The following is a 72,089-nucleotide window of genomic DNA, read 5'->3' on the forward strand; positions in this document are numbered from 1 at the left end:
CATCCCCTACTAAAAGGGCTCGCCCCCTCCTTCCTAGGGATGTGGGAAGACTTTTTAGTCTTCCCATGACCATTCAATTTTCAGGCTTGTCTTGGCCACTAGATAAATGAGTTAATTTTTGGAACCTTAGCCTATGGAAGTCTTAATGGAGCTGAACCTTAGGTATTTTAAGACCCATTGAAGCACATTGCTCTTTTGCAGACTGTCCCCCTTTGGATCCCTATTTTCCCTCCTTTGGATCCCTGACAAACACCGATCTGGCAGCCTTACCAATATTCTAGCTTTTACTCCCCTGGTACTTCCCCATATTAAATGATCAGTTTTAACATGAGAAAATCATTTGGGAGTATTAGATATTAGTTTGTATGACATCTACCAATTCTTGTACTTGCCTCACGATCTCCTCTTGTTGAGCTTGGGAAACTCGATAAGGAGGCTTGTTAGGCCACCGGTGAGCTTCCTGGTAGGAGCTCAATTCGATGGTCATCATTCCCTCGTTTTGGGGGTAAGTCCATAGGGATATCATCGATAAAAAAATCTTGGAATCCATTTAGAAAAGTAGACAAGTCTAACTCTTCTTGATTCCTACCATTTTCATTTGATAAATCATTAGCATCATTAGTGGATTCTTTGACAAAAATCATGTACGTAAAAACCGAGCTTTTCAGTGACTTATCAAAAGCCGATGAATTTACAAGTGATATAGTACAACCTGACTCATTAGTATCTATATACATGCTCTTTCCCTTGTAGGTGAAGTAGATACCCCTTTCAAGGAACTTCATTGTTAGGACAAGGGTCCTACGGGGCAAGGCCCAACCTAGGGGGTCAGGGACCTAGGCCAAGGGCTGGCTGGACCAGTGCGGACTGGGGATCCGCTTAGGGCAAGTGCTAGGAGCTAGCCTATATAAGGGGCGATAGGGAGGAGGATCCTATGTCCATTTACCCTAGGTCTTATATTGGTATCAGAGCTCAAGGCAGAGCGAGCTATGGAGGGGACGTGGTTGCATGGCCTTGCATGGCAAGGTAGGGTCGTGGTTGCAAGGTCTCTTCCTCTCTCTGTCTCTTTGTCTCTCCCGGCCGTAGGAAACGGCCCCTGCAGAGCCGAGCAAGGTCGACATGGAAGCTCGCGGGAAGGGGGGCTTAGTCGAGGAAGGGGTGGCTGCGACCATTACCAAATTAGGAGTTCTCTCCCTCGTTCTGTTCTCCATATGCCATGGAGTCTTTTTTGACACAGTGGCTCTCCCTGGATGGGTCTGTAGCGACGGGCCCCTCCCCTTCTTCATCGACGCATGCAGGCGGCCGCCATGGCAGCATAGGGTTTACGTTTTTTTTTCTTTTTTCTTTCACATGCGGCCACCCAAGGGGGGGGCATTTGAAAATTAACACAGTGAAGGGGCCATGCCCACCCCGGGCACACACCCCTCCAGCGTTTGACCTTTTAGCTTCGCCCAACTCGGAGAACCGAGTTCGATGGCCTCCTGAGTTTCCTAAAGACGCCCTAGTAGCAGAACCTGCATGCTAGAATTCACGGATGAAGTAGAAGGTGGCACCATTGTGTCAACCGGATTTTGAACTTGGGTACTCTTGAGCATGGATAGGAGGTCGACATGCGCCTTCGAACTGGATTTGGCGTACCGGTGGAACAAGAGATCGAAAGAGGCAAGATGACTTTCATGCAAGCAAGCCTGCATACCATGCAAAACTATGGTGATTCAATCTCAATGATCACGAGCATCATTGAGGGCAAATTGAAGCCACTTAGCATGCGATGAGAAGTTAAGGAAATGGGCCAACACGGCAAGTTCATTCAAGGGTGAGGTATGTATTAGTTTTTGTTTGAGTTTGATCAAGTTTTCAAACATGCCATATAGCTCTTGCATGCGGCAAATGTGTGAGTGCTTTCGGCACTCCAGGCACAAGCATGTCTTTGACAGTTTCATACGCATTCAATTTTTTTTCCATCCATCGTTGGCAAGGGCCCAATGATTAGTTGTACACCCAAATCAAGCATGGCTTGCGTACAGATCATGTCGGTTACAAGCAGGGCTTCTCTAAAGTACCTGGATAGCACACGCTTATTTGCGGTTATTTTGATGCCACAATTGATGCAAAGGCATGGCAGATTTCATGGAAATAAGCATGGCCTATTGCTAAATTTGATGACGGGTGCAAAACTGATCGACACGGCTAACTGTTTATTACATTTCAGGAAGACTAACAGGTGTCCTTCTTTTTCTACCTATGAATTTGGCGTTGCAAATTGGGCAAGGCCCTTTGCACCAGGAAGTAGAGAATCCATTGAGTAGGATCTGGAAAATAATTTCTCGATTTTCTTCTTGCTCGCAACTAATTCGATCCTTCTGACGGTAAGCTTCGTCGACAGGTGAACTCAATAAGGTACGCAGTTGCTATTTCTTTATTGAGCATGTGCTTCATAACTATGACATGCAAAGTGCGTCTACAATTGATCGTCGATATCATTCATACACTCAAGCACATACAAGATGAACATATGTCGCAGATATCATTCTGTTTTTCCAGCAGATCTACACGTAGGCAAGGTCGATTTTTTGTGCATGATCAACAAGGTCGAGTCTCTTTGCTATGATATCTGTCGTGAATAGAATTTGTTGGCAATGAGGCCGGCCATACTTCTACGCAGCAAGGCTTCAATTTATACCTCGTGTATCGAAGTTGGCCATGTCTGGCATATGCTATGAGCATACAAAATTGGGAAGAAATAGGCCATGTGTTTGCAGGATGTTTCATATTGCAGGTTCTTTCGTTATGTACTAGAAAGGTGGATAGGATATACGAGGGCATCTGTGCAGATATGGCTAGGGGCCGATGTCAAAAATGAGTTTTTTTCTTCCAAATTTCATGACAATTGGTTGCAGCAACAACGACCAGGTTAGCCAAGGTTAAGTTTTTCTTGTTTTTCCCTCTTTACACCTTACTTGGCAATTACTGTCATTGTGCAAAGCAAAGTGCTTTGGCAATTTTATATGAAGCACGGCTTCAGGGAACGGGCAAAATAGGGGATATCAGCTCACAAAATCCCTACCAGTTCAAATTCTACAAGATACTTACAATTTTGGTTCTCACGGTTGAGGCCATCACTCTGCGCAAGGGCTTACCACTCTTTCTGCCATGCATGCTAGTGACGTGAATTCAATTCTGCCGCAATGATCTTCTAAGAGCATACATTAGCACAATGCATTTCTGAATAGATGATTTTCTCCCTATTCTGGAATTTGCTTAAGTACGATTTTTGACTTTGAACACCTCTTGTGGTGGGGTTGGAGATTGTGTCAATACTTTTATACGTCAAGGACTTACCAGGTGTGCTTACAAAGTATGTTGGCAAGTAACCTTCATGAGGGATGAACATGTAGTTCTTTGTGTTCCAAACTATTCAGAATTCTAACACAAGGACATTCCCTATCTACGGATTTTTCAAGATACTCAGACAAGTAGGAAATCTTGCTCACAACTGCATGGAAAGTTACGCCAAGGTTTCCTTGCATTATTCCAGTACCTTCAGAAGATCTGAAAACTGGTTATGCCTTTGAACAATTCTTAGTTGCGGTTACTCCTTTACAGTACTCAAGTGAGTTATAAATGGAGCTACCATTTAGACCCAAGTGGTTACAAACGGACAACCATGTTGAAAATCAAGATGTTGCTCTTGGTTTCATTGAACCTCCTCACTGCACCAATTATCAGTCATACAGACAATAGGATCACTTATGGGACGTCAATAAAGAGAACATAAGTATTCTTAAGAAGATATTACTACTTGTGTTTTTGAGGACGAAAACTCTTCCTTAAGGGGGGAGTAATGTCAGGACAAGGGTCCTACGGGGCAAGGCCCAACCTAGGGGGTCAGGGACCTAGGCCAAGGTCCGGTTGGACCAGTGCGGACTGGGGATCCGCTTAGGGCAAATGCTAGGAGCTAGCCTATATAAGGGTGGTAGGGAGGAGGATCCTATGTCCAGTTACCCTAGGTCTTATATTCATGTTGGCAGCCATGTGGTTGAATGATGGTGCCCCTAGGATAGCATCCTCATGTTGGAGAGGAGAGATGAAAAAGTCTTCTTTGTCGACATAGCTTTGGACATGAAGCCTCAACTTCCCAATCAAGGGAGTAACGGAGGCTTGATGTCCCTTGAAAGCTGTGTTAGCATTTACAGTATCTCCCATCTCAAAAGCTTGAATGCCTAACTTGGTGGCCAACTCCATTGATATGAAGTTGTGAGTAGAGCCAGGGTCAAACAAGATGAAGGCATCATGTTCCCTTACCTTTTCTCAAGCATAGGAGAGAGGCGATCCTTTGCAATGAGCATCCTCTTTTGGAGCTTCGATGGTGGAAGCTCTAGGAGTCTCACTGCGAGCATTTCTCTTGAGGCAAGAACGATAACCATGTCCTTGCTCCCCACACTTAGAACACTTATGGTCCTTGCGAAAAGCTTCAAGCTCTTCAGGAGAGAGTTTGTTTTTACCTTTGTAAACTCCCTTCTCCTTGGACCGATTATTGTTGTTGTTGTTATTGGAATTGCCTTGGGAAGAATTTTGGGCATTGGTTTTCTCCTTTGCATCACTTTTGTCTTTGTTTTAAATGGGCTTGACATTCCGTCTAGCCCCTTGTTGGAAATTGATGCGGGAAGAAACCATGGTATGGTAAATTACTTCGGTGGTAGAACCAAGCTGTTGGGAGTTGACATACTCGGCCATTTCTTCAAGTAATCCTGCACAAAATTGTTGCTTTTGCTCGGTGAAGTCCATCTTCTGAAAGACACTAGTCTTGAGATGTAAATCCCAAAACTTTTCCACATATTTGTGAATAGAATCATGGTAGAGAAGTTTCAAATTGCGCCATTCGATAAGTACTTTGTCCTTTGTATCGCTTGCAAGGAATTGCTTCATGATGGAAACTCGTAGAGTTTTTCATGTCTTTGGGGCTTCACCGTTGCCTCGAAGGCTAGCCCACCATTGACGAGCCGATTTTTGGAAGTGCATAGCTACATGGCGTGCCTTGGAGGAATCCATGAAGCCCTCGTCTCCAAAGGCCGCATCAAATTGTTGGATGAAGGCAAATACTTTTTCGTTGGCACCAAAGGTGCCATCATAGGTGAGAAAAGAGATACTCTTTCCTCCCTCTTTAAACTTCTTGAGCTTTTGTTACCTTTGCCATGCAGGGTATTATTTTCGATTTCCTCCCCTCTTGTATTCTCTAGGAGAATAGCCATAGCTTTCGTCGGAAGAGGAGGAAGGTGAGAAGAAGGAGAAGAGTGTGACCTCTTTCTTGACCTTTTCTTCCTTTGTTTCCTCTCTTCTCTTTCGGAGTGATGAGGAGAAGGACTGTGTGTTGACTGTTGACCGTTTCCTCTTGGGAGGAGTAGGCGATCGTCTAGACCACCGTCTTCATGGAGCCACATCTTCAGAGGAACTTAGGGATTCATTACTTTCTTGTTCTTTAGATTCCTCCTCTCGTATGGGAGAGAGTCTTCTTTTGGGGGTCTCATCAAGAGGCCACCTAAGCTCTCTCTCCTCTTGGAGAGGAAGGAAAATCCCATAAGCACAAAGTTTTTTAGTAACTTCGGCTTGCAAAGCAGGGTTGCCCATAGCTTGCTGCAGCGTAGTAACAAGATAATTGACAAAAATGGGGGCATCATCATTATCACCTTCATGTGCAAAATCAAAGTTATCAATGTTCATTCTACTCTCTTGGCTATTGTCAGCCATGCTAATTATACTTATGTGTTTACTTAGTGTATTCTTTGGCAATTCAAAACCTTAGTTGCTACTCCTCTTAGCCTTTGAAAATCAGCACTTAAGTATTTACACCCACGGTTCGAATTGGTTAATTATAGAGAGTAGTGGAGTGGGTCTAATATTGCAGAATTTCTAAGGGATAGCTCCTTTCGGACTTCTTATGGCTCAATAATGGTAAAGCCGTCGGCAAGTCTAAAAAGACCCCATTATTAAGACCAAAGCTCCTGAGGTGTGCACCATATCTCACATAGTGGGCTCAACAAAATCGATAATAGATCCCAGTCCCACTTACCTTAATATAATTAACAAATTCTACCATTAATAAGCTACTTAAGGACCTCTCTTCTTAAGCAAGAACAGAGAAACCAAATGCTCTGATACCAATGTAATGGAAATGGCCTATGAACTTTGAGGATAGCGGAATTAAGAGAATTAGAGGAATTAGAGTGAGCATTTTTATAACATTACTTTGAGAACATAGAGAGTGAACTTAATTGATGGTAGCAACATAAACATAGTACTTAGTTAACTTGGCATGAACAATACTTTTACAAGAGAGAGTATTAGAGAACATGACAATAGTTGAGGACCGGCTTTAGTTGGAGTCGGTCCCCCCTCCAAAAGGCGTTTGTATTATAGATTCTCCCATCTAGATAGACTTGGTACAATAATTTTTGTGTTCCTTGTGACCTAGGTGATGCAATGAAGATGGAAAGCTTCATGCATCAGGAGCATAACATAAACTTTGCAAAAAGCATTAACTATCCCAAGCCTCAGTCCCAAGGCCTCAAACACCTTCAAAGGTGGAGAAAGCTAACGAGGAATGAGGGTAGGGAAGAGGAAGAAGAATCATTCATAGAAGAAAGAAATAGTTCCTCACTTATGATCACACTTCTTACTTAACACTAGAATGGTAACCTAACAGGACATAAAAGTGTCCTTTCAGGGTTTTGGGAAAAATTTCCAAAACCATAGTAGATCCACTCATTTTGAAACATCCTTTCATGAGCTTATAGTTCAATAACTACTACCTATGGAAAAAATGAGAAACTTGTAATTTTTCTCATCCCTTGGTCACTACAAGCCTCCAAAGTTGATGGACCAGTGCATTTTGCCCAAAACAGCAATTTCTTACAGTTGATTGCATATAAATAAGAGTGGAGATTTTTATAGGACATGAGATAAAATGCCCCGTTAACTTCAATGGGTTGGTGACCAAAACATATGGTTGCTTTTACCTCACTAAAAAATTTTTGGGCAAAAAAAAATAGGTACAAAAAAGTTGCATTTTTGCCATTCTGCGGACCTATCATCAAAGTTTCTATAGTCACGCTCAATACAGATACTATATACATGTTTTCTTAGTTCCCTTTGGTCCTCTGGATTCAAAAGGAGCCATGGAGCATGTCAAAAGGATAATGGATCTCTTACAATTGGAACCTTGGGGGCAATGATAAAGTGCTAAATACAGCAAACATAAAAAAACTGGGTTTAGCATTATGACCTCTAGAAACCCATAGAAACTACTCAATATCTAGCCAAGTTTGTAGTCTATGATTAGATATGGTCACTACCTACAAAATACACACAATTGGCCTAAGAAACTAGCAATATTGAGATAGTTATACTTGCTACTCTAAAATGTATTGTATTCTTCATCATCATATACTATGCTACTCTAAAAACTCAACCATCATCATACACTATGCTATATAGCATATTAGGTCCCACAAAACTCAAAGAAGATTAGCTTTATGTTATACATTACATTTACACAATCAAAATTGAATTTGGATATCAAGACAGCCACCAAAAAAATAATAAAAGTGCTAATTTTGGCCAAAAAACAGGATTATGTAATTCTTGTAAATTGGTCATAACTTTCAATTTTAACACTTACCTCTCCCTACAAGCATCAAAACATGTTGAGAACTATAAAGGCCTAACCTCTAGCCATCTAAACCTCACCAACATGAAGTTTAGAGTGGTATAGTTGCCAAAATTTGAAAAAAAACCAAAAACAGGATCCGTTTTTTCACACAGTTTAGGTTCAAAAATGTTGTGCAAAAGTAAGGTTAATGGTGAGATCGATACTAAAAAAAAAAAAGCTAAGTTTTTTTCAACTCATAAGTCAACTTTGTGGATATATAGCACCTAAAAATTTATTTTCATACTCTTCAAATAATTCAAGCTCATAAGTCAACTTTGTGGATATATAGCACCTAGAAATTTATTTTCATACTCTTCAAATAATTCAAGCAATATGGTTACTTAACAGTACACAAAAGTGTCCAAGGACATGAAAGTGTCATGTTACCATTCTAGTGTTAACATAGCATAATAGCATCTTATATCTACATTAAAAAGACAAGTCTTAGATCCCAAGTGACCGGATCTAAGACTATTCACCTTCTTAAGACTTTGTTTCACCTTCTGGTGGCAAAGCCACGTCCTGCACCAAGTCGACCTTCTCCTTGAGTTGAGGGCAAGATGCACCACGTTGCCCTTCTCCTTGAGCTGCGGAAAATCAAGAGGCTCTCGAGTCTCCATCAACAAGATTCAAAATTCCCGAGCTGCGGGCAACCTCTCTCAATCGAAGTGCGGGCTCTCTCTCTCTCTCTCGTCGTCGCTCTCTCTCTCTCTCTCTCTCTCCCCCCCCCTATATATATATATAAGGTGTTGTGCAGCAGCTGAAAGCGCTCTCTCTCTCTCTCTCTCTCTCTCTCTCTCTCTCAAAGCTTGCTAGCAGATGAAAGCACTGTGTGTGTGCGTGTGTGTTTGTTTTTACGATTGAAGTACCGTCGTCTGTCGAGTGGGAGAAGGGCGTGCTATCGTAGGGGCTGCTGCAAGCTGGACTGTCAGTCAATTTGGGTGATGGATCGATGTATTGCATGCCGCAAAGCTCAGCACGCCTCTTCTTCAGCTAGAAGACGTGTCTCTCTGTCTCTCTCTCTCTCTCTCTCTCTCTCTCTCACACACAGAGCGTCTACACAGATTGAACAATTGTGGGCATTGAGTAAAAGCCCATGTGAACGTTGCAAAGGGGAGTGCGTAAACGGAACAAAAGAGGCACCTGGAAGAGGGCCCGACCAGCACAGCGTTGTTTTGGAGATGTGGATGTAGCTTCTGGGTAAGGTGGAGTTGGTGAGTGCACCACTGCAGTGAATCTAGCAACTGCTGTTTCTTTCATCAGGTGATGTCTCTCTCTCTCCCTCTCTCTCTCTCTCTCTCTCTCACACACACACACACACACACACACCGGCGCCACGCACGCATGCACACAATATTTGTGTTTTTTGGTGAAACCCAACTCAAGCACACATACACAAAACACATATTTTCTTTCTCTGGCGGCAAGGCTTCCCAAGCACCATATCTGGAGCTGCAACAAAGCTGCAACAAGCCCTCGAAGACTCTCTCCTCGCAGTCCATCACCACAGGGCAGACGCGCCTCCTCTTGCTCAAAAAAGTTCTGTAGTAAGGTGCAGAAACCTTTTGTAGTAGCTCTTTTTTAACATCATTGTAACACACACAATACTCTTCATGTATGTTTTGGAAGCTTAATCTCCCTCTCTCTCTCTCTCTCTCTCTCTCTCTCTCTCTCTCACACCCACACACACACACACACACAGGCACACATACAGACACACACGTGACTAGATGGCCAAATATAACTTCATTAAGAATATACTTAAGAGCCACAATGGTGCGGGAGATGCTTTCAAGCGCAAGGAAAGGTAGCACATGCATTTGTGATGTTGAGATGATGAGTCCATGATTGGCTTTCCAAGGTAAAGCTTAGATGTTATGTGTTCCCCTAATTATTGGGTGAAAGGGGAAAATTGGAATCTAATTGAACTTTTGAATATGGATCTCAAGGGTTTTTTCAATAGAAACGACACTGTTGATGAATCATTGATTTAATACATGTCCAAGAATTCCAAGGTAGTGTGATGTGGAAATTGCTCTTTTTGTAAGCATCAAACCCCACTTCCTATCAAAACTTATATCAAAATTCATGTAAGATATGAATGCATCGGTCAGACCAATGATTCATATTATCATTTTGATCCTTTTTGTACTGTTGAAGGTATGTGTAGGGAGGGAACTTGAGGAGTTGCTTACCCAACTTGGAGAGCGCTAGACTATCCACTCTGATTGGGTGCGTAGTTTCTTGGCTGCATGTACATTATATTTTAATATGTAAAAAACACAAATCAACCTTGCCTCTATTCTATTGCCACTACAATTGCAAATGCATATCATGTGGATCGATTACAAGTTCGCAAGTGCCATTGTCACATGAGTCTTACCACACACCGAGCGACTTTTTTCGAGCAAAGACAAACCCGAGCAACTGTTTGTACACAATATAGTAAATTTTATCATCAAGTGCTCTCTGGACAATGTGACACATGGTAAACGTTCAAAGACAAATTTTACCATACAATGTGACAACTTCAAAGCTTCAATTGAAAAAATTATTTCACAAAGATTGAAGATGCTACTCCTTTCCATTTTGAATCATTGTTTGAAAAAATATGGCAGATGTCAGGAAGGCCATAACATCCATCACACAATGGGCACATCACCGGAATATGCTTTACATCTTTGGTAATGTGGAATATTCATGCTGCCACCAATTATAAGAGGCGAATTCGGCTCCAATCTATGAAGATCAAAGGCATGCCATACCCTAAAAGGTGGTCCTAGAGCCTTCTTCAATTATGATATGATAGTTTCAACAAGAGGGAAGGTCACTGCAGTGACTTTGCATACTAATTTGTTTGCAACAAATTAGTTTATTTTGAGCTTGTGTCTGCTCAAGATAAGGTTGTATCCATCAGAAAGAACAATGCTAAGTGAGAGAAGATACTTAAATCTCTCTCTCTCTCTCTCTCTCTCTCTCTCTCTCTCTCTCTCTCTCTCGCTAATGAGAAACAATATCACTATCATTGGCAAAAACTTTACTAAAAACCATGCCTTAAGTGTTATTTGAAGGGCCAAAAGAAAAAATTCCAGGCCAGTTTTGAGGGTGGCATTGAAGGAAACTGGCTAAATTTGGAGGATTTTAGTGTAAAACTCGGTATTAAAACAAAAAGTTAAGATATTCAATGATCTTTTTTTTGTTGGTTCCTACAAAAGGTTTTGATCTTCCTCGCAAGATCCTCTCACTCTCTCTCTCTTTTATAGTCAAGAGGATAGAGGATCCTTGGAGCACCATTACTTTTCAAGCCATATCCAAAACTCCTATTAACTATTTTAGTATTCAGACCTCTACTCACAATTTTAATTGGTATGGATCTTACAATCATTCAAATTGTCTTGCTAGAAAGTGGATGTTTACAGCATGACTCCATCAATGCTGATGACTAGCCTGTCATAAAGATATGACACATCAACAGGATAGAGGATCCTTGGAACACCAGTACTTTTCAAGTCATAACCAAAACTCCTATTAACTATTTTAGTATTCAGACCTCCACTCAAAATTTTAATTGGTCTGGATCTTCCAATCATTCAAATTGTCTTGCTAGAAACTCAATATTTACAGCATGACTCCATCAATGCTGATGACTAGCTTGTCGTACGGATATGACATATCAAGAAGAAGCTAAACTATAAACTATCAGATAATGGCTCGACCTAAAACCCCAGTCAACAGGTAGCATGGGCATGTTTTCCCCCCAATGCAGCAGTTTAAGTCTTCTGGTGCAAACTGGCTTAGACAAAGCAGAAATCCCCATCAAACCAGACTTTTATGGTTAATAATTGAGCCACTTGCAAGACATTGAGACAAGCCCTATAATTCTCCATTGCATGTACATCATTCCTCACAATTGAATTGGTATGATCAACAAACTTTTGGAGGCACATTTGCTTCATAGAGCCTATGGCTATGGCAGTGAGTTTGCCCTATTGCATAAAATCTTTAACAAGACAATCCAAGGCATCGGATGCGATAGCATATAGCAAAGGAGAAAGTGGGCACCCTTGTCTTATGGATTTATGCAATGGAATAACATTTGTTAGAGTACCATTAATTGAAATTCTAGCTGATGCATTCCAAAAAGAATGTGAAAAAAAATCTATCCAAACCCATATCATATAGACTTTGAAGTATGAACTCCCATTCAATTCTATCATAGGCCTTATCATACGCTTTGTGGCCGATTGTTTGCGAGAAGACCTTTTAGAAGAGAGGTTTTTGCAATTTTGCAGTGCACTCATCAACATCATATCTAATAAGCAATAAATTATTATGCTCTTTGAATGTTGTACGCTAGTGCTAGTACTACTACTTGTACTCAACTGAAATATTGGTGTATGCAGGAATCATATCATAGTAGTGCAAGCTGTTGCTCATGCCTCCTGCTTCTTCCCAATATCGGATGGTCAATTAGCTCTCGCTTCCTAATTGCACGTGCATGATTTATTACTTCACTTCTGCTGCAATGCTACTACATCTCTTTGGAGCTACGTCACATTAACTTGCGGACACCATATTTTGCGATGAATCGATCATGAGAGATGTTTCTGTTTGTATGCAGATCGTTCCGAAATGCTTGCCTCATAAATTTTCAAATAGGTTATCAACAGAGCTTGATGAGGAGTGTGACTGAAGCCAAAGGCTCATCAGACCATGACTTGCACTAGTGTCACACACTCTGCTAAAAGTGCAACCAGCTAGTTGCACTGAAGCCGCTGGCTTAATTACTTGAGAATTATAGTCATCATAAACTTTTCTACTCCACTTTGACGTTAACTCGTCCTGCCCCTTGTCGTCTCCATCGCCAACAGCTTGATTGCATCAATAGAAAACCCTCACTTCTCCTTTCTAGTGTTCGGGAAAAATGTGTCTCAGCTTAATATCGTGTAGTTTTCAATTTCCAAAATGTCGGTTGAGTACAAGGGGAAAGTGAGAAATTCCACCCCAAAATAGAGAAAAATAGTGTAAAAACCTAAGAAAGTAACCTAATTGTCTAAATTCTCCTCTTGGCAAATTCAAAGGAAAGGCATTTTCTATGACTAGGAAAATGATTTTTCTCGCACTGCTCCTCTCTCTCTCTCTCTCTCTCTCTCTCTCTCAGTCAAAAAGAGAATCTCTGAAAGAGGCGCGCGCTCTTGCAAAGAGTCTCTTTTTGACTGTGAGTGTGTGTGTGTGTGTGTGTGTGTGTGTGAGAGAGCGTGAGAGAGAGAGAGAGAGAGAGAGAGTCTCACTGTAAGCGTTCACCATGGCCCTGAAGATGGGGGTACATGCAGCAGCGGAAAAGAAAAAGACCCCAGAGAAGGTGCATAATCCTTTGTTTGAGAAGAGGCCAGAACAGTTTGCCATAGGAGGAGCATTGTCTCCAAAGAAGGACCTGCACAGATTTGTCAAGTTGCCTAAGTATGTTCGCCTTCAAAGGCAAAGGAGGATCTTGAATCAGCGGCTTAAAGCTCCGCCTGCTTTGAACCAGTTTACCAAGACTCTGGATAACAACTTGGCATCTAGCCTCTTCAAGATGCTTGCTGCCAAGAAAGAGCGCCTTTTGAAGAAGGCTCAAGCAGAAGCCGAGGGGAAGACAATTGAAATCAAGAAGCCTATTGTTGTGAAGTATGGAATTAACCATGTCACGTACTTGATCGAGCAAGGGAAAGCGCAACTCGCGGTTATGCACATGATATGAATCCCATTGAGCTGGTTATTTGGCTTCGAGCTCTATGCAGGAAGATGGGTTTTCCTTATGCAATTGTGAAAGGCAAAGCCCGCCTTGGTCAAATTTTCCACTCAAAAACACTATGTCTCACATCAGTTAAAAACAAGGACAAATTGGAGTTCGGCAAAATTGTAGAAGCTATTAAGCCGAACTTCAATGACAGGTTTGATGACCTTCGAAGGCAATGGGGCGGTGGCATTATGGGGTGAAGTCATAGGCCAAGACTAAGGCAAAGGAGAAAGTTCTTGCGAAGGAGGATGCCCAAAGGATGTCCTAAGGGCTGAGCTCGTTGGAGGCTGTAGTCTTCAAATTTAGTCTTACTAAATGAGCCCTTTTTTGACAAGAGTTGCAGCATATATGCTAGTGGAATTTTTGTATTTAAAACTGTGCGCTCCTTGCCGCACTGTCGAAGCAAGGGACTTGCCATTACACCGTGTGCAAGCCATAGACGGCTCCAAGCACACAACTAGCTTAACTAGTAAGCTCAAAAGAGGGCAATGGTGTGTCACTCACCGCTCTATGCTCCTGCCGTGGAGGATTCCTCGCCGCGAAGAAGAAGGAGACGCCGCTACGTCGCGCTCAACCGCTTCACTGCCGTCGTGCCGTCGCAATGCTCAATCGCTCTCTCTCTCTCTCTCTCTCTCTCTCTCTCTCTCTCACACACACACACACACACACACACACACACACATACACACACAAGGAGGTGAAGAAAAAGAAGATGGAGATGGAGATGGAGCAAGAGCACTCTTCTATTGCACAAATGAGAGAATGAGTGAATTTTAGGTTTAGTTGGCTTTTATATGAGCTCACCCCATTCACACATGGGCGCCCATGCTTAGCCAACTAATCCCTTGAATGTCTTAGTTAGAGTGCGCCTCTCATCGGCGATCACTCTTACCCTTGTCCTATTGGTCCGACAAGCCCGGTACCTGACTCTACCAAATATATAATACACGTCCGTCGTAGGTGATGGGGTGTCCATGAGCCATGAGGGTTAACATGTCCCCCTTCCTGATGTAGATTCCGTCCTCGGAAGCTATTGAGTTGAATCTCGTTCGTCGAGGTGAAAGAGCATTTGAGATGAATGTCCTTAGCCTTCTTCAGTCACTGCAAAATCAAACAACATTGGCACAGTAATTGCATTCTCATAAGTGATTAAAAAGCATATGCAGTTTTAGGTAGACAAATTGATTGGTAAAAGAATTTCAAACAATTTGTCAGCAATGAACATTAAATTGCAATGTAATCAAATGCATAAATAGATGTAAAGGTAAAAAATTAAACAAGTCTGGGGTCGCTAATTTGACGGTCGAAAGGCACTAGAGATCGAATATTAATACCATGGGTAAGCTTCTTAATTTTCTGTGGTCAATTAAGTTGTTTAATCGCGAGAGCCGAGTATTCATGTTCGAGGGCTGACTAGAGGCTATATTTAGAAGACCTTGTAGTTAAGCTACCATAAAAGGAATTTCTCATGAAATCATCGCCTGACTGATTACTTTTTCTTTGACCCCCCAAAGTCTTTTCACAATGATTCAATTTTGATGTGTGTGCTTATTTTGTATGCCTTGGGTTTTTTGCTTTTCAAGTAAAAGTGCCCATACTGGGAACCTCTAGGGCTCTAGTACCATAGGCAATACATGTGAGTGAAGTACCAAATCAAGCTGAGATTTCTCTTCCAGCTTAAGATTTTACAGTGTGGCACTTTGATTTTTTGTTTGTTCATTTTCAGCATTTTAATTTTGTAACTTTGGGGGGTCATATAACACTGATACACCTCCCCAGGCTCATCACACTAGTAAACTCCCTTTATAATACTTAAGCTAAAGGTCAATAGGGTCAAGCCCACTAGAAAGCCCTAGTACATTTCACACAATGCTGCCTAAATCGGATTAAGAACCTAAGTAACCATTAATTATTAGGAAGGCATTCCCCATGGTATTAAGAGAAGATTTCTAACACCTAGCTTGGTCAAACTAGTTTGTCGGACTGCTTGATTTTTAAACCTAGACAAGTGATTATGACAAAAAATTACATTGAATTAAATGTTTGATACTAAGCAAATGCGATGAATATTAGGCTACCAATCACAATTAAAGCTGACAATCATAGATGCAAAAAAGATAAGGGGCAATGCTAATGGACAAGAAACACCTGTTTGTGTCGATGGTCGCGCTTGATTTGAAGAGTGAGTCGAGATAATGATTCCATGAAGGTCCAAATCCTATCAATAGCAACACGCTCCTGTACACACGAGGAAACAAAAGGAATACCTGCAGGAGGCACATTAGTGGGAAAAGGTACCAACACTTATTGAACACAACAAAAAACATAAGGAACCCTAACCTAATTATTTGCACTCCCCCTAGAGAGTCAAGGGAATAGGATATTGTAGAGGTTGGGGGGAAACCCTAAGGTTAAACCCCTATCCTCGTCATCGAGATAAACAAAGTCATCATCCATGAGACCATATGTGCCAACCGTGTAGTCCTGTAAATTTTCTTCTTCATCATAGGTGCCCATGTTTACTAAGAAGGTCACTAGACGCCTATAGTCATCTTGGTCAAAAGGGTAGGCTTGTGCAATGGGAGCCTAACGCTCTCTACTAAGTATGGATCAGACGTGGTCAAGAGACGTATCAGCCATTCTAACTCCTCAAAATTCCTCTCACATGCTAGCGTACCTATCAAATCCCATTCACATGCAAGCACTGGAAAGACCATGTGAAATATTTGTGAAAAGTAACAAGGATACCTCTCACCCAAGGCAGGAGTGGATGACTCTAGCGTACTAGCTATATCTGTACACGCAAATAGATGATGGTTAGAGTGCAAATATTACAAGGGTCGTGTTCTTGTGCATAATTTGTTTTTATGATTTGTGTTATGGCTCTTGCTCTTTTACTTTTTTATCTTGTTTTTGTGAGTATATGGCTTTATATATACATTCCCTAAGATCGGAGATTAAGAGGTCAGGGAGAAAGGTTGAGAGGGAAGCAAGTGAATGATGGATGTCCACAAACACTCTCCCCTTCCTTGGGTAGATCATACCGTTTGAAATGATGTCGTCACCCTTTGAAACCAATTGTTCCAGTTGGTAATAGATGAGGATTTTTGCCATTAGTTTTCTATTACCCTAGGTGCCTCGTCAAGTTGCAAGGGTGGTAAGGTACTCTCCCAGGATCGAACTTGAAGTGGTTCATCAGGTGATTCTTGAACACTGGGAGGTGTGGATTCTTTTGTAGCTTCATGGAGGTCCACTACTATAGATTGAGGCTGTGTAGAAGCTTTTACCTCTATGGATGTATTACATGAGGAGCTAGAAGCTTCATGGAACTCCCCCCTTCCTGAGCTAGGTGGAATAAAATTGTTTTGCCTTGGAGCCCAAACTAGCTCTGGACTAGGTGTGTAGCATTCTGTGATCTTTCCCTTCCCACGGTGTGCCATTTGCTTTAGCGTTACACTGTTTGACTCATATGGGTTTGTTGTCGATAGGGAAGGACACATTTTACGTTTAAGTACCCAAATTTGCTCATTTCCATCATAGTAGCCTTGGGCTTCTAATAGTTGTTTTAGAATCCATCGTGGTTTGGTCTTGACTCTCCTAGTGTGCGCTCTTGGTTTTCCCAGGAAATTTTTTCTTGGAATGGATGGGAGGGTTGAGGTAGTTGGACGAGTTAACCACCTTGGCTTATGAATGTTGGCTATCCTTCAACTTTGCTAGAGTTTGCAACGTAGGTGACTTTGCTTGAATGATAGGGGTAAGAGTCGGTGGTCGCGTTGTCACACTAACAGTATCCCAATCAATAGTGCATTTGGTTGCCAACATCCACGTGCATCCCAGGTTTACGTTGCCTTCCATAGCTCCCGCGGGCATGACTAGAAACCTCTGCACTATGCTTCCATTGTCATAGACAACAGGGGTCTGAAGGACTCCAAGAATAGCAGTTTTCTTTTTATTAATGCCCTTGACTTGCATCGTACTCGGGGATAGGGTCGGTTTCCCTAATTGACACCAAACTCCATAGGACAACAAATTGTGTTTAGCTCCCGTATCTAATAAGGCATTGTATAGTACTTTCCCATAGGGGCTATTTAGCTCAATTGGGTATCGTAGGGGTGGCTCAGATTCTAATGAGTTGTCATCTGTGTCCTCGAAAAATGCTTACGTGATTCCCAGATTGGCCTCTCGTTGGTGTCTAAGACGTTGTTGTCATTCTCGAGCCTCAACTCTTGCTTGGATTTTTTTAAGCTCTGCTTGTTCCTTGGCAGCCTTCTTTTGATGGATGGCTTGCAACTCTTCCTGGCTTAGAGGATCATAATATCTTTTGAATTTACTCCCATTAAGGAATCCAATGGTTTCAACTCCATCTAGAGTCTCCACACGAATGGTACCTTGCGGGGTAATTTCACACACTCGATATGGTCCCTTACCAGCGTATTTCAATTTCTTATTTTCATTACGTACCCCATACATAAGAACTTTATCACCAACCTTGATGTCTTTATCCTTTAAATGGCTATCAAAGCACTTCTTTCTCCTATCCTTTTCCACTAAAGCATTTCGCACAGCTAATTGCCTTTCTTCATCTAGCCTTTCCAGGATATATAATCGCTCCACTAAGGGGTTACCATCCCAACCTTCTTGAGAAGCTACTCGAAGACTAGGAATGACAAACTCCCATGGCATAACTGCTTCTTGGACATACACCATTTTAAACGGTGTGCAATTAATAGCAACTTTATACGCAGTACGATAAGCCCATAAAGCTGATGTAAGCTTTAGGTCCCAATCAGTGCGATGAGCCTCGACTGTCTTTGTCAAAATGGAGATGAGAGTTTTGTTGGTACTCTCAGCTTGGCCATTTTCTTGGGGATAATAGGGTGTAGACTTGTGGTGAGATATCATGAAATTTGATGTGAGTTGTTTTATTACTTCATTTATAAAATGAGTTCCATTGTCACTCACAAGTTCAAAGGGGCATCCAAAACGTGTGATAATGTTCTCAAAGAGGAACTTAGCTGTTGTTTTTGCATCCGCCTTCCATGTTGCTTTTGCTTCAGCCCATTTGGTTACATAGTCGGTAGCCACAATGATATATCGTGATTGTGTGTTACGTGCAGCCGGACTAATCGGTCCTACAAAGTCTAAGCCCCACTTTTCAAATGGTTGGGTTACCTTGATGGGATGTAGAGGCATCCTATCACTTCTTTGTGGCTTCTTGAAGCGTTGGCATTCATCACATCCCTTTAAAAGTGATGCATCCTTAAACAGAGTGGGCCACCAATAGCCTGACTGTAAGATCTTTTGGGCAGTCAAGTTTCCTGAAAAGTGACCACCAGCTACGCCCATGTGTGCCTCTTGTAGAATATATAAATACTCATCCTCGCGGGCACAGCGTCTAAGAACATCATCTTTTCCTCTCTTATAGAGATTTCCAGCCAGTAAGCAATAGGGTTCGCATTCCTTGATTAATTTTCGAGCTATATCTTTTCGCAGTTCTTTGGGTGGAAAACCATTAACTAAGAAGTTAACAATCTTTTCACTCCATTCAGGCATTGTCTCAACAACGAACAAAGGAGTATCAGGCAATTCAATCAACCCCCGTAGGAGCTTCGCCATTAGGGATACGAGATAAATGATCCGCCATGACATGTTTCCTCCCACGACGGTGAAGTCAAACTCAAGAAGAATTAACAACCATCGTGTAATTCGATCTGTGGAACACAGCTTGTTTACCAAATATAGCAATGCTTGATGATCAACATAAAACACAAACTTGGTAGCAAGAAGGTAATAGCGAAATTTCTTTACTGCGTAAATCATAGCTAGACCTTCGCGCTCTGTAGTAGTGTAGTTCATCTCGGCATCATTTAATTGGCGACTTGCAAAGCTAATAGGGTACTCCAATTTATGTTCTCCTGGTTGAGTTAGAACACACCCAATAGCAAAATTTGATGCATCAATATGCACATGAAAAGGTACATTCCAATCAGGCGCTCGCAGGATTGGAGCACTTGTTAGAGCCATCTTTAATAACTCATAAGATTGATGACATTCTTCCGTCCAGTGAAACTCGATAAGAAGCTTGTACAATGGACGCGCTATCTCGGCAAAGTTTAAAATAAATCTTCGATAATAACCAACATGGCCCATAAATCTTTGAATTCCTTTATAGTTCGTAGGTGGTGGCAAATCGGCAATGGCTTTAATCTTACTCTCATCTATGGATATCCCGTTCTTGGACACTATATGCCCTAGAATGACTCCATGCTTAACCCAAAATTGGCATTTGAAAGGGTTCAATGAGATGCGATAAAATCAGCACCTTTCAAATATTTTTCGTAGATATAACAAATGCTTCTCCCAAGAAGAATAAACACAAAGGTCGTCTAGAAAAGCTTCACAAAACTCCCTTATAAATTCTTTAAACGCAGTGTTTATTAATCGTTGGAATGTAGCAGGGGCATTCGTTAAGCCAAAAGCCATAACACGAAATGCAAACACTCCAAACTCTGTGATAAAAGCAGTTTTAGCTTGGTCCTCTAATGCAATTGTGATTTGATTGTAACCAGAGTACCCATCTAAAAAGCTATAAGCTTCTTTGCCCACAACTCTTTCAAGCACATGTTCTGAAGATGGCAAGGGATAATGATCTCTCCTAGTGGCTGCATTAACTTTCTTGAGGTCCACGCACACTCTTAGTTTCCCATTCTTTTTTGGCACAATGCCTATTGGAGAAACCCATTCTGAGTGCTCAATAGGGTATATGAATCCACATTGGATAAGTTTTTCAATCTCCTCTTGTACAATTTTGGCGTACTTAGGATTCATTGGATAGGGTCGTTGCTGGACGGGTTTAGCAGTGTTGATCATGGGAATTGTATGTTGCACCACAGAAGGTGGAACGCCCTTCATGTCATGATATGTCCAAGCAAAGATATCCTTGTATTCCTTGAGGAGCTCCTTAAGTACAGCCTCTTCAGTTTCGGTAAGGTCTTGAGCAATAAAGACTCGTTTAGACTCCTCATCTGGTTCTGCTAATTCTATCTCTTTAACTACCGCTGGACCATCATAGACTCCACTGCTTTCATTGGTAGGTATTCGTTGGGCCTTGGCATACATAACCTTTCACTCCCCCGTGGTATAAGATTTAAAATTTTCAGGAGCCGTATGTAAGTCAGCAGGCTCTTGTCCTGACGGAGACCTTCCTTTTAGTTCTGCCTCATTTTGTTGTTGTGCTAACTCTCGGTTTTGACGTCTTCTTATAGTTCGACTCAATTTCGGCTCTGTAACCTCCAATTGAGCGAGGTCAATGGGTCGCGGGCTGCACCACATGACACTCTGGAGATGTTCAACCCAATTGTCTACTAGCTTTCGATGAGCATCACATGCCCCTAGATAGCTAAGCCATTCTGCAGTAGATCTTTCCTTGTTTATCCTAGCTCTCACATTTTCTCGATATCGTCGTCTCTTATATGACCTTTGTTTCTTGTTAAGGTTTTGATTTTGGTAAATGTTTGAACTCGACTCGCTTGATAGGTCTTCGCTTGTATCTTCTTCACTCTCATATAAATTACCATAGATGGTCGTACTAGACCTTGAGTGTTCAGTTTCTATACTTGGCTCACTCGATGTTTCCTCAGGTTCTGAATCCATTTCTCCCTGAGATTCCGTTTCTGATGTGTATTGGCCTGAAGCCTTTGAGGAATCATCAGTTTCACTCTCAGGTAGGTGTGCCTCTTTCTTATCATCGGATGTTACATGCGCTACACCTAACATGTTTACTGGTGCAATGTGTGGTATCTCTTCCCCATCTGGTGTTACCCAGGTTGTTCCTCTAGCTCCCCATGTATCTATAGTTGCCGCTAGGTGTACCCAATCGACATTGTCTGACTCAGCCATTCCGGGTAGGATATCCATATAAGGAGAGTTCTCCCCAATATCCGTGTCTTCGTTACACGTGTAACAATACTGTGATGGAGCTGAGTGAATTGTTGTGTCTGATCGATTATCAATGATGAGTTTATTTCCTAGAGGATGCGTTCGACCACTTAAAAGATCAACTCGAATGACAGAGTCTTGGAACTGTAAGTAGACGTGGTTTTTGGACCAGTCATGCGCCATTTTTGCTTCCCTCATGAATGGACGCCCTAAGATCATCTCAAATGACATAGGATGCTTGGAAAAATCCATAACAATGAAAGTTTGCCTTACCTTGTGTCCCAAGACCTTGATTCTGAGATCCATTAGCATTCCAATAGGCGTAACAATAGATCCATTAGCCATTTTTACCACTACACTTGTGGCTTCAAGGTGAGGTCGCCCCATAGACTCCCAACAACTCTTTGTCACCATGATGACTCCCGCACCACCGCCGTCAAGGACTCCCTTTACAGTTAATCCTTTAGTAGTGATTGGCAGAGTAGCATTAGATTCATCACCTTCAAAGTATTGCCCCAACTTGTTAACGGGTACTTCAATTACAGATTCATGTCCCGCTAGGTCAGATGGTGGTGCTAAATGTTCCTCATCATTCATTACCGAGTCAGGTTTGTTCATATGTGCAAACTGTGGTAATGCGGCCTGTAATTCTCCATTGAGGAAGGCTCGAAGAGCTGAGACTAACTCGGGGTCTTTATATAGTTTGGACATGATGGTGGTTCTAACTTCTGAAGACATGAAATCCATCAATTTGGCAACATTTAATGGCATCTTGTGGGACGTAGGACTCTGACAAGAGAATGGTGAAAATGGAATCTCCACTTCCTCAAGGGGGTCGGGCATTCCCTCACCAAACATTCTCTCTAGTAGGAAAGGTGTGTGTCCACTTTCAGATGTCCTACCCTCACTCTCTTCCCGAATGATACTGGGTATAGCTAACGGCCTGTAGTTCTTGTGAGGTTGAACTTGTGTGGGAAACACTGTGTCCGACATCTGGATGTGTTTGGGTTCAGGTTCTAATGTTCGTTGAGTTTCTTCCACCAAACCCCTCTGTTGTTGGACTCGTTCAATTTCCACTGTTGGGTTTGGATAGGTTCCAATCTTTCTCTTGCAATCCTCATTTTTTGTCTCTCGTGGCTTATCTTGGGGGTTCGCAACTGGGTGGTTTAACTTTGAATACTCTTTTGGTGTTCGTCGTAATTCCCTCTCGTGATCCTCCTCACTGGCTTTTTCCTTTGTAGTAATAGTTTTGGTCTCCGTGGTCTCTATCGAATCTGAGTCATCCTCAGGGTCATTCATATACACGGGATCCTCTCCTGTCCCTATGTTAGTCTTTGAACTAGGTTTTGAGCTAGAAGCATTAAGGGATTTCTTTCTTCGTGTTTGCTTCTTTCTCGCTTGGCCAATGGATGCAGCATCTCTCTCTTCGAGGATGTAGTTTTGCTTTTGGAGCATCGACCGTGTGAGTGCATTCACTGGTGCTATGTTTATAGTTGGTGGTGTCCCATCAACAATCTCTATTATGTTCAATGGTGTGATTTTCGGTGCGTTTGGATTGTTAGGACACTGTGCGATCAAATGATCTATGCCACAACGATTACAAGTGAGTAATGGCATTGCCAATGCACTCCCTTGACTTTTTTGCATTAGTGCAGCATTCTTTTGCATTCTAACGGGGCACTCAGCTACTCGATGTGGTCCACCACATTCGTAGCACTAAAGAGGTGGTCTCCTGGCAAAACTATTAATGTTTTGGCCTCTTGCTCCTAGCGCAGTAGCTTGATATACCGGTTTGATTTGTCCCCAATGGTCTTCCATATAGTACATGGGACACTCCTCAAGCATGTCGACTCCATAGGTGATACTAGAGTCTATGTCCTCTTCGCAATCTACATAAGTAATGGATGACTCACAACCTATTTGGTTCATAGGTGTAACTCTTGGATGAGGGGGTTGCGGTCCTAGCACTGGAGGTGGCAACGGTGTGGTTTGGACCACATTCTGGGTTCTAGGGACCATGTGCTGTAATGGCAACTGTTGCTCCATGGGTGGGGTAGGCATCAATGCAGGAACTCGAGGTGAGTCTGCCCAAGCTATAGGCGGTCTATTTTCCATGATGCGTTTAAGCATTAGGCAATCCTTCGCTTGATGGCCATACCTACCACACGCGTTATAAGTCTCGTTAAAATTTACTCTGAAAGTAGGGCATTCACTCGTAGTATGTGGGCCCAAGCAAATTGAGCACCATTGTTGCTCCCTTCTTGGATACATATGAGTGTTCTGTGGAGCACGATTACCCCTAAGGCTTTCTTGGATGGCCTTTGTGAGATCTGCCAAAGTCATCTCAGATATCATTTGCTCTTTCACGATTGGATTTATCTTCATTGGCTCATGCCTTGATGCTTGTGAGCTACTTGACTTCGGCTCGGCAGACACTCTTTCTCCTGCAATCATTAAATTATCCTCCAATTGGATTGCATTCATGGTGACTGCTTCCCAAGTAGTGATACCTCTAATGACTAGGCCATTATAAATACTTTCATGTCGTAGTCCCCTAATGAATCTATCGAGCAATTGGTTATTGTTGAATCGCTCGTTTGGATTGCATCGAGAATTCAAATTCTTTAGGCGACTAATGAAGTCTCTCACGGATTCACCTTCTTCTCGTTGGGCTTTTTGGAGCTGAGAGGCTACACCCCAAAGTACTCCCTCTCGTATGTATTCTTTTAAGAACAGTCTCCTAAGAGTAGAGTAGATCGTTTTCTCTTCTACTCTTAAGGTTCTATACCAATCTCCAGCCTTTCCGCTTAGGGTCAAACTCAAAGCCTTACACTTATGTAGCTCATTGTGCTCTTCCAAGGAATCGCACACATGTTCAAAGACTTCCATATGCTTTCTAGCATCTCCTTCTCCACTGAATTTCTGTGTGAGCTTAGCTACTTGAACTGCCTTGCTCCTAGGCTCTCTATCAGGTGCACTACGCATGTTTTCCGCAATAGAGCGACCGATAGTTTGAGCAAATGCTGCCAAATCTCCTATTTGAGCAGGTATAATGGGTGTATGTGCTCCTGGAACCACATGGCCTTGGCCTTGGCATACGCGTGGCTCTTGGGTCCCATATTTCGTATGGTGGCGTACCAGACGGTGGTCGAAAGTTTACAGACGTGGCCCTAGGCATAGGGGGTGCCTGATATGGCATGTTATTATTAAATGGCATGGCTCCACTTGTAGAAGAGCTTGGATAATTCCATTGTGGATTGTAAGCTCTTGGAATAATCGGAGGTGTAGGAGCTACATGAGGCATAGGTACGACAGGTGCACATGATTGATACATACATGTAGGTATAGTTGGGGGCACTGTGCTACTAGGCATCGGCGCCGTGTTAACAAATGAACTCCATGGTGTACTTCTTGTCATGCTCACCATTGGGATATGCATGGTAGCCGTAGTGTCATTAAGAGAAAGATGAGCTAGATCTGGGAAGGTAAAGCTGTCACTTGTGGGCTCAGATTGTACTGAGGCTCCTGGCGAAACAACATATGGAGGATCAATGGGGCTCACTGAGGGAGTCTCCATTTGTGACAGGGTTGGTTGGTTGGCCTTCCCCGTATCCAAGAATCTCATTAGGCCTGTTGAAGGCCTGTTGATCCCTGTGTTCTGTCTTTCTAACTCGGCAATCTTATGGAGGACATCACAGACTTTCTGTTGTTGCTCATCTATGCTAGTAGCACCCGATGTGGATTGTAGAATATCTAACCAACCCACATGATAGGTGTGTCCTGTGTACCGATCATTTAAAGCTTTTGCTTGTAGGTCATACTCCCAATTTTTGTTTAGGAATATCCCATCTAGGCATGGCGTGCTAGAGGTTTCCCTTGAAGTGGAAGCATTATTGCTCCCCATAGCTTGCCCCTCCGTGACTGCTACCTTGGGAGCACTCGGTTGCTCGGCTGGCATGATTGTTGTCATAGGAGCCTTTGCTTTCAGGGCTCGACTTTGTTCTAGCCTTCGTAGGTTCTCAATTTCCCTCTCCCTTGTTGCTTGCATATAGCGTTCGATCTTTTGTACTTCGGCAAGACTCCTACCATCGGGTAGTAAAACCTCAGAGGGAGATAGTCCTAAAGGATCAGGAGGTGCAGTGGATGGAACATTCACATGCACACTCTCAAGAAGCATAGGGTCTATTTTAGACATGAGTGACGAATTTACTTCCCCACTCCCTTCATTTATTTCATTAACCACATGTTCGGAGCGAGTAGCTCTACTAAGGGTCTCTTTTAAGCGGCTAAACACGCTGGACCCGGGCCGTGGGCCCATGGCATGCATGTCTTGACTTGAACTATCAGGGTTTGGTGTAGGATACTTTGCCATGACTTCGTAGTCAGAGGAAGAATCACTAGACGCGATATGAGGATCTTGGGTCGCGCTACCTTGAGTCCCGGCCGAAGGTCCAGAACCTAGGGTGGAGGAATAATGGGTGCCCGCGTAAATGGAGGCACTACCATTATACTCGTGCTCTAACACTCATCCAGAGCGTAGGTTCATATGACTTGGATCCCCTAGAAGTGTCAGTGAGGGCTCGTGAAGGCTGCTCACCTAGTAATTTTGGGTGTTTTGCAACCCAAGTCTTTTCTTATTTTTTTGATTTTTTGGTCCTTTTTTTTGACCCAGCTATAGAATAGAACGTATGATAGCTCAAAACGAGCGTCTCGGTCAGAGGGATGTGCCGTGCTTTATAGCCCTCCGTTTGGTCACTTTATGCCCTCGGAATCCCTAAAACCGTCAATTTCTAGTAGGGAACTAGGCCCAAATTAGAAAGTCTAAGGGTGCAAGTGAGAAGAGAAGGGAGGAGAGTGGAGGACTTGCCCTACATGCTCTCATTCCCTCTTGAGGGGGTAGGGTATATATATAAAAGTGAGTCTAGTATATATCATAAGACTTAGGACTGAGGCCTGGGCCTGGGCTTGGGCTTGGGCTTGGGCTTGGTCCCGATCAAAATTTTGGTGTAGCCCCCCAGTCACTCACGCTTAAATATGAGCTAATTGTCCACCTACTTCCTCTCTCACTACCTTATTGTGCAAAGACTGTGTGCAGGCAAACCTTGACAGAAAACTGTGTGCAAGCAGAAATTGCTAACTTCCTTCCTACTTATTCATTCACTGCAAACAAACTAACGACTACTAATTGTGCAAAGACTGTGTGCAAACAGAAAACACAACATTATGCAGAAATCACAGAACTTGCAGACAATACAGAAATTAACAACTTGCAGAAAAACAACTCATTCCTCTTCCTCTTCCTCTTCTTTCCTACTACAAACAACTCATAGGAGAAGCACAAAGTGCCTCTTGGGCTTAGTGCAGGGCAATTCCCCGGCACCGGCGCCAAAAATGTGCGCTCCTTGCCGCACTGTCGAAGCAAGGGACTTGCCGTTACACCGTGTGCGAGCCATAGACGGCTCAAAGCACACAACTAGCTTAACTAGTAAGCTCAAAAGAGGGCAATGGTGTGTCACTCACCACTCTATGCTCCTGCCGTGGAGGATTCCTTGCCGCGAAGAAGAAGGAGACGCCGCTACGTCGCGCTCAACCGCTTCACCGCCGTCGTGCCGCCGCAATGCTCGATCGCACTCTCTCTCTCTCTCACACACACACACACACACACACACACACACACACACACACACAAGGAGGTGAAGAAGAAGAAGATAGAGATGGAGATGGAGCAAGAGCACTCTTCTATTGCACAAATGAGAGAATGAGTGAATTTTAGGTTTAGTTGGCTTTTATATGAGCTCATCCCATTCACACTTGGGCGCCCATGCTTAGCCAACTAATCCCTTGAATGTCCCAGTTAGAGTGCGCCTCTCATCGGCGATCACTCTTACCCTTTTCCTATTGGTCAGACAAGCCCGGTACCCAACTCTACCAAATACATAATACACGTCCGTCGTAGGTGATGGGGTGTCCGTGAGCCGTGAGGGTTAACAAAAACCTACATAATCAATGCTCAATAATTTCTTTCTTTGCAAAAAGAAAAAAATAAAGAGAGAGAGAGAGAGAGAGAGCTCGGTTGTGCCCTAAATCATTAGCAAACCACCATCCATAATGCTGCCTACATGCCGCTCATTGCAGAAGCAGGCATGGCAGCGAGGCGTACAGTACTTCAAAGTTTTTGTGGACATTTCACAGTAGGTACATATGTATTGTGCTCATAATGAAGGTTGTAATCGCCCCTTCTGTGGAGCATGAAAGACAGCAGCATAGAGCGTGCGGAGCTGAAAGAGCCCAGCTTCTTCTGCTTCGCGTGCAGCTCTAGACTGCTTTACTATGGCCTTGGGGAAAGTGGCTGCCTCCACACTTGCAACTCTTGCTGAAGAATCAAAACTTGCAAATGCTAAAGTCAAGGCTCCAGCTGGAGATAAAGCACTGGGTGTGCATTAGTTTGGTGCTTTCATAAAATAAAAAAAAAGAGAGGGAGCGAGAGAAGTGGGATTTAGCAGTTGCACCTCTCCGGAGGTGTCCTTTTTGCTGCCTCTACTCGTCCCCAACAGAAGTTCTGAACTCTTGCCTCATAGGAGCTCGTGCTCTCCCTCCCCTGCCTTACTTAGTCCAACAACCACCATGATTCTTCACACTGGATGCTTAATTGGGTTGGGAAAAACCTACTCAAGCCACAACACCAAAAACGATGGTGCGACAAGAGATTAGGTCGGGCTATGTTAACATGTTGAAGATCTCCTTGTGACTGAGTACAAGGTCGCGTGATGCACATCAGTACAGATATTTGATCCTACAACATGTACGATCTCCGCCTCCTCAGCCTATTCCCTTCCAGCCTTCCCTCGCCCATATACGATCCCCTCCTCCTCTCTCTCTCTCCTCCATCTCTCTCAATCTCTCTAAAAACAAGTCCACGCCGGCATGGGCTCTTTTAGAGACTTTTTTTTTTCAAAGATTGAGAGAGAGCGAGGAGAGAGAAAGAGAGGGGGAGGGGTTGAAAAAAAAAACCTATGTTATATGTAATCCCACTTGCAAATTTTGAGATTTACCTCTAAATTTTAAATTTAGAAGTGAAAAAATCTATAAAATTTAGAGAAATTTAGCGTCATTTGGTGTAAAACCCTTGAAATTTAGTCAGCTTACCACTAAACTTCTCATAGATAGGTTTGCCAAGTTTTCAGAACAAAGTGTTTTTCAAGCACTGGTCCCTCCCTGCCCGTCTCTTTCAAAGAAATTTTTTGAAGGGTTTTGTTTATACTATGTAGTTGTTGAAAATGACGACATTTGAACTTGAGGACCTTCTTGCCTTATCTATTGTGAGTTTCCTTGCCCAACTCCTTCAAAACCAAATTTGTCAATGATTAGGGACCCTGAGTTGTCTGAAAGTGGCACAGTGTTGTTTGTTGTAGCACAACCAACCTCCCGGTTACCCCTCGAAGGGGGTTACCTTATGGGGTGCTAAGGACCGAAGCCTAGGTCACATCATTCTGCAAGAGGACAGATGCAATGCTAGACTACCATCCATTTGAATTGCTATGAGGCATTAATGGACGTACAACTCCCAAACAGTAGATAGAGTACAAACAAAAATGAAGGACTAAGCCACATTAGGAAAAGCATTTCAAAGGACTACAATGAAAATCATACACCATGGCTCTAAGAAGTGTATTCAGCATACGGGCATCATACGTTGGGTGAGTAATCTAGGTCGAGGCATGACGGACAATTCAACAGACTAGGAACTCCAAGGAGTCTAGGAGCTTTGAATTGTGCTTATATAAATATGAAAAATTTAAGAGAAGGTTTTTACACTAAATTTCATATCTGAGGGCAACTAGAACTTCCAAGAAGAGGAATATCAACATGCCATAGTATGGGTTCCAATGGTACTAGCCCATCAAAGGAAACATTCTGCCAAACCCTTGTTCAAGGGGTTTTTTCTGTCAAATATTTGTCGTCGTTTTACCATTAAAATTAGGTGTGATCTTGTTTTAGTTTTTTTTTTTGTGCTTGAAGTCACCTAACAAATCATGTTTGGTTTTTGTTTTGTATAGTGTACCTTGGCCATTCTTGCTCGTTTTAGGGATTGCTCGGAAAATCTCGCTCGAGATTTGAGATTCCTCCTGTCACATATGCGTAGATTCCCTATAATTTGTGGATAAAAGTAAACCATGGTCACATACTCTCTTCTTTCTTGCCCATTCTTTGATCCCGATTCCCCACTCTCCTACTACAGTCAACAATAATGTATCTTCCTTTTCTTCACGTCGGTGTTTCCCAATCATCTTTGTTTATAAGCACAAATCAATATGTTTTTGAGAATGTGTGCATGTGTTTGTGATTTTTAGAGTTATATATATATATATATATATATATATATAGAGAGAGAGAGAGAGGACAAATGTGTTGCTATGTTGGAGAGAGGGTGGGACACATGACACGTAAGTAAAAGGTAGAGAGAGAGAGAGAGAGGTGCCATCGACCATCACAATCCCTCTCCCTTGCAATTTTGTGTGCAACACACACACACAAAGAACATAAGGGTGGTAGCATGAGAGGTGACACGGAGCAAGCTCCATCCCCCAACTCTTCAATTGCACGCAGTTCTTACGTACTTGCAATACGTGGCGCTTGGATCATTTGGCAGCACCATTCCATGCAATGGACAATTGACGCCCCCCCCCCCCCCCCCCCCCCCCCCCCCCCCCCCCCCCCGATTGTAAGGGACATTGACAACAACCACATAGCATTGCCAGAGGCAGTGCCGCCGCCTTCGCTGTTGTACTAGTAGTAATGAAGATGAAGAAGATGGAAAGATTAAGCATTGAAGCATGGCTCTTGGTTGGATTTGCATTTCATAGCCAAGAGTGTTGGTGTAGGCTCTCAACTCCTCAACAAGCTTGGAGATGGAGATGGAGCTCTTGCACTTTGCACTTCACACAATGAGAGAGAGAGAGAGTGTGTATGTGTATGGGAGAGTATACCCCCTCTCATGCTTCGTCCACCTCTCTCTCTCACTCTCTCTCTTTTGTATTATTATTTAATTATATCATTTGGACATGTGTCTTCTTTTTTCTCTTTGAGAGAGATAACTTAAGATCTTGAAATGTGTCTTTTATGCTTCATAAGATATCATGTTTGAATTGAACACTTCAAGCACCTTAATCATTCAAGCATGAAAATAGTTTATGCCTTTTGAGAGAACATCTTTGAATTGAACACTTCAAAAACCTTAGTCATTTAAGCATGAGAAGCACATCAAGCTTGGGCAAGGTTCCCACAAATACCTCAAGCACCTTAGTTAGCAAACACGGCAAGCACATCATGCTTGTGTAGGATTCCCACCTCAAGGTCATCCTTAGCTTGCCTAAGGTCAAATGAGTTTTTAACACTAACTTTTGGAGGTCTTTAATGAAGCTAACCCTAAGGTCTTTAAACTCCATTAGGTAGCATTGCTCTTTAACAGACCATCTCTCATTTAGACCCCTTTAACTTTGGCCTCGTGTTGAGACAGATCCATAAGCACATGTTTATATTCTAACCCTTGTTCCCATTTATTCTCCCACATTAAATGATCAGATTAATATGAGAAATCATTTGGGTTGGTTAGATATTATATTTTATGACACATGTCCCTTTTCTACTTCTATTTAAGTGTCAAATCACACCAAGGTTTGCAAGGGAAAGGCACAGGAGTTAGTAAAACTCAACAACCTAGTCCCACCAGAGGGGCTGAAAAGCGATACTCGTGTTGAACTCACATTGGTTACATTGCGCAAATTTTCTCGAAAAAGATAGTCTAGTACCTTCAAAATTGAGGGGAAAGAGGGCCATATACTTTAATGGGTGAATTGCATCATGCCTTTCCCTTGCTACCTCTAAGTGTGACCCTAACAATAAACCATTGAGAGAGGTGGAGCATCCCAACCGGATAAGGTAGCCCAACCCATCATATAAACCATCGCGAGTGAGTTGTAATTCCAAGTAGGGGGTACTAGCTGAAAGGGTTAAAAAAAAAAAGAGAATCCCAGTTACAGGGGCATGGTAGGTGCACGAGGTGTCGGGCAGGGGTAAGGGCTGGAGTTAGGTGTTGCAAGAGGTGTCGGCCGGGCGGAGAGTAGGGGTGAGCGTGCTAAGGAGGTGGGCATCGCATAGTGCAAGCAATTTCTTTTTTAAACATATATGCGAGCGCACAACAGACACCGAAACTCGTTGGATGAGCTGGTTATCATAGCTAGAATATAATTATTAACAAGTCTGTTCGAGTTTGGTTCCTCTTTAAGAACTTCGGTTTGAGTTTTTGACTGGCAGCCACAAAGGTTAGTTGACAAAGATTCCACTTAATGAAATCAAGACGAGCAAAATAATTTTTAAAAAAACATCGCTAGTTGGGAGTCGGGACGGACAAGGGGCCCTCTTTCTCTCTCTCTCTCTCTCTCTCTCTCTCTCTCTGTGTGCCATCGGCTCGCATCTCAGCAAGGGATACTCTGCGACTCTGGATATGCGTCACGACAGAATGCGTGCAGTTACAAGGAGCGGCGATTTTTGCTACGTTAAGTTCAATGAAGAGCCCTGCAGGACTAGCTTCAGGCGTCGCAGAAATGCAGCAGCAGTCGTTAATGAGCTCGTCCTTCCTTGCTTTGCTTGTTGTGGCTTTGTTTGCTCTGATTCACAGGCTTGCATGGCACGCGCCCATGAGGGCAGTCAGGTTTCTTTGTCAGCAAGGTGTTCCTGTGCTCCCCTACCGTGTTCCGTTCATTGGCAACATCCTCGAGATTGTCCGCCTTCTTCGTTCCACAGATTCAATCTGCCTCGCTCCTCATAACCACTCCTACCTGCACCGCATCTTACCCTTCTATGCCAAGTATTCTTCTTCTTATGGTATGTCTCAAAATTTAAGCACTTGTGTGTGTGTGTGTGTGTGTGTGTGAGAGAGAGAGAGAGAGAGAGAGAGAGAGAGAGAGAGAGAGAGAGAGAGATGTAATGTCTTTTAGAGACAAAACTCAGCCTATGAGACAAACCAATATACAACTGCGGTATCAATTCTTAAATCCCAACAAATAGCAAAATGAACAAACTGGAGCTAAAAATGAAACTAAAAGGGTGGTGGACTGGAAGGTACAATAGCTGAGAGAGGGTAAGGTAGATGGGGATGAAGCTCTCTGGCGAGGAGCTCATAATGCAAGACTATATGCATCAGGTTTATAGGCACAATATCTATAATCTAGCTATCTCCATTGTGTCCTCTAGTGGGAATCTAAAATATGATGTACATTACGTCGGGGGGGCGGGGAGGGGGGTGTGGTAGGTATATAAAAGAGTGCCCTAGGGAACGTGCAAAACTTTTCGAATAGATTCAGATCCAGATTGGTAGAATCTATTAAAAGCTGGAGTGTTGCAAGTGTCACCGATTTTGGCCATTGCAGGGCTGATGTGCAACTGTCACCAATTTGGCTCATAGCCATGGATAGGGCTGAATATCTACAAGTGTTGAATGCATTGATATGCCTGTTGGTTTTGCGAGAATCGCTTGAGAAGCTGCAGGAGGTTATGCTGCTTGTGAAGCTACATGTGCAGGGTGCCCTAGAGAAGGGAAGCTGACAGGGCGACCCATAACCTATCAAAGGATGCAGAGAAAGGAGGAAGGCTATTGGCGCCTAGCATTTGGCAGAGCATGCAGGGAAGATGGACACTTAGATGGCTCATGCACGTTAAGTGGAGTCCATGCCTGGGACGTTGAAGTTCAAGGATAGCAATGGCCGGATGTTGAGATGCTGATGCTAATATTGTTACTACTAATGCTGGGTACCGGTAGTCTGGTACTCACATATTGAAGGGTATTGAGGTACTAAGGTACTGAAGGGGACTATGTCGAAGATGATGATGTCGACGACGGGTACTACAGGTTCTATGTCGAAGACAGGGAGGTCAACGATGAGGTCTATGTCGAAGACGAGGTACTCAGGGTCTTTGTCGATGACGATGAAGTCAACGACGGTAGTTTGTCGAAGACGGTGAAGCCGACGACGGATCTGTGTCGAAGACAGTGAAGTCGACGATGGTTCTATGTCGACGACGGATATTACTGGTTTATGTCGACAATGACGATGATGTCGACAATGACGATGATGTCGACGATGACGACGATGGTGACTGTGACGATGACGACGATGGTGTCGTCGTCAAGTCCTAGACTGCGATGACAATGACGAAGACGAAGGTGTCGTTGTCAAGATAGGGATCTGCGTAGGTTGATCTGGTACTAGATGGGGTATCTGGTGAGGATCTACAGCCAGAGGATGCGGGTTCTCGTGGGGCTGAGACTGGGAACTGAAAATCCTGGTAGTAGTGGCTGAAAACGTTGGGCTGATCTTGAGAAAACGTTGCAACCTGTGGGTGCCTGCCCTTCTGTGTCCTGCTTCTTCTGCTGCGGTTGCCTGCCCGCTCTGCTGCGGTTGCCTGCCCTTCTGTGTCCTGCTTCTTCTGCTTCTACTGAATGCCCAATGGTTTCTTTTATAGCTCTTTAGCAATTTGCCCTCCTACTTTTTCAACAAAAGTCACTTATTAAATAATAAGTGAAAAATGTGTACTTTGGAAAAAGGGTTCTATGCTCTGGAAAATGCTCATGTTGAAATGATTGTATTGTGCAAGAGAGGGCGCACAAATATGACCGGCTTGGGCATACACGTCCTGCTAGAGGCTCACAAAGTGCCATGCTAGGTCCTACGCTAAGACTGACGCTAGACTATGGTAGAAGCATGTCCACACGGCGCAAGTGAAGTACGCACGTGACATCCCCCCTGTTTAAAGTGAGGCACAGTTGCCGAACTTCTATCTGTACTTCTAATGCTGACTGATGAATGCTTCTGACGCACAAACCAATGCAGATTCCTCCAAAACCAAGGACTGACGGTACTGCAGGTACTACGGGTATTGCTGGCGATGCAAACACCGTGTAAGGGTCACTGTCCAGCCTTACTACGATTGCCGAATATCAGCTTGCTGTAGCAAGAGTTGTTCCCCGAACACTGAATGTGGTGAAAACATTACCCGTGATGATGGACTGAGGTTTGGTTCCGGAGTCCTTTCCAAAGGTTCAATGACAAGGGAAATGGATGCACGCTACATGCGAATGTGAATGCAGAAGAGGTCAGGGATCTTGTCTCCAACTCCTTCCATATCCGCATACAAAGCTAGGAGATCTTGGTACTCAAGATTTGGGTTTTCGTGTATCCGATGTCGATCTTCCTTCAAAGACATGGCAATGAAGATGAGATTGGTAAGTCCATGGTCGGGACTCAAAGATTCTTCAGGAAAAAAAAAACTGAGAGAGGTTCTTTGGGTTCTTAATAACTTGGGTTCTTGGGGTTCTTGGTTCTTCCCTTGAGTTTGCGAAGCCGAAGCACGCACAAAGCTCTGATACCAATGTCAGGTGCAACGGAAGAGAATAAGGATTTACTCGGATCAAGTACTCCGTATGTGAAGAACACGCTTACTATGTGTGTTTATTCATATTTAAACTTAGATGCAAACTGAACTCTGAATAGAACTTGATAACAAGAGACCAGTTTTTGGTGTTGACCAACACTCCTGCCACTTTCCAACAAATGATGAATGATCTCTTGTATGTGTAGATGATGTAATGCCTTTGGGCTTGTAATTTTGATTACGTAATACAAAGCCCCACTTCTTTTGCAAAAAAAAGAAAGAATTGTGTGATGTGTGTCAAGAAAACAAAGAAACGCGTGTAACATGTTGCAAGGAGAGAGAGAGAGAGAGAGAGAGAAAGAGAGAGAGAGAGAGAGAGAGAGAGAGAGAGACCTACACGAGTAGTGAATTGCTTGTTTGTGTACATTGGGCAAAACAGGAAAGTCCTTTGTGTTCTGGTTGGGGAGGTCACCCACTCTATATGTGGCAAATGCTGATTACTTGAAAGACATCATGTCTACGCATCACAAGCATTATCCGAAGGCTTCCATTGCCCCCGTGCTTGTCGAAAGACTGTTCGGCCAAGGGATCAGCTCTGTTGAAGGAGAAGAGTGGGAAAACCAAAGACGCATTCTAAATCCAGCATTTTTTCTTGACAAGATCAAGGTTCTTTATGAAGAATGTTGTTTCTTTTATATGCCTATATCAGCTTGTTTTCTTTTGTATTGGTGCTTGCATCAGCAGAACTTTGATTAGTAATAATGGCAAAATGAAACAGAAGAGAGCTGAAAAAAAAGATGATGTTGCTGATGGTTCCTTCCCTGTGATGGTGGTTGTCCCCTTTTCTTTGATATCAGGGTATGGTCGGTGCTATGCGAATTAGTGCTCTAGAAATGGCTACCAATTGGAACAGCATGCTGGAGAAAGCTTCAAAATCGGGAATTGATTCACCAACTGTTGAGGTAGAGGTCGCAGCAGCGTTTAAGACTCTCACAGCTGACATACTTGCCCACACTTGCTTCGGCACTAGTTATAAGCAAGGGAAGACAGCTTTTGAAGATCAATGCTCAATATTGAATCTCACTTGGAAGGACAATATGTGGCACTTTTTATTACCTATTTACAGGTATGATATCACTAAACCACGGAATTGGACGAAATGTGGGGATTACGGGTGGTTTCAGATTTTTTTGAAAGAAATTTTGTGCTAGATAGCTAGACCTCAAAAGCAGGACATGTATAGATATCGGAAAAGAGAAGATTTAACGTTTATTTCATGCTGATATGCCGGCCTTTCATAGGTTTTTCATACGACAACCATGCTGCAAATGCATACGGGAATGAAAGTATGGAAAAAGTATGATTGAGATCCCCAAAAAATTCTATATGTCAAATACCATGCGGGGCTAAAAATTACATGCTATTTATTACAATTGTATACTGGTTGGAGGTTTGATAGCTACTGCTCTAAAACCTTGTACATGCCATTGGGTATTGATTTGGTTAAAATTTGGCAAATTCTCAATACATCGTATAAAATGATGCACTGTAAGTATGCTTGATCACTTCATATGAATATCATACGCCAAATATCATTTGAGTATGAAAATATTGTAAGTTCATCTTATGACTATGGAAAAAACTATGCTGCCTTGTATATTAACCAAAATTACACTGTATAAAATGATGCAGGGTAAGTATTCTTGATCACTTCATACGCATATCATATGCCAAATATCATTCGATTATGAAAGCATCGTAAATTTATCATACAAGTATGGAAAAAACTATGCTGCCTTGTATTTGTAAGGATGGATACGAGTGAACTCATGTTATACCTTTTATTCCAGATATTTCCCAACCCCAACGAACATTCAAAGCTGGAAATTACAAAGGAGCATGACAAAGAGTCTAAAAGAGGTTGTGGATTCACGCATTCGTCTTGCAAGAAAAGGATGGAGCTCGAGCTACGGTGAGGACTTGCTTGGGCTGATCCTTGCAGCTAATGATTCCGATGCCGCTGACTTCTCGCAGGCTGAGGACAAGAGAGCTTATTCCAGACGCTTATCAATTTCTCAGATTGTGGATGAGTGCAAAACTTTCTTTTTTGCCGGACATGAGACTACTGCCACCCTTCTTACATGGACAATGATGCTGCTGGCACAACATCAAGACTGGCAACGTGAAGCTCGTTCAGAGGTGTTAAATATTTGTGGAGATAAGTCACAGACGATCACAGCAGAGGACCTTGGGAAGCTTAGAGTGGTATGCTTTTTTAAAACTGAAAAGAAATTGGTATGATGAAAGTTTTGCTAGAAAAGAGTGTTTTGTGCTTATGATATACTGGTGTATTGTAGGTGAGCATGATTTTGAATGAAACTTTGAGGTTGTACCCACCTGTTCCGCAGCTCATAACTCGCATGCAGTCCATGCAGCATGGGAAGGGCATGTACAAGATGGGGCAGCTTTTGCTTCCTGGAATGTCGCTACGAGTGGCTGCATTGCCGGTGGTTCTCCATAGGGATCCGCTCTTGTGGGGAGAGGATGCAGAGCTATTTAATCCACAACGCTTTGCAGAGGGAACCAGCAAAGCATGCAACCACCCAAATGGTTTCATTCCATTTGGCCTTGGCCCCCACATCTGCATAGGGCAAAACTTCGCGCTAATCGAGGCCAAGGTCATCTTAGCAATTATTCTCCAACATTTTGAATTCTCTCTTTCTCCTCGGTACCAGCATGCACCGCAGATGAAAATCACTCTGTCCCCGCAATTTGGTGTCCCCATTATTCTCAAGAAGATTGTTGTGTCATGAATGACATTCTTCTTCTTCTTCTTCACCAATCAACAAGATAAGGTCTACACAACACAAACTGGGGGATAGAACATAATGCTTAGCCCTCCACAACTTTCTTATCATGTATTGTAAGAAATGTTTAAGGAACACAGAGAAATATTGTTTGTTGAATCTATATCTATTTGCAAGAAAAGAATGCCATTTTCATATGAAATATGATATGTGGTCGAAAGGTTCTTTACGTATTAAGAAAGATTGTCCTTGTGCAGAAGAGATGTCGAAGCAACTTCCAAGAGCACAATTACAACTTATAAGATGGCAAGCTCATTGGCATTTCTCAACCTTTTCGACATTAGCTTGTACCATTGCCTTGTTGCTCTCTTTTCTTTGCAGCCCATTTGTTCCTTAGACTCGAAACAAGGTCCAGTGGGTTGTGTGATGTAGTGTTGGCATGACATCCATGATCGCTAACCATATAGTTAGCCTTGTTTCACCAAATATGGGGATCTATGCTAAAATATAGGGCATTTGCTAGGATTTATAACTAAAATGTCCAAGTTTTCTTAACCTTGGAAATTAAGGACCAAAGAAATTTCAATTGGGATTTTTCATTTTCAGTCGAGAAATTTGCACTACAAACCGGGATATGTGAATAATGGAGCTAAAGGTAGCGCAACACACAAACTCGTCTTCATTATGCACAAAGGGTTTGAGTAAGTTCATGTAGAAGATTTGTAGTCTACCTATGTTGTAGCCAAGCACATATTACACATGTTCTATGATAAATTATTGTAGACCATGACTTCACGTGGTCTTCATTAGAGCAAAAATATATTTTCGGCTGGATATTCATAAAGACTTGAAAACAACTTAGCAATCATATGTGCAAGAAATTCTTTGTTTATTAAGGAAGGTGCAAAGCCATAATAAAGAATTTCATTGCTCAAAAAATTGAAGTTTCTTTTTGTAAGGGAAAACTTGATACACAATCAGAATGGAGGCAAAACTCTTGCTATTTATCAAGGTTTATAACTTCAATGCCTAAATTTGACCTAGAAAAAAAGGATCCATTAATAAAATTATAATTAGGGCTTTTTGTTTTCAACAATATTTACACTACAAACCGTGATATGTGAGCATTGATCTTAAAGATGTGTTTTTTTTTCTTCTTTCAAGGCACTCTTGAAGTCTTATCGGTTGTTGTCTATTTTAGCAGAGGATAAACTACACCAAAAATCATGTTTTGTTAATGGACCTTGTTACCATTGCCCAATTCATTTGCATTTCTCCTACCTCTCCCTCCCTCTCCCCTAGCTCCCTCTTCTCCCTTCCATTGTCTTCCCCTTTGCATCCTTAGGTTTAGCAGCCATATTGCTCAACAATATCACAAACCATGCATTCCGCACACCATAAGTGTGTATATTTGCTTGCCCACAGAGTTTGCATCAAAAGTCACACATGTGGGTCACCAAAGATCATTACAACAATTCTATAAGTTGATACCAATGTTGATTGTTGGGTGGATGTAAGTGATAGTTTAAACACTCTAATTCATTTTATATTGTCTTTGTTTCTCTTAAAATGTTCAATTCAGAATTTAAACTATTTTTCACCAAAATCTCTTGTGTGTATGTATGTGTATACTCAGCACACATACATGCACTCACTCATCTCCTTCTCTTTCATTGTAGAGCTTGCATAACCTTATAATCTTTGACATAATATATCTTAAACACCACTTTTTCTCGAAAAAAACCTTCTTAGTTACATCTTGTAGGTAGGTGCTTCAAATCAATGCTTATTAGAGGTGGGTAATCTCATCATAATGTATATTTTAAGATTGTTTATTCCTAGTTGGATGGAATACTTACAAATTTATACAACATATATTTAACAAGTGTCTTTATTATTCAACTTACAAATGTTGAATTCATGCATGTTTTTGTTTGAAGAACATGTCTCTAACACATCATGGTACAAGGTGACCACTTACTATGCTAGTTGAGTAGTGGTGTTTGCAACAATGGCTCAAGGAACTGACATAACATGAATCTTTTACGGTGGCACAAAGCTCTCCTCAAGCAATGTGGATCCCACTACATCAAGAACCATTATGCTAACATGGAGAGATCCCTAGTAGGACAATACAACAACTTTCAATCAGCAACACACCCTTTCCTAACATGAGGGAACCCCCACCAAAGATATTTTTATGTGATAGGTCACCCTATGAGCATACCATGTCATGGAATGGATGCAAGAACTCTGACCGCATTACCCCTTGTAAGTTGTTCATGAATGTATGTTTATCAAAGTCAATGAGAAGAAATTTAGACTTTTTTGTTTTTGATGTGTAAGAGTACTCTAGGTCTACCATATTTTGAGATTGTTTGATAAGTTAAATAAAATCTGTAGCCATTTAAAGTGTAAATTTGTTTTTGTTTGGTAACATTGTACATGAGAATACATGATAAAGTAAAAGATATCTTTAAGGAATAAACCTCAGTGAGATTCCTACCATGCACTTGTGACACTATCTCTCCTTGAACCCTTTGATTTCTATCATTGTGGGGGGGTTTAAGGGGGGCCTATTTTCAAATTTTTAGCAATAACTTTTGTTTGAAGGAAATTTTGGTTGTTTTAAAGTTTGTACACAATTTAGGAGTTCATTATGATTGTTTTCCTTCAGTTTCAAATTTTGACCGATGGCACCCACTTTTAAAGGTGTTAGAGTGAGATTTTGGGAAAGTTTTGCATGTAGGATATACAACCCTTAACACAAGGAAAAACATTGGTTCTTTGAGTATTTTTATATTCCATGGTCTTAATGCTTGTTGGAGTCCGTAGATTATGAAAAAAGTAAGAAATGTCTGCTTTACATCATTTTACAAAAAATTACCAACTTGCAGGTTGATTTTCAAAGAATCCAAGCAGATATGATTTTTTGGCATCACACGATGGTCGAAGAGCGCGATGAGATGAAGAAATTCATGTGAGACAAGCCCAGATAGATTCGCAGCCGATTTGGAGCTACAAGTTGTTGAGAACAGCCTAAAAGCTCAACATCTATTTATGCATTTGCGCGCCCTTGTAGCCCCTCTTGTTGAGGGGCCCTTGGGCATGGCCATGAGATAGAGATGTGGTGTTTGATATAATGAGAGCAAGGATCCTCCCCCCCCCCCCGCCCCATTTTGTTATGTGTTCAAAGGCCTCACAATTCCTGTCCATTAAACATTCAACACTAGAAATTGGCCAAACAAGGAGTTAGTTTATACTTCCTTGTGTCCACCCCCTGTTCTTGGAAATGTTTTGGTAAAGCCATTTTATTGGTATTTGAAACCACATGTGACTCCTATTGTTATAGTATCCAACCATTCAACACTAGAAATTGGCCAAACAAGGAGTTAGTTTATACTTCCTTGTGTCCACCCCTTGTTCTTGGAAATGTTTTGGTAAAGCCATTTTAGTGGTATTTGAAACCACATGTGACCCCTATTGTTATAGTATCCAACCAAAGGTTTCTTGATTAACAGTTTGCATAGGCTTGAGTGGTAAATATCTTCTATGTTAACAATACATATATCTATAATTTATGTTTACACTTTCTCTATTCAAATGAGCTACATAATAGAAGTCAAATCCACAATTTAACAATTAACTTCACAAGGTGATAGCTATTGGTATCATCTTTAGCAATACCAAAGAAATAGCTACCAATAGCCAATGAATAGAGAGATTTAAGAAGATTTGATACCAAAAACTTGTCAACACTACTAAAAAAAGGTGAAAATTCAAAAGCTTTATAATATATTTATGCTAAAACATGAATCGATATTAAGTTAATTGTTCACCTATCAATCATCACTATACATCTACACCTCCATCTCAAGTTGTTCTTTCTCTAAGTCAAGCTTGTCATAGGCATACTAGTATGGAAACAATAACATGTTGGAAATCAAGAATTTAGATTTATCAACTTGTGGTGGAGGATTTTCTATCCTTTTCCCCATGGTGTAAGATACTGCTATCGAGTCATGGACCATGAAGGGGTTAAAAACTTGGAAGAAGAACACTTTCTTCTCGGAGGGGATTTGAAAAGATAAGGAAGTTAATTGATTGTCCATCCAAGAGAATCACTTAGTTTCTTGGAGAAAAAGAAAGAAATAAGTGGGGAAGAAGATGGTATTCTACGAAGAAGGAGTAGATGGGTACATTGGAATCCTCACTATTGTGGATAGGGACCTAAAGCCTAAGGTGATTTCAAATCATCCCTTCGAGAGACTGAACGTAAATTGGGAAGATCAACCATTCACCATTATTAATATAAATGGCCCCTGCACTACTAAGGAGAGAGCCAAATTGTGGGTGCATCTCAAAGATATCCCTGTAGAAGGAGAATGGTTCCCTATACATGACTTTGTATGGTGGAGAAAAGAGAGGACATAATAGGCTCCTCAAGTCTACACTTGGAAGATCCCAAAAGAAAAGGTGGAGCCTATGTGACAAATGGGCTATGATGGACATGTGGGAGCTAGTCCTTGGAATAACACGTCGGGCTTCACGTACACCAGCCTATAGTATGCCCACATGACATCTCAGCTTGACGGGTGCTACTGCTCTCATCAAGCTGACTAGATTCCATTGCTACTTGAAATGAAGGTGGTGACTTCCCAATTCCTGTCAGATCAATGAAACTCAAAAAATCCAAAGGGGAAGTACAATACCTTAAAGGGTCTAAGAAGTTGCTTATTACGATGGTACATTGTAATCAAAGACCCTCTCTTTCAAAGCCTGTAGGGATTTAATAATTTATGATCATGTAAATTTTTGTGTGATTACCATGTGTTATTATCATATACATACTTACACTTTATGTGATCACATTTAAGCGAATGAATGGTGACCTAATCACCCACCAAAAGCCCATCAGGCTATTATGTTTTTGTGACGGGTCCATTGAGATATGGCAAAAACCCGTCAGGAGGCCTGTCAAGATATGGAAAAGTCTGATGAGAATACCAATTTGAGTGGTTTTTGCAGGTTGATAGAAAGTTAATGTGAACATTTAACGTGATCTCATGTTTTAAAAAGTGATAACTCAATGTTATCAACATGTTCGCGTGTTTGTGATCACGTTAATGAGATCCCTAATTAACAAAATCTTTGAAAAAGCTCAATAAAGATATTGGTTGGAAAAACCCTAAATCTTGGGATATCTTTGCCAAGATTATTCAAAAATGTTGAAATTAGGGTTGCAAGAAAACATATACAGTTTGGAGAAGATGAAAGAATCTCAAGGCAACAACAAAGAGTATATTACTTAGTGTGCAATGGAAAGATAGATAGCCCTAGAATGATGGGCGTATATACAATGCATGGGGGAAAAAACCTCCTAGTGAGGGAAAAAATGCCCCGACAGTCCTAAGTGTGTTCACACACATCATATGGTAACAAATCCCCCATGGAGTGATGCGGTGAACGAGAGCTGGCACATAGAGTAAAGGGAAGTGCCAGGCCCTGAGGACATGATCAATCCACAAAGGGGAGTAAGCCCAAATCTTTGGAAAGCTTCAAACTTCTCACAAGACAATGCCTTTGTGAAAATATCTGCAAGGTTGTCCTCTGTGTTGGCACCACATAAGCTAAGCCGATCTCTCCTACTGAGAGTCTCTCCCTGACATAGTGGTAATGCACCTCAATGTGCTTTGTGCGAGCATGAAAAATTGGGTTCTTTGCAATCTCCAATGCACTCTAACTGTCAGTGTAGATAGTGTTGGCAGTGTCTTGTCCAACACCCAAATCAGCCATAAGACGTCTGAGCCATACACACTCAACCGTAGCTGTGAAGACTGCCCTGTACTCAGTCTCACAACTAGAAGTGGCCATAGTAGGTTTCTTCTTGCTCACCATGATATACATGAACTGCCAAGCATGAAACAAAAACCACTTGTGGACACTTACGTGACAAAACAACCAGCCCAATCTGAGACTAAAAAATCATGTAAGTCTGGCGGCAATGATCCCCCCTTGGGGATAAAACAAGACAAGATGTAAAGTGCCACTCAAGAAGTGGAAAATCCTCTTAACATCCTGCCAATGCTTAGACCCTGGGCTATGCATAAATCTACTGACCTGTGAGACTGCAAATTGAATATCCAACCTCGTGTTGCATACATAAATGAGGCATCCAATAGCAACTTGGTAAAGAGTGACATTTGTAGGATCACCAGCACCATGAAGACTCAATTTCAAACCTATTTCCATGGGAGTGGAAATAAATTTGCAATTCTCAAGTCCAAACTTACATAGCAATGTCTCTATGTAACTTTTCTGACACAAGGCAATACCACCATCACACTACTCAAACTGTATACCCAAGTAATGATGCAGCAGTCCCAAATCTTTCATCTTAAAAGTAGCATTCAAATCAGCCTTAAATTCAGCAATATGTCTCTCATTTGGTCCAGTGATCAGCAAATCATCTACATAAAGAACCACAATGAGAAGTACATCACCCTCATGCTTTACATACAATGTGCTTTTTGCTGGAGTGTTATGAAAGCCTAGTTTGACCAAATGAGTGTCAGCCTTCTCATACCAAGCATTAGGAGATTGCTTCAACCCATACAAAGCTTTCTTACATTTTCACACTTTATCCTCTTGTCCTTTCTTGACAAAATTATGAGGTTGCGTTACATAAACTTCCTCAAATATGTCACCATTCAAGAAAGCAGTAACAATGTCAGATTGATGTACATCCCAACCAAAATGAGCTGCTAATGCATATAGAAAACATACAGTAGTCATACGACAATTGGGAGAAAAACTATGCCTTTCTACTGTGCATAACCCTTTGCAACAAGTCGAGCCTTATAGTGATCAATCTCACCATCCGGTTTGCATTTCAACTTGTAAACCCACTTCGTACCAAAGGCCTTTTTTCCAGGAGGCAAAACACATAAAGTCCCTGTGTCATTTTCTATAAGTGCATCATATTTTCATTACATGGCAACCATCCAATTTTTTGAATTCTGTGCTTCATCAAAAGACAAAGGTTCATCAACATCATGTAAGCTAGACACAGCCAAAGCATAACAATCTGATGCATAAGATGCATGGTGAGAACCTGAATGAGTACGACTAGACAAAGCTGCATCCAATTTACTGTCACGCAAAGTATGCACCAGCCATTTAGGCATACCTCTAGCCTACTCATTCTCATCCCTTTCCTCATTAAGTACATCATGTACATCTGCATTAGTAATAGGCCGATCTATAACATTTTCAAAACCCCCATAGGCTATAAATATGCCTAATTGGAATTTACATTCAAACTTCCACCACTAAAAAGAGGCAACAAAGTGTCATAAATGTCCTGTGAGCTTACATTACTATCTCTAGTACATTATATGGAGTAATAGACCGCATTTGCAAAATTTGTCCCACACTTGTCATACAAAGTGAGTGTTGGAATTAGGGTTGCAGAGAAACGCACACAGCTTGGAGAAGATGAAGGAAGCTCAAGGCACACAATGTAGAGTGTGTTACTTAGTGTGCAATGGAATGAAGATAGCCCTAGAGTGATGGGCGTATGTACAATGCACAGGGGAAAAAACCTCCTAAAGAGGGAAAAAATTCCCCGGTGGTCCTAGTGTGTTCACAGACATCACTACCACATGTATATGGTAACAAATCCCCCCTAGAGTGATGCGGTGAACGAGAGCTTGCACAAGAGTAAAGGGAAGTGCCATGCCGTGAGGACATGATTAGTCCACAAAGGGGAGAAGCCCAAAGCTTTGTGGAAAGCTTCGAGCTTCTCACGAGACAATGCCTTTGTGAAAATATCTGCAAGGTTGTCCTGTGTCGGCACATGAGCCAAGCTAATCTCTCCTGCTGAGAGCCTCTCCCTGACATAGTGGTAATGCACCTCAATGTGCTTTGTGCGAGCATGAAAAATTGGGTTCCTTGCGACTGCCAATGCGCTCTAACTGTCAATGTAGATAGTGTTGGCAGTGTCCTGTCCAACACCCAAATCATCCATAAGGCATATGAGCCATACACACTCAACCGTAGCTGTGAAGACTACCTTGTACTCAGCCTCAAAACTCGAAGTGGCCACAGTAGGTTGCTTCTTGCTCAACCATGATATACATGAACTGCCAAGCATGAAACAAAAACCACTTGTGGACACTTGCGTGTCAAGACTTGCGTGTCAATAGAAAGCACATTGTATGTAAAGCGTGATGGTGATGTCCTTCTACATCTGCACACTTTGTCCTCTTGTCCTTTCACAACAAAACCGCGAGGCTGCGTTACATAAACTTCCTCAAATATGTCACCATTCAAGAAAGCAGTAACAATGTCTGATTGATGTACATCCCAACCAAAATGAGCTACCAATGCACATAGAAAACGCACAGTAGTCATACAACAAGTGGGAGCAAAAGTTTCTTCATAGTCTATGCCTTTTTGCTGTGCATGACCCTTTCCAACAAGTCGAGCCTTATGGCGATCAACCTCACCATCCGGCTTACGTTTCAACTTGTAAACCCACTTCGTACTAATTGCCTTTTTGCCAGGAGGCAAATCACATAAAGTCCATGTGTCATTTTCTATAAGTGCATCATATTCTGATTGCATGGCAACCATCCAATTTTTTGAATTTTGTGCTTCATCAAAAGACAGAGGTTCCTCAACATCATGTAAGCTAGACACAGCCAAAGCATAACAATCTGATGCATAAGATGCATGGTGAGAGCTTAAACGAGTACGACCAGACAAAGGTGTATCCAATTTACTGTCACGCAAAGTGTGCACCAGCCATTTTGGCATACCTATAGCCTGCTCATTTTCATCCCTCTCGTCATCATGTACATCATGTACGTTTGCATCAGTAATAGGCTGATCTGTACGTAACATTTTGGGAAACCCCCATATGCTGTACATTTTCCTCATTGGAATTTACATTCAAACTTCCACCACTAAAAAGAGGCAACAAAGTGTCATAAATGTCCTATGAGCTTACATTACTGTCTCTAGTACATGACAGCAAGGGCTGAACAGAATCTTCCACAAACACTACATCCCGTGAAACTAGAATACGCTTTGTTTGTGGATGATACAACCTGTAACCTTTTCTTTCAGCACTATAACCAACAAAAATACATTTGCCAGCCTTATCATTCAATTTTTTGCGTTGTGTTTGTGGCACCAAAGCATATGCCAAACAGCCAAAAACACGCATGTGCTCAATAGAAGGCTTTCTATCATGCCATGCTTCATATGGAGTAATAGACTGCAAAGCTTTTGTAGGAAACCTCTTTAGTACATAAGTGGCACACATGATGGGCTCAATCCAAAAGGACACCTGTTTAGTACATAAGTGGAACACATGATGGGCTCAAGCCAAAAGGAATGCGGCAAAGCTTGACTTTTGACCATACATCGTGCCATTTCCGTAAGTGACCTGTTTTTCCTCTCAGAAACTCCATTTTGCTGAGGTGTATAAGGCACTGTACATTGGTGTTTTATCCCACGACTAGCCAGAAATGCCTTAAATTCATGAGACATATAATCCCCCCCTCGATCGGAACGGAGGGTGCCCATAGTATATTTCGATACATTTTCAGCCATAGCCAGAAATTGTTTGAAGTACATAAAAAGTTTGGACTTTGCTTTAAGCGGAAATACCCATGCATGCTTGGAGTAATCATCAATGAAAGTCATGAAGTACAGGTAATTGCCCAAGGACGCAATTTGCATGGGCCCACAAACATCACTATGCACAAGCTGCAACCTACATGTGGCCCTAACTGAACCATCCTTTGGAAACTTAGAACGCTGCATTTTACCAAAAATACAGCCTTCTCAAACATAATTGACAGGTGCTTCAAGAGGCGGCAAAGAAGCAACCATATCAGATTTCTGCAAACGTAGCAAACTGGCAAAATACAGATGACCAAAACGTGCATGCCAATGTTTTGCATCTGAAATAGCCCTTGAATCTGCAACTGCATTTGCAAAATTTTGTCGACACTTGTCATACAAAGTGAGCTTATACAGCCCACGACACAAAAGTCCAGATGCAATAATTTCATCACCAAAACTGAGATCATGAACTGTACATCAAATTTTACTACAAGTCCAAGTCTAGCAAATGCAGATACAGACAAAAGATTCTTCTTGATCCCAGGTACATAAAGTGCATCAAAAAATGTGAAAGAACTTCCATTTGCAGTAGTAAGCACAATCTTTCCAACTCCCTGAACCAAATAAGAGGCATTGTTGGCACAAGTGACTGAATTCCCATGAGTGACAAACTCGAGAGAGGTGAGCAATTCACGATGTGAGGTAATGTTCTTTGTAGAACCACTATCGAAATACCACACATGTGAATCTGCAGCAACTGGCAAGCATGCATCATGGACATCAAGATTGTAAGTGCACTCTGCACTAAAAGCCCATTTTGCATCAACATCAGCAACACAGTCTCCTTTCACAGAAGAATCAACAATGGCTGCATTCGTAGTGGAACCAGCATTTGCATGGGAACCACCCTCTTTCTTCTTAGCCTCTTTGGCCTTCAACTTAGGACATTGCTTGATCAAGTGATCATTAGCTTTACAATAATGGCAACGCATCTTCTTTTTTCCCTTATCACCAGAATTTCCAGACGAATTGCTGCCAGCAAAAGCATTAGGAACAGAAGTTTTGCCACTCGCAGCAGAACCATAAGAAGTGGTTGCATTGTTGTTACCACTCTTTCTTTGAGAAGCAATAAAAGCCTGTTCACTGCCTAGTCCTGTTTTTCCTAGAAAGTGACTCTTGCAATAGCAATGTGCATAATGCATCAAACTTTGACAACTTCAGGATTTCCTTGGGTCATAAGTCTCCAAGTACTAGCAAAAGTCTGGTAAGAATCGGGTAAGGCATCAAGAACAGTCTGCACAAGGGAACTATCAGAAATGACTTCATGTTCAAAAATCATTTGCTCATTGATTTCCTTGACACCTGCAAGGAAAGTGTCCATATCATCTTCCTCATGCATAATCTTTGATTCCAACTCTTTATGCAGCAAAGCAATTTTAGCCTCATTGCGGCTTGCATAAAGACCTGCTAGAATATCCTAAGCCTGTTTTGCAGATTTTGCTGAACAAATGTGAGGAACAATGGTGCGCTTCACAGACAACACAATAAATGCATGAGCTTGTGCATCCTTTACATCCCAACGAGCTTGTTCTGTTGTAGGCAAAACAACTCTAATAGCAGCAATCCTTGCAGCAAGACCTGCAACATCCTCAACATTGCCTACATCCTCAGAACCAGGACGTACATCAATGCCCTGCACAATATTCCAGACACCCTTTGACACAAGAACATGTTGCATCATATAAGCCCACATATGGTAATTGTCCCCATCAAACTTGTCCTTAGCAGCAAACATCTTGAACACATCTGTGTTGTTGTCAACCATGGTAAATGTTGCACCTGATGTGAAAACTGCCCGAAAATAGGGAAAATGAAGCGGGAACAACACGTGCTATATAACACAAACCATATAAGACTGTAAGGCACCTCTTATGCAAAAAATGGCTCTGACAAAAATTCTGTACAAAATGAGAAAATTGCCTGTGCAGACCTGCCTGTAGTACTGGAAACGGAGGCCGACATGGGCCCGAATTAGAAATCTGAGCAGACCTGCGAAAGCTTGCCAAAGCTCATTGAAATCAAAGAAAGTGAGCACGTGTGTGTTGGAGCTGATGGCGACTAAGCCCAGGAGGACACAACCTACTTTGATACCAATTATTGGAATTAGGGTTGCAGGAAAACAACACAGCTTGGAGAGACAAAGGAAGCTCAAGGCATAGAACAGAGAGTATATTACTTAGTGTGCAATGGAAAGATAGATAGCCCTAGAATGATGGGTGTATATACAATGCACGAGGGAAAAACCCTCCTAGTGAGGGAAAAAAATGCCCCAGCGGTCCTAAGTGTGTTCACACACATCACTACCACATGTATATGGTAACAAAAAAGTGGTCACAACCTCAGGCCCAATAATGAAAGAAGTACCACAAGGAGTGCCTAATGTAACTTGTAGATGAAGTAGCAACTCCTAACCACTAAAAAATGGAAAGAGTTGGATTTTGAAGCTGAGCAAAAAAGGTGGCTAGAAGCAAAAACACACCTAGCTAAACACCAACTTGGGGAGGTTAGGAAGGTAAGATTAATATCCAGAGACCTACATGTAGGTAGAGGCCACAAATCAAGCGCACTTCTTCAAGGCCCTAAAAGTCAAGAGAAGTGGAAACACACCCAAAAAACACACAATTGCCTCGCTATAGTTCAAGGCATTCACCACACCCCTATCCTCTTAGAAACACCTTCAAAAGATAGAGTTAACACTCACAACCCACAGCCAGTACACCTCTCAACACACACACGTTAGCAGGAACACCGTTCAACTCACACATGCTGTCAATGTTCATTTTGACACACACCACCACTCAGATTTTCACTCCCTTTGCAACACAAAACGGGCCTCTCTCTCTCTCTCTACTCTATAATCTCTCATGTGTGAAAATTATCTCTCTCCATTAAGTAAAACACTCTAGTGTCTACTTAGCTACGTCATGTTTCCTAACAAGGGGAGCCACCCACCATAAACATAAGACCCAACAATCTAGGTAGCAACAACCATAACACAAATGAAGGATAACCAAGTACATTGGCTAAAATGGGATCCACCCGATCATCACCTACATGTCATGCATGACAACACCACAGAGGATTCCATGGCCCAAACCAAGCTATCACCAAAAAACAAGCCTCGTACTAGCGGAGTCTGCAAAACATGACCAAAACAGAGAGCATAAAGTATCAACAATCAAAATTGAACCAAACACCTTCTTCAGGAGCCAAGCAACAAAAACCTACACTACTAGTCCGCAACACGACCCCAACCTCTGGGAGAGCAATTGAACATGGGAAGAGATTTAGGCTTTTCATGGAGAGCTAAGAACCATCTGAAGATCCAGGTGACATGGTTGTCACCAAGCGTAGAACTCCTACCACGAGAAAACACACACACTGCCTTGAACTTCAAGAGCTTTCGGTTGCCAATCACCTTCACCATAGGGGAAGAGGAGGGGCAACCTCCTCCCACAAGCAAAAATATAGGGGTGAACAAGGGCCACAAGATGCATTATAGTAGGCACCACCAGGAGACCCCACCCCGGTCCGACCCTGGCACCCAAGGAGACTCCCCTCATGATAGCACATTGAGGCAAACAGATCTCCATAACGAGTAGACCCACGATGAACCTTCCCACTTTTGGAATCACTACATGTTGAGATCTCTCACCAAAGGCCCTTCGCAAACCCTACAAGCATTTAAATGTTAATGTTTTTTTCCTACAAACTCACAAGGGATTTGAGTGGTGAATTGAACTAAAAGATCAACATATAGGATCCACAAAAAGAATATCCATAAGACCAGGCTAACAAGGGTGCCACCCCATCAAGATAAGTATACCATTGGTAACTCTCATGCAAGAAATTCATGGCTGACAAGGGAGCCACCCTACAGAAAAAAAAAATCCTACATAATTAAGGACATACATAATAGTGATTTCCATAGAAGATATCAATTTGCCATCTGAGCCTCCTTTCCCCGATGAAAAGCACCAGAAGCAGGCCAAAAAAAGGTGGGGCCCAACATCCCATCGATGCCTGGCAGGCCACAGAGTGAAAGGTTCAACAAACTGTACACCAACTGAGTCTGAAGCACTACATGCAGGTTTTTAAAGGAGGGGTAGGCACCATCAAAAGAGGATGGCCATTGGAAGGGCAGCCTCCCCACTCCTCCCACCCTACACTAAGTGTTTCCACCCAGAAAAGGTCATCTACTACCTAACCCCTGCCTACCACTCGGATGCCGAGGACTAGCAAATCACACACTGAAACCAGGCCACCACATTTCCCTCCACACAAGGGGGCAAGAGGGTAGGCATCTTTCAAAGAGCCAAAAATGAAGGTGGGGTCATGGACATGATGATAGGCCACGGGTGGTTCTATCAAGGTCTCCCTCCCAAGGTGGACCCAACCCTTCAAACACGCTCAAACAGTGGCCCTTTCCCCCCATTGTCGGCATAACTAGCACCTACCATCAAGCCATCCACCCTATTGTAGGTACCTTGAATAGCCAGCTTGTGCAAGCCTTGCAAGAAGTAGGAGCAAACTGTTGGTGGATTGATTGAACAAGTGTCCACCTGGCTAGACATCTAGCCGACCACCACATTTTTAAAGAATTTGTACTATGTTATTATTTTGAGATAGAGTAGATTGGGGCTATGACCACCTCTACTTGCATCATAAGGGTGTCACAACAAGGGTTGGCACAAGGGACCATAGTTAGCACTAGAATGGTAACAGGACACTTTTATGTCCTTGGACACTTTTGTGTCCTGTTAAGTGACCATTTTGGCTAAATTATTTGAAGAGTATCTAGGTGCTATATATCCACAAAGTTGCCTTATGAACTAAAAAAAACTTGATTTTTTTTTTTTGGAGCATCGATCTCACCATTAACCTTACTCTTGCACAACATTTTTGAACCTAAACTATGTGAAAAAATGGGTGTTGTTTTTGCCTTTTTTTCATTTTTTGGCAACTATACCACTCTAAACTTCATGTTTGTGAGGTTTAGATGGCTAGAGGTTAGGCCTTCATAGTTCTCAACATGTTTTCATGCTTGTAGCGAGAGCTAAGTGTTAAAAATTGAAAGTTATGACCAGCTTACAAGAACTGCATAATCCTGTTTTTTGGCCAAAATTAGCCCTTTAATGATTTTTTTGGTGGCTTTCTTGATATCCAAATTCAATTTTGATTGTGTAAGTGTAATGTATAACATAAATCTAATCTTCCTTGAGTTTTGGGGGACCTAAGATGCTATATAGCATAGTATATGATGATGGTTGAGTTTTTTGATTGCTGAAGAATACGATACATTTTAGAGTAGCAAGTATAGCTTTCTCAATATTGCTAGTTTCTTAAGCCAATTGTTTGTATTTTGTAGGTAGTAACCATATCTAATCATAGACTACAAACTTGGCTAGATATTGAGTAGTTTCTATGGGTTTCTAAAGGTCATAATGCTAAACCCAGTTTTTTCATGTTTGTTGTATTTAGCACTTTATCATTGACCCCAAGGTTCCACTTAGTAAGAGATCCATTATCCTTTTGACATGCTCCATGGCTCCTTTTGAATCCAAAGGCCCAAAGGGAACTAATAAAACATGTATATAGTATCTGTATTGAGTGTGACTATAGAAACTTTGATGATAGGTCCATGGCTCCTTTTGAATCCAAAGGCCCAAAGGGAACTAAGAAAACATGTATATAGTATTGATAGCCGTTTTTTCGGCTCTTTGTAATTGCCACAGTGAGTTACCTCACCCTACCAAAATCACTCAAACACTGTGGCTATCCCTAATATTTCACTGTACTGATAGCCGTTTTTCGGCTCTTTGTAATTGCCACAGTGAGTTACCTCACCCTACCAAAATCACCCAAACACTGTGGCTATCCCTACCATTTCACTGTACATAGGCGTGCGTGAGTCACGGGACTTTTCCTATATCTTCTTTAAAAAACCCTCAATTAGCTAGTCATTGGGCTAGTTGAGCCAAAATAAAAAATAAAAAAAATAAGTATATTATGGCCCATGCGTATGTAAATATTTCTTTGTATATAGTGCCTAAATAAAAGATTTTTTTATAATTATTTTGATATTTATTTAAATATTTCTACCTAGGTGTGTGTTATTTATGCTCTGTACATTGCCTCACCATTACCACAATTTTTCTTACCATTTTTCATACTCTTTATTCCATATAGAAATATTTTCATGTAAGCTTCTCTTATATTTGGTGTAACTCCACCCCAACAAAAATCCAAAAAAACTAGTTTTATTTATGTGTATATTTTTTCACTATTGTGATTTTTCCCTTCCTACATCTATTTTGTTTTTTTCTAAAAAATTAGAACACCAAAAATATTTATCTTTTTATGGTAGCCTCATAATGAGAGAGATTTCTTTTGACCCGTTTATATTTTTTCCACTTATATTATTTATATTTGACATGTACATATTTTTTAGACCCCTCAATATTTGATTTTCTTAGTTGTACTATTCACTTATATCATAATCTCAACAATATCTTCAATTATAGACCTACCAAATAGGGTCAAGGGTAGGTGGCATGCATACATGCACTATGGAGGGCTCACTCTTGGAGGTATTCAAAAGAATCATCCAAAGAAGGACCCCACAAGGACCTTGTGCAGTGGAAAAAAACGGTCGGTTTTGCTGAATTTTTAAAGTTCACTGGCTCTCCGAATTTGAAAAGGTGATACAACAAAATTTGTAGCTCGTGAGCTGAACTTTTGCCTCAAATTTTTTCATATTTTTTTGAGCTACGAGCTGTGAGCTATGATTTTATTAGTGCACCCCAGTTTTCCCATGCTATGCAGCCACACTCTCTCTTCCACTTTATCATTTTCCTCTTTCACACACACTTCTCTACTCATCATCCCCACCTCTCTCACCACTCCTCTCTGCACCCTACTCACCTTCTCCTCAACCTTGAAGAATAAGAGAAACCATGGTGAACTCATACCTCCCACACACAATTCCATTCCAAAATTGACCACCTAGTCTCATTTTTCCTCTTCCAAATTACCCATATCTAAAAAAAAACCACAAAATTCAGCCTCTTCTCTTAAAAGACAGCATCATGGTGGTTGATTACTCAGCTTCAATTACCTTGTCTCTCAAGGAAGGTCAAGAGTGGAGAAAAAATGTACCGTCAAAGCTAGTGGAACGTCAACAAGCGTCAAAATTGGCCCTACTCAAGATACTTGGAGCATCAACCTTGTAAGAAATCCACCTTTTCTTACCTCTTAAGAGTTTTTCTTCCTTATTTGTATCCTACATGGATACTCCCATTGTAAATATCCAATTCCATTTGTAAATTAATACTAACTCTACTAACACTAACCCACTATGAAAAGTCCTATCACCTCCATTTCTCTCCTCTCTCTTTCCCCACCAACTTCTTGATAATTCCAAGCAAAAGAAATTAGATAAATTGCTGAAAATCTAACCCAACCATGGTTAGAGGAGTAACCCTAGCCTTCAAAATTGCTATAAAAGGAGGGTGTAGCTAGCACAAAAAGGGGGGAGCCATAAGCAAGAGCACTATGCTATAACTTGAGAAGCCAAGCTCAACCTCTCTAGAAGGAGCTCTTGAGTGGAAGCTCATTGTCTTATGCATGTGCATGTGTTGTAATAGGGGATTAGCAAGGGAACTCTATGCCATTGTAAGAGAGAGAGTGATCATTCAATTGAGAGTAGGAAATCTATCATTTCTCCTACTAGTGTAAGCCCAACATTCGTTGAATCAAGGAGGGTGGATTTGGACTAAGCTTGGATACTTTGTCTCCCTTCCAACGTGAAGTAATGGACAACAATGATGCGTAAGTGTCTTGGTGTTTTTTTTGTTAGGTTCTTGATAGCTTGTCTCTTGTGTTGTCGTCAATCTAGCCATAAATCCCACATACTGTAAGAGGGCGACAGGGTGGAGAGGACTCCCCTGGCCTTAAGACAGTGATTGGGGTGGCTTTTCTTGTGATGTGATGTGTTTTGGTGAAATTTACGCAAGCTATGTTGAACAAATACTAATCTCACTTTGATTTGTCATGACAGAATGGTAAGAAGGTATTAATGCAACAAGCACCCCCTCCCCCTTTCTCTCTCCTTCTTAAATATATAGTTGTGTTTGCTTGATCATTGCCGATACGTTTCAAAGCAGCCCGAGCACTATCTCTCTCTCCCTCTCTCTTTACGCGTCCTAGTTCGCATCCAAAACTAGGTGGTGCCCCAAATTTGTGTAGGGTTAGGTTGCGGGTTTGTGTGTGTGTTTGTTGTTTTTCCAACCCCAACCCAATTGAGCAGCACGGGAGCCTTGAAGGGTGTCTAGAGGTTGCTCTTCTTGTTGCCCGCCCCGGACCGCCTCAAATTGGTGCCCCCACTGAGGACAGGCTTGTGTATGTTTTGTGAAGGCTCAACCTTTAGCATAATCAAGTAGCTTGCATGAATCAGGAGAATTTGTATGATCCCTTCATTCCCATTGCAAGGCAAAAGGTACACATAATTGTTAGTACTAAGTTGCAATTTCAGCGAGTAATTCGTAGAATTTTAGGTCCTCTTAGGTTAGCCGAGATAAACACTTTGGTAAATCCTTTTATTTTGCCTCTCATTAGGTACGATAATAGCTTGGACGTCTATATTTTTGTGTTATTTTAAGCATTAGGACATGCATAGGCCATGGATAATGGCCCAGGAATAGAGGTTTTTCCCTTTCATTTTACTCCACACATTAGAATAAACGTTGCAATTAGTAGAAAGATCCATTTTCAACAACGAATGGTGTTCATGTTTGGTGCCCAAAGAGCAGGAGAAATTCTTGCATCACCAAACCCTGTCATTCTACCTCTCATCAACTACAACACTTCTTTTGATGTACATGTGTTCATTTTATTTTAAAATGAAGTGCGGACCGGCAAAATAGTGTGTGTTTGTTTTTTCTTTGTCCAAGTTGTTACAAGAAACAAAAAAAACGATCATTTGTTCTAACTGGGAATGTGTGTGCAGTGAAAGTTCAATCCTTAGAGATCTAGCTCTATTACCAATTGAGTTGCAAGAGCAAGTAGTAAGGCGTCTCCCTCATAACAAGAGGGTGGTGAAGTTAAGACGGAAGGTCCTACGCGTGGATTCCATTTTCCTCTTGTTGTTGGGCACTAAGGAAGACCGCGCATTCATCCAACTAGTGTGTGCCCTAAGATTGGTAAATAGAGTGAAATTTGGCGTTTGGCGAGTGCATTTCACCATTGAGGAAGACTCTTTAGGAAACTTGCGGCCAGAGTTCATGCTTCATAGACTCACATTTGGTGAATTTTTCCCTCATTTGCGTCTTATTAATAGTCTTCCTTTCGCTTTCAACAAAGGAGATAGGGAGCTATTCAGAGCTTGTCTTAATAAAGAGAGCATAGAGAAGATTGCAAATTTGTATAAATTCTCATCCTTCTCTACCTTCTATGACACTTTGTTCATAGAGACATTGTAAATCTCTTTATGCTTTTGAATGATTTAACCATAATACTAAGGAGTTTTTGTCCAGGAATTTTGTAGCACAAGTGGAGTCTTTAAATCTTGCACACTTGATTGGACTTGATGAGGATGTTCTTTATGAAATTGTGAGAAGGTTGCCTCACTCCGACTGTGTGGAACTCGAAGGAAAGGAGCTCCTAGTCAATTGCTACTTTCTCACGGCCTTCGACGAGCATCAAGATCTAGTTTTTATACAAACCGCTTGTGAGTTGGGAATTGTAGAGCAAGTGCAATTTATAACTTGGGACGTGGTTGCTCTTTTGGATCGAGAAAATGAAGTTCTAGAGATTTCTGTTTATCGCCTTAGCTTTGAAGAATTTCAACCCTTCTTAGAGCTCATCAATAGTCTACCTTTTTGTTTTGATCAAACAAATTGAGACCTTATTGAAGCTTGGATAGCTGAAGAAGAAAACCTAGAGTGGTATTTTCTTACTTCTTCATTTGCAGGCGAGTGGTTCTAAATCTCTATTGTATCCCTTATCGTAACTCGTGTTGTAATCTTTCATAATAATGGAGAGCCAACGCCAAATGTCTGGATATCCTCTTTTCTTTGGAGAGCCTGGAGAGGATGCAGAATTATTTTTAGCAAATTTCAAGATGTCTTGCCGTATCAAGAGGATAGTAACAGATCAAGAACGTGTAGAAATGTTTGAGGTGGTCCTTAGGAAAGATGCTAGTACTTGGTTTGACTCTTTGCCTGAGGAAGTTAAGGGGAATTACACAGAAGTTTTGAATCGTTTTAAGAGATACTTCTTTGATCCCCAAAACACTCAAAAACTATGGCAAGACATTGTTTCTCATAAGCAAAAAGACTTAGATGACTACTACTTGTACAAGCAAGAGTTTCTACGTCTTTGGGCTCTATGGATACGAAATGTTGCTAACCCTGGTGATGGTGCAGAATTTTTAAAGAAGGAGAGGTTCATAGCCGGACTCTTTCCTGACCTTAAGGTAAACGTTGAGGCGGGTGCACCTGCTACTTTTGATGCAGCGGAAACTAGGGCTGCTGAGAAGTATAGGAAACTCAAGTGCTTAAGGGGAGAGGTTCCAATAGAAGGTCTTAGACCCAAAGGTAAGTCACAAGCATCAACATCTAGGGAGCTTCCTGAGGTAACGGCTGAAGTGATTGAGAAGTTAAACGAATCTTTAAGCAGCCTGTCAATTCACCTTGCACAAGCTGTAGGTCCAAAGGGACAAGCAAAGAAGTCTAAAGAGCAAGATCCACGACCTAGGAGAGTCTTGCAATGTTGGAATTGCGGAGAGTCTGGACATGGGATGTATAATTGTCCTTGGCCCCGTGGAGAGCCAGGGAGACCTAACTTGAATTACCCAGTGATGAATGCAGGAGAAGGAGCTGGTCAACAACCAAGGCTTCTACAAAGGCCAAATGGACCAAGACCACCTCCACAAGGGGTAGAAGGAGTTCCACCTTTGCCAGATCCAAATGTGCATGTGGTAGAGGTGACAAATTCAAATGAGGTTGACATGGAAGCCAATGGCATTAAACGTGGCCGAGGAAAAGGTAAAGAGAAAGAAGGAGTCACATCACAGAGTGACCATGGACAAGGCAAGAAGGCAAAGGAGACCAAGGAAGCTAAGAGGACTCGACGTCGTATCAATCTCCAAGACTTCCCTCTTGGACATGGTATGGCTCCGTACAACTTGTTGGAAGACATGAGAGGTAAGGGTCCTGATATTTCATGGCCTCAATTTCTTGCATTATGTCCATAAGTAAGGAGGGATTTAACAAGGGCAGTTAGCACTAGGAGAAAGGTAAAAGAGAGTGTGTCTGTTGTAAAAATTGCACAAGCTGAAATGAATTAGGACATTACACCAGTGCTAGACTGTTACATCAAAGGAAGATTGGTTAGGAAAGGTCTAGTGGATGGGGGTGCACAAATTTGCATCATGACAGAGGGACTCATGCAAAGACTAGGCATGCACATCCATGAGACACCTGAAATCAAAGTCAAGATGGCAAACAATAGCAAGGCTAGGTGTGTAGGGATTTGTAAAAATGTCTTTGTAGAGGCCTTTGGCATTAAGAAAGCGGTGGATTTTTATGTTATGTCGACCAAGGGAAGTGGTTATCCATTTATCCTAGGAAGACCATGGCTAATGAAAATGCAAGCTTTGCAGGATTGGGAGAGTGGAAAGCTAATTTGCAGGAATGACAATCACAAGAAGGTTGTCTTTGACATGAAGGAGCAACGCCAAGAGGAGCTCCATGAAGAATCATCTCGAAGTGAGACGGAAGAAGATTGGACTGAAAACACTTCAGAAGAAGAAAGTAGCGGCAGCATTACTGAAGAGGAGTCCTCCATTGAAGTCATGGGGGTAAGGTTTAAGCCAAACAACCAGGAGACCTCTTCTCGAGGTTTGGAAGAGGTAGGTTCCCAAGAGAACCAAAAGGTGGAAGATGAAGGAATGTTAGAAGGTATGTTGTCTACAACACTTACAAAGGATGAAAGAGAGGAGTTCAAATGTGTGCTAAGGAAATTTTCGAGGCTTTTTGCTAAAGACTACACCGATGTGTGTGGAGTAGATGTTGTTCAACACAAGATTGATTTGAAGCCAGAGGCCACACCTAAGGCTCAAAAGCTACGAAGGCTAGGAGTCATTAAGGAGCAGGCTCTACTCAAGGAGGTAAGAAAGCTTCTAGCAGCAGGTTTCATTTATCCAGTGGAGAATTCAGAGTGGGTCTCTCCCGTTGTTGTCACTCCTAAGAAAAACGGCAAGTGGAGGGTGTGTGTGGATTATCGTCCACTTAATGAGGCAACAAAAAGAGATCACTTTCCCCTCCCATTTCAGGATGAGATACTAAATGAAGTAGTTGGTCATGAGAAGTACACTGTGTGTGATGGCTACTCGGGTTACATTCAAATAGGAGGATCAATTGAAAACAACCTTTATCACTCCTTGGGGTTGTTATGCTTTTAGAGTCATGCCATTTGGCCTGACAAATGCTCCTGCAACTTTCCAACGCTTCATGAACATGGTGTTTCAAGCATTCTTTGGAAAGTCCATTAGGGTTTTTATTGATGATTTTTGCATTTATAGCTCAAAATCATTGCATCTACAAAGGGTAGAAGAAGGTTTAAAGAAGCTCTATGACATGGGAGGTCAACTCAACCTCGACAAGTGTCACATAGCTGAGGATGAAGTGATCTTGCTTAGCCACAAGGTTTCCTATAAAGGCATTGAGGTGGATCCTTCAAAGGCAAAGGCTCTTATTGAGCTCCCCTCACCCAAGAATCTCAAAGAGGTCATATCATTCATTCAAAAAGTGAAGTATATGTCACGCTTTATTCACTTAGCTTCGGAGTTGCTTCATCCTTTGCAAAAGTTGACACAACAAGTCGAATTTGCATGGTCTGATGAGCTTGAAGAGTATTTTTGTAACATTAAATTCATTTTGGTAGAGCTACCAACACTCATGCCTCCTTGTTGGGAGTACACATTCTTTGTTAGCTCTAGTGTTGGAAGGGAAACAATTGGTGCTGTGTTGCTACAACAAGATCCCCACAGTACAAGGATACGACCCATCTACTTTGCTAGTAGGGTCATGAATGCTTTGGAGAGAGACTACACAGAAGCAGAACTCATGATGCTTTCTCTCATGTTTGCGGTGAGAAAGTTTAGATCCTACCTGCTACCAAAACCTTTTGTAATTCTCACTGCAGAGAATTTGTTCCCTTGGGTGTCATCTCAAATGAATCTTAGTACTAGGATCTCAAAGTGGATTATGGAGTTGCAAGAGTTTCAATACTCTTTCAAGGTAGAAGATAGTGTGCGTGCACAATTGGCAGGGATTCTCACTTATAGGGTGCATGAAAAGGAGATTAAGGTGCCTGAAGTAAAGACCCTACCATTACCACCACCGAAAAGTATTCCTAATGCTTTTACCTTGTTCTTTGATGGAGCTTTTCGTCGAGCCACAGGAAAAGCCGGGGGAGGGCTAGTGTTGCTCAACCCAAGTGGAGAGGTGGTCATGAAAGAGAAGATCAATATACCAAGTTCAGCTAGCAACAATGAAGTAGAATACGACACACTAATTCATGGTTTGAAGATGTGCATTGGCCAAGGGATACAACGCCTCATGGTAAAGGGAGATGCACTTCTCATTCTTAAACAGATTTTAGGCATTTGGGCATGCAAGAATGAAGGCTTACGGACAAAAGTTCATGCCATTCGTAGATTGTTTAATAAATTTGAAGAAGTGCAACTATATCATATTCCTAGGAAACAAAATGAAGATGCCGATTTACTTGCACAGCAAGTAGTTACATGCGTTGAGAAAGAAGTGCAGGTCATCATGGTGGCAGCAACTGTCAAGCAACCGAGATACCAGGGATTGGAGTCATTGACTCCCATTATTAGCTACATTTTGGAGGGCGAGTTTCCACAAGACTTCACGAAGGCTCAGAAGAGGAGACTCATGAAGAAGGCAAGTTTCTATCTCTTCCTAGAAGGCTCCCTCTATCAAAGAGGGAAGGATCAAGTGTGCAGAAGAGTACCAACTATCGAGGAAATTCCAGCCATTCTAAAAGGTTTGCATGAAGAGGCATGTGGTGGTCATTTTTCCCAAGAATCAACTGTGAAGAAGATTTTGCTTGCGGGGTATGTTTGGCCAAGTCTACATGTGGATGTCCAACATTGGTGTAAAAGTTGTCATAATTGTCAGATGAATGGAAATAGAAGGTTGGTGCATGGCCCGAGGCAAATAGTGCTTGCAAATGGACCCTTTGAAAAGTGGGGCATTGATGCTATGGGTCCTCTGCCTAGGACAAAGAATGGTAAAATCTACATTCTAGTGGCTGTAGACTACATGACTAGGTGGGTGGAAGCACAAAGTGTGGCAAAGGTAAATGAGAGGACAGTGTGCAAATTCGTCTACACTCACATTTGTTGTAGATTTGGTACACCTTTGGAGATTGTTTCTGATAATGGTCCAGGGTTTAGAAAGGGATTGCTCACAAAAGTCGGTGAAGAACTTCGCATTCTACATCATCACAGTACACCCTACTATCCCCAATCAAATGGTTTGGTAGAAAAAGCTAATGGTGTCATTGCAGGCATCATTAGAAAGATGGTGAACAACAAGACAAAGTTGTGGGATGACTTCTTGGATGGTGCCTTGTGGGCGTATCGAATCACATATAGGGAAGCCACGGAGTTCACACCATTTCACTTGGTCTATGGTCAAGAGGCTTTGCAGCCTATCGAGCTCAACATTCCAACAATGCGACTTCATGGCAAAGGAGCACAAGATGATCAAGAGGTATGGATGGATCGACTGCTTACGTTAGTGGATCTTGAGTGGAAAAGAGAAGCAGCATATGAGTGCTACAAGAGGAAAGCCACACAAGCGAAAGAAACGCACGACAAGAAACTGAAGGACAAAGGCATCAAGGAAGGAGAGCTTGTGCTAAGGTATGACAATCGACTTGACAATCGTTTTGATGCCAACTTTGAAACAAGATGGCAAGGTCCATACATAGTCAAGAAGGCTTTCAATTCAAGTTACTATCAGCTTATGGACTTGAATGGTAAAGAGCACTCCAGGAAAGTAAACGGGTATCGCTTGAAGCCCTATTTGAGTCGCCTTCTACCAAAGGATCTACCAAAGATCTGTCCAAAGGCCGCTGTCTCATGTAAGTATTGTTACATGAAGCATGAGTGTAACTCCAGCCAAAATTCTGAGGGGCCAAACAATAAAGATCTCGTCAAGGACTCTGAAGCACTCTCTTTGGAAAAGATGCTCTATGATGGTACATGAATATACCATCATCCAGGGGGAGGGATAATGATAGCCGTTTTTTCGGCTCTTTGTAATTGCCACAGTGAGTTACTTCACCCTACCAAAATCACCCAAACACTGTGGCTATCCCTACCATTTCACTGTACATAGGCGTGCGTGAGTCACGGGACTTTTCTTATATCTTCTTTAAAAAACCCTCAATTAGCTAGTCATTGGGCTAGTTGAGCCAAAATAAAAAATAAAAAAAATAAGTATATTATGGCCCATGCGTATGTAAATATTTCTTTGTATATAGGGCCTAAATAAAAGGATTTCTCATAATTATTTTGATATTTATTTAAATATTTCTACCTAGGTGTATGCTATTTATGCTCTGTACATTGCCTCACCATTACCACAATTTTTTCTTACCATTTTTCATACTCTTTATTCCATATAGAAATATTTTCATGTAAGCTTCTCTTATATTTGGTGTAACTCCACCCCGATAAAGTGGAAGAGAGAGTGTGGTTGCATAGCATGGGAAAACTGGGGTCCACTAATAAAATCATAGATCACAGCTCGTAGCTCAAAAAAATATGAAAAAATTTGAGGCAAAAGTTCAGCCCACGAGCTACAAATTTTGTTTGTATCACCTTTTCAAATTCGGAGAGCAAGTGAACTTTAAAAATTCAGCAAAACCGACCGTTTTTTTCCATTGCACAAGGTCCTTGTGGGGTCCTTCTTTGGATGATTCTTTTGAATACCTCCAAGAGTGAGCCCTCCATAGTGCATGTATGCATGCCACCTACCCTTGACCTTATTTGGTAGGTCTGTAATTGAAGATATTGTTGAGATTATGATATAAGTGAATAGTACAACAAAAAAAATCAAATATTTAGGGGTCTAAAAAATATGTACATGTCAAATATAAATAATATAAGTGGAAAAAATATAAACTGGTCAAAAGAAATCTCTCTCATTATGAGGCTACCATAAAAAGATAAATATTTTTGGTGTTCTAATTTTTTAGAAAAAAGAACAAAATAGATGTAGGAAGGGAAAAATCACAATAGTGAAAAAATATACACATAAATAAAACTAGTTTTTTTGGATCCTCTCTGCACCTTACTCACCTTCTCCTCAACCTTGAAGAATAAGAGAAACCATGGTGAACTCATACCTCCCACACACAATTCCATTCCAAAATTGACCACCTAGTCTCATTTTTCCTCCTCCAAATTACCCATATCTATCAAAAAAACCACAAAATTCAGCCTCTTCTCTTAAAAGATAGCATCATGGTGGTTGATTACTCAGCTTCAATTACCTTGTCTCTCAAGGAAGGTCAAGAGTGGAGAAAAAATGTACCGTCAAAGCTAGTGGACAGTCAACAAGCGTCAAAATTGGCCCTACTCAAGACACTTGGAGCATCAACCTTGTAAGAAATCCACCTTTTCTTACCTCTTAAGAGTTTTTCTTCCTTATTTGTATCCTACATGGATACTCCCATTGTAAATATCCAATTCCATTTGTAAATTAATACTAACTCTACTAACACTAACCCACTATGAAAAGTCCTATCACCTCCATTTCTCTCCTCTCTCTTTCCCCACCAACTTCTTGATAATTCCAAGCAAAAGAAATTAGATAAATTGCTGAAAATCTAACCCAACCATGGTTAGAGGAGTAACCCTAGCCTTCAAAATTGCTATAAAAGGAGGGTGTAGCTAGCACAAAAAGGGGGGAGCCATAAACAAGAGCACTATGCTATAGCTTGAGAAGCCAAGCTCAACCTCTCTAGAAGGAGCTCTTGAGTGGAAGCTCATTGTCTTATGCATGTGCATGTGTTGTAATAGGGGATTAGCAAGGGAACTCTATGCAATTGTAAGAGAGAGAGTGATCATTCAATTGAGAGTAGGAAATCTATCATTTCTCCTACTAGTGTAAGCCCAACATTTGCTGAATCAAGGAGGGTGGATTTGGACTAAGCTTGGATACTTTGTCTCCCTTCCAACGTGAAGTAATGGACAACAATGATGCGTAAGTGTCTTGGTGTTTTTTGTTAAGTTCTTGATAGCTTGTCTCTGGTGTTGTCATCAATCTAGCCATAAATCCCACATACTGTAAGAGGGCGACAGGGTGGAGAGGACTCCCCTGACTTTAAGACAGTGATTGGGGGTGGTTTTTCTTGTGATGTGTTGTGGTGAAATTTACGCAAGCTATGTTGAACAAATACTAATCTCACTTTGATTTGTCATGACAGATTTGTAAGAAGGTATTAATGCAACAAGCACCCCCTCCCCCTTTCTCTCTCTTTCTTAAATATATAGTTGTGTTTGCTTGATCATTGCCGATACATTTCAAAGCAGCCCGAGCACTATCTCTCTCTCTCTCTCTCTCTCTCTCTCTCTCCTCTCTCTCTCTCTCTCTCTCTCTCTCTCTCTCTCTCTCTCTCTCTCTCTCTCTCGTGTTTTAGTGTGTGAGAGTGTTTCATTGGTGTTAGGGTTAGTGTAAATTCCTTGCTTGTTTGTGGGTTGCTCTAACTATTCTCCTCTTTTGCGTGCTAGTTCGCTCTTAAACTAGGTGGTGCCCCTCGTGTAGTATGGATTTGGCTGTGGGTTTGTTGTTTTGGTTTGTGTTGTGTTGTGCCCCAGCCCCATTGAGCAGCACGGGAGCCTTGAAGGGTGTCTAGAGGTTGCTCTTCTTGTTGCCCGCCCCGGACCGCCTCAAATTGGTGCCCCCACTGAGGAACAGCTTGTGTATTTTTGTGTAGGATCAACCTTTAGCATAGTCAAGTAGTTTGCATGAATCACGAAAATTTGTATGATCCCTTCATTCCCATTGCAAGGCAAAAGGTACACATAATTGTTAGTACTAAGTTGCAATTTCAACGTGTCGTTCGTAGAATTTTAGGTCCTCTTAGGTTGGCTTAGATAAACGCTTCAGTAAATCCTTTTATTTTGCCTCTCATTAGGTACGACCTTAGTTTGGACGTCTATATTTTTGTTTTGTTTTAAGCAGTAGGTCATGCATAGACCATGGATAATGGCCCAGGAATAGAGGTTTTCCCCTTCCATTTCACTCCACACATTAGAATAAACATTGCAATTTGTAGGAAAATCCATTTTCAACAACGTATGGTGTTCATGTTTGGTGCCCAAAGAGTAGGAGAAATTCTTGCATCACCAAACCCTGTCATTCTACCTCTCATCAAATACCACACTTCTTTTGATGTACATGTGTTCATTTTATTTTAAAATGAAGTGCGGCCCGGCAAAATAGTGTGTATGTTTGTTTTTTCTTTGTCGAAGTTGTTACAAGAAACAAAAAACGATCATTTGTTCTAACTGGGAATGTGTGTGCAGTGAAAGTTCAATCCTTAGAGATCTAGCTCTATTACCAATTGAGTTGCAAGAGCAAGTAGTAAGGCGTCTCCCTCATAACAAGAGGGTGGTGAAGTTAAGACGGAAGGTCCTACGCGTGGATTCCATTTTCCTCTTGTTGTTGGGCACTAAGGAAGACCGCGCATTCATCCAACTAGTGTGTGCCCTAAGATTGGTAAATAGAGTGAAATTTGGCGTTTGGCGAGTGCATTTCACCATTGAGGAAGACTCTTCAGGAAACTTGCGGCCAGAGTTCATGCTTCATAGACTCACATTTGGTGAATTTTTCCCTCATTTGCGTCTTATTAATAGTCTTCCTTTCGCTTTCAACAAAGGAGATAGGGAGCTATTCAGAGCTTGTCTTAATAAAGAGAGCATAGAGAAGATTGCAAATTTGTATAAATTCTCATCCTTCTCTACTTTCTATGACACTTTGTTCATAGAGACATTGTAAATCTCTTTATGCTTTTGAATGATTTAACCATAATCCTAAGGAGTTTTTGTCCAGGAATTTTTGTAGCACAAGTGGAGTCTTTAAATCTTGCAAACTTGATTGGACTTGATGAGGATGTTCTTTATGAAATTGTGAGAAGGTTGCCTCACTCCGACTGTGTGGAACTCGAAGGAAAGGAGCTCATAGTCAATTGCTACTTTCTCACGGCCTTCGACGAGCATGAAGATCTAGTTTTTATACAAACCGCTTGTGCGTTGGGAATTGTAGAACAAGTGCAATTTATCACTTGGGACGTGGTTGCTCTTTTGGATCCAGAAAATGAAGTTCTAGAGATTTCTGTTTATCGCCTTAGCTTTGAAGAATTTCAACCCTTCTTAGAGCTCATCAATAGTCTACGTTTTTGTTTTGATCAAACAAATCGAGACCTCATTGAAGCTTGGATAGCTAAAGAAGAAAACCTAGAGTGGTATTTTCTTACTTCTTCATTTGCAGGCGAGTGGTTCTAAATCTCTATTGTATCCCTTATTGTAACTCGTGTTGTAATCTTTCATAATAATGGAGAGCCAACGCCAAATGTCTGGATATCCTCTTTTCTTTGGAGAGCCTGGAGAGGATGCAGAATTATTTTTAGCAAATTTCAAAATGTCTTGCCGTATCAAGAGGATAGTAACAGATCAAGAACGTGTAGAAATGTTTGAGGTGGTCCTTAGGAAAGATGCTAGTACTTGGTTTGACTCTTTGCCTGAGGAAGTTAAGGGGAATTATACAGAAGTTTTGAATCGTTTTAAGAGATACTTCTTTGATACCCAAAACACTCAAAAACTATGGCAAGACATTGTTTCTCATAAGCAAAAAGACTTAGATGACTACTACTTGTACAAGCAAGAGTTTCTACGTCTTTAGGCTCTATGGATACGAAATGTTGCTAACCCTCGTGATGGTGCAGAATTTTTAAAGAAGGAGAGGTTCATAGCCGGACTCTTTCCTGACCTTAAGGTAAAAGTTGAGGCGGGTGCACCTACTACTTTTGATGCAGCTAAAACTAGGACTGCTGAGAAGTATAGGAAACTCAAGTGCTTAAGGGGAGAGGTTCCAATAGAAGGTCTTAGACCCAAAGGTAAGTCACAAGCATCAACATCTAGGGAGCTTCCTGAGGTAACGGCTGAAGTGATTGAGAAGTTAAATGAATCTTTAAGCAGCCTGTCAATTCACCTTGCACAAGCTGTAGGTCCAAAGGGACAAGCAAAGAAGTCTAAAGAGCAAGATCCACGACCTAGGAGAGTCTTGCAATGTTGGAATTGCGGAGAGTCTGGACATGGGATGTATAATTGTCCTTGGCCCCGTGGAGAGCCAGGGAGACCTAACTTGAATTACCCAGTGATGAATGCAGGAGAAGGAGCTGGTCAACAACCAAGGCTTCTACAAAGGCCAAATGGACCAAGACCACCTCCACAAGGGGTAGAAGGAGTTCCACCTTTGCCAGATCCAAATGTGCATGTGGTAGAGGTGACAAATTCAAATGAGGTTGACATGGAAGCCAATGGCATTAAACGTGGCCGAGGAAAAGGTAAAGAGAAAGAAGGAGTCACATCACAGAGTGACCATGGACAAGGCAAGAAGGCAAAGGAGACCAAGGAAGCTAAGAGGACTCGACGTCGTATCAATCTCCAAGACTTCCCTCTTGGACATGGTATGGCTCCGTACAACTTGTTGGAAGACATGAGAGGTAAGGGTCCTGATATTTCATGGCCTCAATTTCTTGCATTATGTCCATAAGTAAGGAGGGATTTAACAAGGGCAGTTAGCACTAGGAGAAAGGTAAAAGAGAGTGTGTCTGTTGTAAAAATTGCACAAGCTGAAATGAATTAGGACATTACACCAGTGCTAGACTGTTACATCAAAGGAAGAGTGGTTAGGAAAGGTCTAGTGGATGGGGGTGCACAAATTTGCATCATGACAGAGGGACTCATGCAAAGACTAGGCATGCACATCCATGAGACACCTGAAATCAAAGTCAAGATGGCAAACAATAGCAAGGCTAGGTGTGTAGGGATTTGTAAAAATGTCTTTGTAGAGGCCTTTGGCATTAAGAAAGCGGTGGATTTTTATGTTATGTCGACCAAGGGAAGTGGTTATCCATTTATCCTAGGAAGACCATGGCTAATGAAAATGCAAGCTTTGCAGGATTGGGAGAGTGGAAAGCTAATTTGCAGGAATGACAATCACAAGAAGGTTGTCTTTGACATGAAGGAGCAACGCCAAGAGGAGCTCCATGAAGAATCATCTCGAAGTGAGACGGAAGAAGATTGGACTGAAAACACTTCAGAAGAAGAAAGTAGCGGCAGCATTACTGAAGAGGAGTCCTCCATTGAAGTCATGGGGGTAAGGTTTAAGCCAAACAACCAGGAGACCTCTTCTCGAGGTTTGGAAGAGGTAGGTTCCCAAGAGAACCAAAAGGTGGAAGATGAAGGAATGTTAGAAGGTATGTTGTCTACAACACTTACAAAGGATGAAAGAGAGGAGTTCAAATGTGTGCTAAGGAAATTTCCGAGGCGTTTTGCTAAAGACTACACCGATGTGCGTGGAGTAGATGTTGTTCAACACAAGATTGAGTTGAAGCCAGAGGCCACACCTAAAGCTCAGAAGCTACGAAGGCTAGGAGTTATAAATGAACAGGCTCTACTCAAGGAGGTTAAAAAGCTTCTAGCAGCAGGTTTCATTTATCCACTGGAGAATTCAGAGTGGGTCTCTCCTGTTGTTGTCACTCCTAAGAAAAATGGCAAGTGGAGGGTGTGTGTGGATTACAGTCTCCTCAATGAGGTAACAAAAAGAGATCATTTTCCCCTCCCATTCCAGGATGAGATACTAAATGAGGTACCTGGTCATGAGAAGTACACTATGTGCGATGGTTACTCAGGTTACTTTCAAATAGGGATTGCATTGGAGGATCAATTGAAAACAACCTTTATCACTCCTTGGGGTTGTTATGCTTTTATAGTCATGCCATTTGGCCTGACAAATGCTCCTGCAACTTTTCAACGCTTCATGAACATGGTGTTTCAAGCATTCTTTGGAAAGTCCATTAGGGTTTTTATTGATGATTTTTGCATTTATAGCTCAAAATCATTGCATCTACAAAGGTTAGAAGAAGGTTTAAAGAAGCTCTATGACATGGGAGGTCAACTCAACCCCGACAAGTGTCACATAGCTGAGGATGAAGTGATCTTGCTTGGTCACAAGGTTTCCTATAAAGGCATTGAGGTGGATCCTTCAAAGGCAAAGGCTCTTATTGAGCTCCCCTCACCCAAGAATCTCAAAGAGGTCATATCATTCATTCAAAAAGTGAAGTATATGTCACGCTTTATTCACTTAGCTTCGGAGTTGCTTCATCCTTTGCAAAAGTTGACACAACAAGTAGAATTTGCATGGTCTGATGAGCTTGAAGAGTATTTTTGTAACATTAAAGTCATTTTGTCAGAGCTACCAACACTCATGCCTTCTTGTTGGGAGTACACATTCTTTGTTAGCTCTAGTGTTGGAAGGGAAACAATTGGTGATGTGTTGCTACAACAAGATCCCCACAGTACAAGGATGCGACCCATCTACTTTGCTAGTAGGGTCATGAATTCTTTGGAGAGAGACTACACAGAAGCAGAACTCATGATGCTTTCTCTCATGTTTGCGGTGAGAAAGTTTAGATCCTACCTGCTACCAAAACCTTTTGTAATTCTCACTGCAGAGAATTTGTTCCCTTGGGTGTCATCTCAAATGAATCTTAGTACTAGGATCTCAAAGTGGATTATGGAGTTGCAAGAGTTTCAATACTCTTTCAAGGTAGAAGATAGTGTGTGTGCACAATTGGCAGGGATTCTCACTTATAGGGTGCATGAAAAGGAGATTAAGGTGCCTGAAGTAAAGACCCTACCATTACCACCACCGAAAAGTATTCCTAATGCTTTTACCTTGTTCTTTGATGGAGCTTTTCGTCGAGCCACAGGAAAAGCCGGGGGAGGGCTAGTGTTGCTCAACCCAAGTGGAGAGGTGGTCATGAAAGAGAAGATCAATATACCAAGTTCAGCTAGCAACAATGAAGCAGAATACGACACACTGATTCATGGTTTGAAGATGTGCATTGGCCAAGGGATACAATGCCTCATGGTAAAGGGAGATGCACTTCTCATTGTTAAACAGATTTTAGGCATTTGGGCATGCAAGAATGAAAGCTTACGGACAAAAGTCCATGCCATTCGTAGATTGTTTAATGAATTTGAAGAAGTGCAACTATATCATATTCCTAGGAAACAAAATGAAGATGCCGATTTACTTGCACAGCAAGTAGTTACATGCGTTGAGAAAGAAGTGCAGGTCATCATGGTGGCAGCAACTGTCAAGCAACCGAGATACCAGGGATTGGAGTCATTGACTCCCATTATTAGCTACATTTTGGAGGGCGAGTTTCCACAAGACTTCACGAAGGCTCAGAAGAGGAGACTCATGAAGAAGGCAAGTTTCTATCTCTTCCTAGAAGGCTCCCTCTATCAAAGAGGGAAGGATCAAGTGTGCAGAAGAGTACCAACTATCGAGGAAATTCCAGCCATTCTAAAAGGTTTGCATGAAGAGGCATGTGGTGGTCATTTTTCCCAAGAATCAACTGTGAAGAAGATTTTGCTTGCGGGGTATGTTTGGCCAAGTCTACATGTGGATGTCCAACATTGGTGTAAAAGTTGTCATAATTGTCAGATGAATGGAAATAGAAGGTTGGTGCATGGCCCGAGGCAAATAGTGCTTGCAAATGGACCCTTTGAAAAGTGGGGCATTGATGCTATGGGTCCTCTGCCTAGGACAAAGAATGGTAAACTCTACATTCTAGTGGCTGTAGACTACATGACTAGGTGGGTGGAAGCACAAAGTGTGGCAAAGGTAAATGAGAGGACAGTGTGCAAATTCGTCTACACTCACATTTGTTGTAGATTTGGTACACCTTTGGAGATTGTTTCTGATAATGGTCCAGGGTTTAGAAAGGGATTGCTCACAAAAGTCGGTGAAGAACTTCGCATTCTACATCATCACAGTACACCCTACTATCCCCAATCAAATGGTTTGGTAGAAAAAGCTAATGGTGTCATTGCAGGCATCATTAGAAAGATGGTGAACAACAAGACAAAGTTGTGGGATGACTTCTTGGATGGTGCCTTGTGGGCGTATCGAACCACATATAGGGAAGCCACGGAGTTCACACCATTTCACTTGGTCTATGGTCAAGAGGCTTTGCAGCCTATCGAGCTCAACATTCCAACAATGCGACTTCATGGCAAAGGAGCACAAGATGATCAAGAGGTATGGATGGATCGACTGCTTACGTTAGTGGAGCTTGAGTGGAAAAGAGAAGCAGCATATGAGTGCTACAAGAGGAAAGCCACACAAGCGAAAGAAACGCACGACAAGAAACTGAAGGACAAAGGCATCAAGGAAGGAGAGCTTGTGCTAAGGTATGACAATCGACTTGACAATCGTTTTGATGCCAAGTTTGAAACAAGATGGCAAGGTCCATACATAGTCAAGAAGGCTTTCAATTCAAGTTACTATCAGCTTATGGACTTGAATGGTAAAGAGCACTCCAGGAAAGT

General features: G+C 41.8%; 1 protein-coding gene, 1 long non-coding RNA gene and 1 pseudogene across 3 annotated transcripts; all 3 read left to right on the forward strand.

Moving 5' to 3' along the window:
- The first annotated feature begins 8,480 nt into the window (after nt 1-8,480).
- Nucleotides 8,481-12,702, forward strand: LOC147422497 (uncharacterized). Of its 2 annotated transcripts, XR_015186774.1 has the most exons (4): nt 8,481-9,260; nt 9,869-9,940; nt 10,327-10,481; nt 12,112-12,702. It is a non-coding gene; the product is annotated as an uncharacterized LOC147422497 (long non-coding RNA). The 2 variants fall into 2 exon arrangements; XR_015186773.1 differs by lacking the exon at nt 12,112-12,702 and having other exon boundaries at nt 10,327-11,217.
- A 311-nt stretch (nt 12,703-13,013) lies between these two features.
- On the forward strand, nt 13,014-13,755 carry LOC147422498 (large ribosomal subunit protein eL8y pseudogene; annotated as a pseudogene).
- Nucleotides 13,756-31,837: 18,082 nt separating this feature from the next.
- Nucleotides 31,838-37,822, forward strand: LOC147422499 (cytochrome P450 709B1-like). Its single transcript, XM_086502827.1, has 5 exons — nt 31,838-32,309; nt 35,296-35,522; nt 35,714-35,982; nt 36,707-37,121; nt 37,214-37,822. Exons 1-5 carry the CDS (start codon nt 31,991-31,993, stop codon nt 37,667-37,669), a joined length of 1,686 nt encoding a protein of 561 aa, XP_086358953.1. The 5' UTR covers nt 31,838-31,990; the 3' UTR covers nt 37,670-37,822.
- The last annotated feature ends 34,267 nt before the right edge of the window (nt 37,823-72,089 follow it).

This window comes from Adiantum capillus-veneris, chromosome 27, assembly GCF_014529385.1.
Source record: "Adiantum capillus-veneris isolate H3 chromosome 27, ASM1452938v2, whole genome shotgun sequence".
Lineage (NCBI taxonomy): Eukaryota > Viridiplantae > Streptophyta > Polypodiopsida > Polypodiales > Pteridaceae > Adiantum > Adiantum capillus-veneris.

What these genes read in the sequence shown, in the direction of transcription:
- LOC147422499 (XM_086502827.1), top strand. Translation starts at nt 31,991, where the DNA reads ATGAAGAGCCCTGCAGGACTAGCTTCAGGCGTCGCAGAAATGCAGCAG. An exon ending in CAAGTATTCTTCTTCTTATG is followed by an intron (nt 32,310 to 35,295) that starts GTATGTCTCAAA and finishes TGGGCAAAACAG; the next exon opens with GAAAGTCCTTTGTGTTCTGG. An exon ending in TTTTTCTTGACAAGATCAAG is followed by an intron (nt 35,523 to 35,713) that starts GTTCTTTATGAA and finishes CTTTGATATCAG; the next exon opens with GGTATGGTCGGTGCTATGCG.